The sequence below is a fragment of the Helianthus annuus genome, chromosome 9 (assembly GCF_002127325.2).
Source record: "Helianthus annuus cultivar XRQ/B chromosome 9, HanXRQr2.0-SUNRISE, whole genome shotgun sequence".
NCBI classification, from domain to species: Eukaryota; Viridiplantae; Streptophyta; class Magnoliopsida; order Asterales; family Asteraceae; genus Helianthus; species Helianthus annuus.
Genome location: NC_035441.2, coordinates 131866274 through 131938362, shown reverse-complemented (window position 1 = coordinate 131938362; position 72089 = coordinate 131866274). Strand labels below are relative to the sequence as shown.

The window sequence follows — 72089 nt, the reverse complement described above, 5'->3', positions numbered from 1 at the left end:
TTCTGCAACATCTTTCTCTAACTAATAAACATTTTCCTCTTGCAAACCCTTCATAGACTGCAATTCTTTATCAAAGTTAATACCTATTTCGCTCTAACACTTTGAAATAATCTATGTACTTGAGTGGCATACTATCATGAACTCCACGTCTCTCGGAGTTTTCAGTGGTCTATTTTTGTTGAGTAGCATTTTGCTTCCTGAGTCTTTTATTCTCATCAGTCAGACTCTCAACCTTGAAATTCAGAAGTTTAACCTTTGCTTCTAACTCCGGTATCTTTTCATTATTTGGTTCGTTGAAATAGTCATAACCCATGTCATCTAAAGATTCAATTCTTGGAGTTGGTTCTGGTTGTCTTGAAGATGGTGGACTCGCTTGATCGGGCTTCTTTGATGATTGTAGTGGTGTAGCTTGAGTTCGTAATGATGTTGAAGTCTTGATGCAAATGTTGTGAGTAGTCTCCAAATCTATCGTCTTTTCAACAACAACAGGAGTTCCAGTTTTAACACTCTCCTTCTCAACTCTCACAGATTCATAGGCAGTTTATTTTTCTTGATTCTCCTCAATGATTGGTTCACACATTGGTTCATCGGGTTCATCGATAAGCTTAAATCCTGATTTCTGCTTCTTTTTAGCTGGTGATCCAGTTTTCTTCTTTGTTGTAGTTCTAGCATAACACTTCTTCCTACCTCCAACCTTCTTAAAAACAGGTTCTTCTGGTATGTATGTTTCATCTTTATCTTCTTCTGATTGTTTCTTCTTCGATATAACCTGTTCGGCTCTCGCTCTTGGATCGTAATTGCTTGTGAGAACTGGTCTGTCTTCATCACTTTCAGTCATTTCATCATCATATTGCTATTTCTCTTTGTCAGATGTAGCCGATATTACCACGTCTTCTACCACTGGTTCTTCAGCTTCTAGTTCTTTATTAACAGGTTCATCCACATCTATCACTTTCTTACCCCTAGAGTGTTTTCTTTTCTTCTGCCATCCCTGACTATCTCCTTCTTTCTTTATACATTTGATTTTTGAATAAGTGAACTTCTTCATTTTCTCAGTCTCATTCTCAGAATTGTTGTTGTCGTGTCTCCATTTGCCTTCTTCAGGTGCTCCATAATCAGTCTTCTTCAAATGACCAAATAGACCTCTATATGGTGCAATCTGCTTCTCACCCTTTCCTTTGTATGAAGTTGATCTTTCTAGAGGAATATTGCTCATATGCTTAAGCTCCATTTTGTCACTCTCACGCTTCTCTAAATCTTTATGTTGATGATTAATTAGTAACTGGAAGAATCTCGGATACATCAACCATCCCGTATCACATATATTGCTCTTCACGTTGTTGAAATCATTGTCGAGTAGTTAAACTTTAGATTCAGACAAAGAGCTACTATTACACTCATCAAATAAGTTGGCGCAATGTCACAACCACCTTTCGATGCCCTAAGCACTGTATCACTACATGCATAGGAAACTTGTAAGGTCTTGATACACAGCTCTTAGCATAACTAGTTGCATTCAGTTCACCATTGTATCCCATTCTCTGAAAACACCCTTTAACTAGTCTTCATCAAGCATATCTGGATCATTTGGTGAATCTTGAAAATTAATTACTTCACGAATCAGTGCTTCAAATATAACTACTTTCTTTTTTTGAAGGTAGAATGTATCTCTGGTAGATTGAGTTGGCATTGAACTGTAGCATTTATCCAAAATTCCCTGATTATTGACTCATAAGGCATACAATCTTCTGCAATAGCTTTGAAAATTCTTGATCATTTTAGAATGGGGTCATAGGTGTCAAAAACTTTTATACTTATGCCAGTAGCCAAACTTTTATGCTCACTAATGCTTTATGTGTTGACATGTTACTTTAATATATATTGCAAGATTGTGATCACGAAGCGTTGAAAAGAATCTAGTAGGAAGGACTAGAAACGCACCAAACTTTAATTCATGTTGAGTAGTTTAGTCGTTATGTTACCTTGTTGTACTTTTGTTTCCAAATCATGTACTTGAACCGTTAGCAACGAAATTAAAATTTACTTTTTAAATACTTGTCACAGTTAGTGGTTGTGATGTCTCTTACAATCTCGTTTTCATCTCACTCTGATGTTTCCGCCATCGGTTGGGGTGTGACATGACTAATCTGGACTTTAGTAAATTAAAAGCTAAAGAAAGGAACTAAGGGAGTAACTTACTAAGACCAAAGGGGAACCTTAGAAGCAGAGCAAAGCTCTTCACACTTGTTGTAGAAAGGGTTTTGAGAATGGTATGAAGAAAAGTGAAGGTTTAGGGGGTATTTATAGTTAATCAAGAGTGATGAGAGTGTGCCAAGAGTCTTAGGGAGTTCTAAGATGTGGATTAGTGTCCTATCATGTGTTAACACCAGGTTTAAGGTGGCAAGGAAGGGGCGAGGTGTCAATCCCCAACTGATGGCGGAATCATCGGGATGTGGCATGATGCGAATAGGCTGCTCGAGAGAATCCATAACGACTAATTTAGTGACAATATTTAAAAGGTTCAATATTCCATACTATTAAACAAATATCTCAACAAAAGTCATCACAGATTACGAGTTTCTCAAACAACAAAAACATAACATTAACAAAATTTCAGTTTGATTTAGGCGGGTTTCTAGACTTCCTAAACCATTTCCAGCAGATAAATCCATCAACCTATGACATACGTTAAAATAAAGTCAATACAATAATGTAAAGGTGAGTATACAAGTTTGCATAAGTATAGTAATAAAAGCGTTTATGCATAACCAGCATGTAACACGTAAAGGGCGAATCAAGTAAGCTATCGACAATAATACAAGCTAACCAACATGACTGCGAGTAGAGTAACGCGCGATATGTGTTCACCACTATGAGCACATAAAGTAAGTAAACCTTAACAACCCCTGAATAGGTGCTGAGTCCAAACTATAGTACTATCGTTGCTAAGGGTGGTAGGGCAACTCATCACTGTCTAAACATAGTAAATAAGCATTCAACTAGTCACGTATAACATGCGAGAGTTGTCAGCGTTTATAAAAGAGTTTAAGCATTGTGCACGTTATGTTTTGATAGAGAACGTATGTAACACCCAAAAGTGCGTTAAAGGGTTCGAGTAAACACAGTTTGAAAATGGATTGAAGAGAGCGTTGGATCAGCCTGCGTACGGGAACAGAAGCGTAAGTCCTCCAAAGTGCTGAAACGGTCGAAATCGAAGTGTCGGGTGGGAAACAGACCCTTGGTACGAAGGGGTGCCTTCGTATGAAGCTAGTGTCTTCGTACTGGCAGCTTGTTTCTGCATCCAAAATCGAGTGTTCTTCGCGTCTTGCTTCATGAAATCGAGTGTTCATCCCTCCAACCTTAAGCTACTGATTAAACTTAGATCGGGGAGGTCTTTATTTGAGTCATGGATGAGAACTCGGGCTGGGTTGTGCGAAGTCAGTGCCTTCGTACGAAGCCGGGGCTTCGCACAGAAAAGTCCAGCTCAAAAACGTGGTTGTTTTTGCGTTCGGAGATGTGTTTTCGCCTGAATCGGATGTATTTTCGAGTCCTTTTCATGACGGTTTCGACACCACTTCATCCCACTATCCAGTGAACGAAATATGTATCGGTTTTTGGTCCATTTTATGTAAAAATTGAGTTTAAAAAGGAATAAACACTTGATGAGTGCAAGATCTTCAGATCTACAACTTGGAAAGCCAAGGCTAGTCCCAAATCACTCGTTCAAGTGTAGATCCATAGCGAAATAAGAAGATTTGATGAAAAAGATGAAGGTTTTTGTGAAACGAATGAAGGTTTTCATAGAAATAGAAATGTTAAGACGAAAAAGACGAAGTTTAGGTAAAAATAGAGGAGTTTTGATGAAAATAAAGAAGTTTTGATGAAATCGGAGATAATCTCGTGTAAAATCGTGGAAAACGTTGTGTAACCTATAAAATTAGTAAATCTTACTTGGAAAACGAATGGACAGGAATTCGGGAGCGTTTTAGATGAAATGGCAGCAAGTTAGAATGAGAGGAGAGGGCTTGCTATTTATAGAGGGGGCTGGAACTTCTGTTCGAAGCTGGCTGCACCTTCGTACGAAGCTGCTGGCTTCGTTAGAAGGGAGCTGTTTTGTGAAACTTTCTCTTGTTTCGCGTGTCGGATGCTCGTTTTATGCATTTTGTTACGTTAATTAGTACGAGTATGTTAAGTATTTTAGCTAGGCATCAAGTATTGCATTGTGTTGCGTTTTATCGTGATAAATCGAGTGGTGCGAGTAGCATTTGCGCGTTTTAAGCGATGTATTGATTACTCGCTTATTATAACTATTTAACATTTAAGCACACAAATAATATAAATAAATCCGCGTTTCGAGTTTGCGTTGAGTCAGCGTTAAGATGAGCGTTTAAGTAATAAGCATTTAACTGCGATAAATAAGCGATAATAATGCGTTTAAAAATGAAGTTAACCCATTATAATCATCGAATTCCAGAGTACAAGCGTTTACGAAAAGAAACAACGGTAAAATAGAAATGATGTGTGCAAAATGTAACATATAAATTACATCAAATGAGGCATAAAACTAACCCTTTTCTAGTACTAACGTTGGAAAAAGCTTGTTTTTGTCTTCCTTTTAAATTTACAGGACCAAATGCGCTTAAACGTACAAAAGGAGCAAATAAGAAGCCAAAACCAACATAAATACAAAGAAAAGGAATAAACGTGACATGCCCGACCCCTCGGCAGCATCCCCAAAGTAAAAACAAGAAATCAGAAGACTGGCCACGGGGTCGTGCCCAACCAAACGCGGAGCATGGTCAGAAACCTGCAGAAAAGACAAACCTGTAGAAGCTTCTACGCCCACCATGGGGGCGTGGTCAACGGAAAGATACGCAGAATCTTGCCAAATCTTGATAGTACAAATACGATGCTGACCACGGGGCCGTGCCCACTGGACACGAGGCCGTGTGGGACCCTCTGCTAACACTTCCATTTAATGAAGGAAGAGAAAAGGTTGGCCATGAGGGCGTGCCTCCTGGACATGGGGCCGTGGCCAGAGTACTGTGCAGGCTATAAATAAGGGTGCTTGGCTCACTTCAAAGGCATCCCTTGGCAAACCACTACTCTCCCACTTTGCCACCACTCCACCACCACTACAACACCAACACCCACCACCATCATCCATCATCCATCTTTAGAGTGTGTAGTAGTCTCGGGATCCAAGATTGATTGTAAGGGTTCTTGCCAATCAAAAGTCATGTTTGGTTAAGCCTCTTACATCACTTGGTGAAGACAAGTCTTTATTGTATTACTTTTGATTTTTAATCTTTCGGCACTTTTTATTTGGTTTTGTATTAATGACTTTAATAACTAGTTTCTTATGTTGAAGGTGAATTCTTCGTATCATTTTTCCGTGGTGTCTTGGCGTTACTTTACTGTCTATATAAAGTAAAAGATTGCATCATTCATATTTTTACGGTCTATATAAAAGCATGTTGACTACCTGGTCGGGGTTAGGGGAATGGTTTGGTAAGGTTCTTGGCTTGTTCAGTGTATAGATCCTGCAAGGACCTGGTTCAAGCTTACTATGACCTCCTTCAATACCCACTAGTATTGGATGGCGGGGGTGCAAATAGCTTGAACCCCTCATATGTAAACTACTATTAATATATTAAACCGGCTTCTTGGGATTGTATCCTTGCTGATTCAAACCACTTAGCCGAGGGTAAAGTCACCTTCAAAAGAGGGGCCTACCACTTTTCGCATTAATAACGTAATTAATTATCTTTCAATATTCCGACCCTTTGGGATTGTATCCCTGCTAACTCAAACCACTGGGTTGAGGGTAACGTCGTCTTCAAAAGAGGGGCCTACTACTATAACAAAGATAATCTCTTAAACAGTCCGAAAATGCGAAAATCATCAAAGGATGCATTATTGGTGGTTTCCCTTATGCCATGATATAGTTAACTATTAAAGAGGAAGACTACAAATTAATGATCATGTCATGTTATTTCCTCTCACATTCTTCTCTCTTACCCAAAAATCATAAAGGAGGTTTCCCTTATGCCAGAGGGTAAACTAATTTTTTTTAACTACCTAATTAATAATTAATAAATGAAATTATAATTTTAACATAATAAAAGTACATTAAATTAAAAAAAACATTACATTAAAATAAACTAACTAAAATTACATTAACTAAATTAAAAAAAATATATATTACATACAATTAAACCTACTTAAAAAATAAAAGCATAAAAAATTTTGAAACTACATGGCCGTCCATATTTATTTGCGATCTCGCGTTTTCGGGCTAGTGTGATTTCCAATATCTCCGGTGGAACATTGTCGTGTGGCATGTTAAACGTCTCCAGATCCTTATCAACCCTAATCAATCTCAACGTCTCTCGATGTTCATCCGTCAACTCGGTATATTTTTCCTCTCGTTTCTTTTTAATTTCCACCAACTCTTGTTTCATAAATTTATATTCTTGTAGCTTGTCAGACATACCAACTGACCTTCGTTCGACGTTGCGGGTCCTTTATCTTTTTTCTCTTTCTTTTGTGCCTTGTTGGAGAGGGGTCTACGTTTATGTCGGGTATACCACTACCCGCTTGGTAGTTACCTGAATCCGATGACTTTCTTTTTTGCCCCGAACTACCACTATCCTCACCCACCAATGGTACCAGGGCCCATTTCTCATGCTTTCTAACCACCTCCCATGCCTCAATATGAGGAAAGCCACCCGAATGTTGTTTTGGTAATCTTTTAGCGCTTGTTTCATAACATGAGCATCGTCACTCCCGCTAGGACGTAAACGATCCTATAATAAAAATATAAATTATATTAATGTAAAAAAAATAATTATATATTTTAGAGTAAAAAATAAAAAAGTATGTAAACGTAAAAAGTTATACCGCTTGATGTCAAAAACCGTTGAATAAGTTCAACTTTGCTTGCATAGCTTTCCATTTCGGAAGGACTTGATGAACGGTTCGTGAGCTTCCTCCAACGATTGCATTGTAGTGTGCGAGAACTTTCTTCCAAAAACCTTTCGATTTTTGGGCATTTCCTTTTTTCTTGTAAAGACTACAATGCACATACATCATCGCTAAAGCCTCTTCTTGTTTTTTTGTCCATCTTTGCGGATCCGCCTTACCCCCTTTTCCTTTCCCTTCATGTTCGGCTTCTTCTTCACCTTCAAGATCTTCCTCTTCGTCGACTTCTTCATCTTCATCTAAGTGTTGAGTATCGGGAACAAATTCTTCATCTTCGTTGTCATCGTATATGGGAAGCATGTGTTCAACATTATCTCTTGGAGATTGAGACGGTGGACTCCGATAAGCAAACAGGTTAAAATCGTTTTGGGCTTCCGTAGGATTCCCGTACACACCCGGTGCAACCATCGTGGTGGTCATGAAAAAAATTGTGATAGATAGTTAGGTTGGGGTGGGCTGTTGTAAAAACTCGTTTGTGGAAAAATTGTGGTGGGAAGTTGGGTTGGTACACACTTGATCCGCCTCGTCTTCTTTGTGAGCCGCGCCCCCTCGCATTCGAACTAGAACCCGATACTTTTTTCTTGCCATCGCTCTTGTTTTGTCTATCCATTGTGTGCTTGAGAAGTTGTAAATTGGGTGAAAATGGAATGTTATATCTATAAAGATATTTAATGGTTATTTTTTAAACCATAAACGGTCATATAGCCGTTTAAATCAAGTCCCCAACAGTCATAAAGTACAACGGTCAAGTCCTCAATGGTCAAATCAAGCCAAACAATCAACTCCGCGCATGTGGCAACCTTTCCCCGATTTGAACCATACCCGCGCGGCATACTTAGGTAGCGGTTGTGTTCCCCGAACCACAAAGGGGCTTCCCTCACCCTTTGTCGCTTCCACCCCGTACACCCTAAGAATAAGAATAACATTTCCCATTATTCCATACATAAATTAGCAAGTTTTGTGTGCATCATGACTTGTACCTCATGCTTGGAGACTTTTTCAAAAAAAAAAAAACCTTGATTTTTCACTTTCAACCTTAAAGTTTTTTCTTTTACATTTTAACCCATTTGAAATTTTTACTTTTAGCTCAAACATTTTCATCTTTTGTAATTTAACACAACACTTTATTATTTACAACTTTGGTCCCCCGTACTTTTTATCTTTCGCAAGTTTTTTGTTTTACGTTTCGTTCTAAATTTTGCGAGTTAACATGTCGTAGCGTGCATATAAGGTTCAACGTTTTTGATATATTTTTTCAGATTTGAAAGACCCATCGCAACGCGTCCATTTTTCCCTTTTGAAAACTTCCCCGCAACGGGCGGGTCCTAGATCGACTAAGTTATTATTTTGTACGTTTTACATTTCTAGTTAATTTCTTCGCATTAAGATACTGTAACGGGTGTGTGTGGTTCAACGATTTTAGTCTACTTTTCGTTCAGTGTAATTTTTACCATTTCATCTATTTTATTTTTACGATGTTGAGAGTCGATGTCGTTGTGGCATTGGTACCACTTGGCACGGTTTTACGAACGTTTTTAACCTATTAAATTTTTTACTAATATTTTGTTTCGATTAGCCCTATACTTCCTTTACTTAAGAACTATTTTTTACGTGCATATTTTATGTACGGGTATGTATAAATATGATTTGTTCTACATTCCGACGTAAACTTTTTTATAGACGAGTCCGGTCAAATATAATACGTTTTCGTTTAAAGAAACAATTTTACATGCATATTTTTATGTACGTTTTGGTATAAATTCAAGTTGTTCTACGTTCGACATAAACTTTTTTGGGAAATGATTCAGGTCAAATATAATATGTTTTCATGTTTATTTTATGTATGTTTCGTAAAGTTTTTTTTCGAACCGAGTGGAATCAAATTATGGTTTCTTTTTCTCCCCTTTTTCCGAAAGCTCTAATTAATCCCTTTCGATTACACGTGCATATTTTCCTTCATACCCGTTACGTTTTCTATGTATGAGTTGGGTAACATATAATACGTTATGATTGTTCGATATGATATCCATTTACTTTACGTTTGATCCAATCACAATGCTTATACAGGTTACACTGAGTTCAATCGGATACGTCGAAATGTATCTTTTCATATGGTTAATGCATCATATAACGTTTGAACTAATTCATTCAATGTTTACGATGTACCCGCGCCGCAACGCGGGCGGATCTTAACCCTTCTTTTAAAAAAAAAAGTAAAGAAGAGTTCAAGTGTTCAACGGAAGTGTAATTCTAGAAACTGAACAGTTGTAACTTCTTATTGGTCTGGAAGGATTTACTTTGTAGGTCACTTTTTTAATTAGTTCAAAATATAATTGTTTTTTAATCAATTTACATTTTTAACCTTGAATTTTAATAGAATAATTATACCTGAAACACTTTTTTTATAAGCAATTTACGTTTATACTCTTAAACTTTAATAGATTTATCACACGGAAGTTTAATAATATTTATTTTTTAATAAACGATTTACATTTCGATCCATTACCTTTAATAGAGTTATCAAACAACCCTTAAAATTTAATAAAGTTATTTTTTTCTTTTTTATAAATATTTGATCTTTTATCTTTTCCCAGCTTTAATTTTTTTTATTTTGCTTATTATTTAGTTGACTATAGACATGTTATTTAATTGTGTTGCTTACTTATTTTTACCGTCATTTAGATTAAAACATACATAGTTCAAATTAACTCTTAAATATACCAGGTAACAAAGTTAATTATTTTTTTATTTATCTTATTATAGATTAAGCTAACTTTTAACTTTATACATGTTTAATTAACCCTGTTAATTGCTTATTTCTATCATCGTTTAGATTAACCATGTTAAAGCTTGCATGGTCTATAATAACCTATCGATATATCATATAACAAATACATCCTCGCTAGCACCATTCTACGACCCCGCCGCGAAACGCGGGTTCTAATACTAGTTTATTACAAGATTTAAAAAAAAAAAAAAGTTAAGAAGAGTTCAACGGAAGTGTAATTTCTTAAAAGGCATATGATGATTTAAAATGTTTAAGATCTTATATGTTACTATGTTAGATCTAACGGTCAAAAAATCAAGAGTATTACAGTTTTAAAGTAGTTTTTGAATAAAAAATAAAGTAGATGATTTGTAGCAAAACAGATAATTAACCTTAATTACTCTAAAAAGAATTATTATATAATTCTGATTTTTAGACGTTAGTTAAATTTTTAGAAATGACAAACAATATAAAAAAAAAGAAAAATAATAACGATATATATTACCCTAAAGACTTAAAGTACAAAGTCGGTGGTATACGCCACCGACATGCACATGGTCATTTCCCTTTTTCACTCAAATAAATGCATATGTCATTTTCTTTTTTCACACAATACTTTGAGTAAAATACATTTAGGTCTCTTGCTTTTAGTTTTTTTTAAATTGCGTTTTGAGTCCATTTTGACATTTTCTCTTTTCATCCATACTTTGAGTAAAATACATTTTGACCCCTTGCTTTTAGTTTTATTAAATTGCGTTTTGAGTCTTTTTCCTTTTCAAGTTAAACTTCATGCATATGCCATTTTTCTTTTTCACACAATACTTTGAGTAAAATACATTTAGGCCCCTTGCTTTTTGTTTTTTTAAATTGCGTTTTGAGTCCATTTTGACATTTTCTCTTTTCACCCATACTTTGAGTAAAATACATTTTGACCCCTTGCTTTTAGTTTTGTTAAATTGCGTTTTGAGTCTTTTCCCTTTTCAAGTTAAACTTCAGTTTTTCACCCATACTTTGAGTAAAATACATTTTGGTCATTTGCTTTTAGTTTTGTTAAATTGTGTTTTGAGTCCATTTCATTTCCAAGTTAAACTTCAATTATATTGCAATATTAGACCATTGAGGTTTAATCTCAAAAGTTTATAATGTTTCAACTTTATCGTTGTACCGTATATCTATACATTTTTAGTTTATTGCTTTCTTTAATTATTTTCGTTCGCTAATTTCTTTTTTAAAAAACTAAACGTTTGGATTCAACCATACATTGAGTTGAACTAAATACGTTAAGACATGCGCTTTCATATGGTTTGCACATGACATAGCGCTTGGACTAATCTGTTTGCAACGTGCCTACGACGCATTGCCCGCGGATTGCATTATGAATATTAAAATTTATGTGTCGGTATAAATTCGAGTTGGTATACGTTTCGATGTAAACTTTTTTGGGGAACAAGTCAGGTCAAATATATTTGGTTTTTGATTGTTTTATGTACGTTTTCCAATTCTATGTTTCGACCCTACCGCAACATGCTAAGGGTATAATTTTTTCCGTTGATATGAATATCACTTTTGATTACACGTGTTAGTTTTCCCTTAATACACATTTTATGCTTTTTGTACGTTTCCTATGTATGAGTCGGGTCACATATAAATACGATATACTTTACATTTTTATCCAGCTACAATGCTATTGAATTAAATTGGATACATCAAAATGTGTGTTTTCATATGTTTAACGCATTACATAACGCTTCGACTAATCTATTCGATGTTTGCAATGTACTTGCGCCGCAACGCGTGCAGGTTTCCCAGCCCCCATACGTTCACGATGTTGCACTTGTAGCCCCTTGACTTTGGTATATTCAAAGTTTCATAAAATGACAAATTTAGTCCCTAAACCTTCTACTTTGGATTTCCAAAACCACAACCTCATCCTTCAAACTTTGCTAGCACCAACCCTCTACTTTGGTTTTCCACCATCACCCCTTAGCTCTTACACAGTTATGCCACCAACTCTTTTCTTTTACATTTCCACCAACACCCCCTCATCTTTTACACATTTCCGTCACCACCCCTACCCCTTGCACTATTACTCCGTTTTTACACCCGCCAAACTTTAAAAAATTTGCAACTGTAACCCCTAGACTACAACTCCTACTTTTGCAAATGACAATGCATTGTGTTTTTCGAAATGTCTTTGACATTGTTTTGTACACTTTGTGTCTACCTTTGTGATTTACACTTTTTTTTTGTAATTGTCTTTTACGTACTGGGTTTTATGAATAGTGTTTTGTCTTACTATATGTTTCTATCCGACGCGCGCCGCCGCAACGCGCGGCAGGCAAAATCCTAGTACTATATAATAAAAGAAACCAACTTTGGGACACATGTCATTCATTGGAGTCATCTATTTTTTAGTTTTCTCATCTTTATCTTCTACTTAATTATAGATAATTAATATTAATTAAAAGATAATTATAAAATTAAATTTAAACAATTCGTATAGAAGATAATATAATCTTTTGAAATATTTATTAGATTTCCAAATTATTTATCTTGACATTAACAAAAGACGTACACTAAATATAAATTAATATAATGTAAAGAGTTAAATGTCATTTTAGTCCCTGTGGTTTGGGCTATTTTGTCAGTTTAGTCCAAAAGTTTTATAATACACAGGGTTTATAAAGATAGAATAAGATATAGCTTTTTATTGATTGTTATATAAAATTACATGTGATCAACCCATACAATACATGAGATTCTTAAAAATCTAACTGTTCCATTATTAATATATAAAATAAAATTTACTCAACCCGTACAATACACAGAGTTCTTAAATATATAACTTTTTATTATTTAATATATAAAATTACATTTATTCAACCCATGTAATAAATGAGATTTTTAAAGATATATTTTTTTATTATTTGGTATGTAAAATTACATTTAACCTGTGTAATAAACGAGGTTTCAAAAATATATTTTTTTATTATTTGATGTATAAAATTACATTTATTCAACCCGTGTATTACACGGGGTTCTAACCTAGTAAAATATATATTTTAAACGAAAAGGTTTTACTTAAAAGTTTAAACTTAAAGCCAAAAGGCGCGTCTGAGGAACGAACAAACTCGGTTAAGACAAATGCAAATTGACATCTATACTCCTAATCATTTAGGGCAAATGTGTACCAAACTTTGCCTGTCGGTAAGGGGTATTAATGTCAACGCAAGTTGGATATATAGACATCATTTCTTAGTGTTAAATTATATAAACTGATACCCAAAGAAAAAAATAATAATAGTTGAAGTTATAATTAGGGGCGCTCACGGTATAGTTTCGATGGTTTTTAGGTCATACCTTCAACCAGATTGTAACAGTTTTGACTATTGTAAACCGAAACCAAACAACTGAATTTTATAACTTAATAAGATATTTAAAGAGGAATTTCTTAACAAGAAAACATCATTGGATCCAAAAAAAAGTTATAGAAGATAAAAAAGCAAAGCAGTAGCAGTTGTATATGCCATGAGAGTAATTTTATAGAAACTGGACCCACCAAGAAAGTGTAAAAGATCATCATCTATTTTGCCTCCCATGAAAGTTGCCTTTGTTCCTGGCAATGAATCCATTCCTGGGCTTTGGTATCTCATGGATGTCCATCATTTGTATTTTCCTTTCCTTTTTTGCTTCAAAAATTTAAAAAAAAAAAAAAAAACATACACATTTACAAACTTCAAATATTAAAGAAAAATTATAAAAACAAGTCCACAAGTAAAAAACATCAATTCATTATTCTAACCATTTTGGGCTTCCTGGTAATTCTCCTGAAGACGCTTCCGGGCCGAAGCCAGTCGGTCCATGTCAATACCTTCCTCCCTCTGTGTTCGCTGCCAAAATCATCAACATTTCAACTCGTATAATTGCAAAAACATGTAATTTGAGTAACAGATCAAAACGGGTAATCTTTGGTAAGGATGGCTCAGAACACTTGTTTTAAAAAATTCTTCGCTTTTGTAGAAAGTAACTATATTATGTCAATAATAATAATTTGGGTAAAAGAATTTTGGGAGGCTGTATGTATTAAAAGTAACTTTGGGCCACTTAATACCAGTTCAACTCATTTAACCCGTTTCTATTTAATCTAACTTTGAGTTAGTCACTTGACCATTAGCAACAAAAAAAGACCTAAATCAACTCACTCACTCACAAACAAACGACAATAATTTGAATAGAGAATGTACATTTGGAGGAGGAGCAGAAGCAGAAGCCGCCATCACAGGGCGAGACTGGGGCGGTGGTCTTGAAGGTGTAGCTTTTTTAGTAGCGACTGGTTTCGGCCTATTCTGCTCTGGTTCAGAATTATTCCTTTCAGAACCAGAACTCCCATCTACAGTTTCATTTGGTGTAGAGAATTCATCAATAATCACTCCACAACAATGTATGGAAAGAAAATGGAAGATTCTAATCGAATTCGATACTTAACTGTGTGGGTTAGGAGAATAGCCGAAATCAGGTCCCTGAGAAACACAATTTCAAATCTCAGAAAAGGCAAAAAGTATATTTCAAAGCCATCATAATAGACGTACTTCACTATTTTTCAAACTCGTTACATTCTTTCTCATACCTGTTGATATCCATTTTGGCTACCCCTTGGCACATTCTGCACCAAAGGCGAATCACCATCTGCAAGAACAATCAACAAAAATCAAAACCTTGCAGCTTGATTGATAAAACACTATAAACTCATAAAACAAAAGTAATAAACAGCCATTACCTGTAAGAGTAGAACGTGCAAGCGTACTATTGTTCGACCCGACCCATTCATCCACCAAATCCTTCCATTTCCTATTACATATACAAAAGATAAAACAAGCTCAACAGCAATCTACAATAGAACAATAAGCTTTTTCAGAAATACTAGATTCCAATCCAATTCACTCTCAATCATACTCACCTCACCAATTGCTTCACCAGTCCTCTTACTTCATTTGACGGATGCTTTCGAAGTCGATTAACATTCCTTCCTATATCAGTTTCCTGATTGGATCATCAAAAATCAGCGTATGTAACCGAAACTCATAAACAATAACATTAATACGTAAAGTAACAAACACAAAGATGATGTTTATTCACCTTAAGGACTGTAAAAGTCAGATCCATATCAGCTAGGGTTTGAAGCAAATCAGCAATAGCATCATCAGTCTAAACCACAATATCATTCGTAAGAGGTCAACTAACAATAATAACTCAACTATAAATCTAATAAACAAGATGAACACATATGACTCATTGAAAACTATACCTGATTTGAATCCTCAAGCTGCTCTTTAATTCTCAGAACTTTAGACTGCTCATCATCAAACAAACCTCCATACGGATCTGGTTCATCATCTTCATCCTCTTGCGGAGTTAACGGCGAATCATCACCTCCTCTGACGTCATCATCACCTCCTCTGACGTCATCATCACCTCCTCTGACGTCATCGTTCACCTTCCGGCCAACGCCGTTCGGAATCTGCTCACTCAGATCCACGTCGCAATTACTACACCGTTCGGAGTACAGCCGCTGCACGATTCCGTCTCTACGCCGCTTAAGCTCGCCGGAATATTCCGTCGAAGCTACGGTTATTGCCGCATCAATGATTCCCCAAACATCGGCCGTTGAATTCGATAAAATCGCCTTAAATTCATCCAAATCCATAACCTAACTACAAAACCTAAACTGATTATCGAAATTTATCGATCTCAGCGTATAAAAACGAGATCTAGGGTTACGGAAACCGCGTGACGTCAGAAAACCACGACGGAGTGGTCGCCGGTGACCGGAGATGATGAACGGATAATCATGATAACACCGGCCGATCAATAATAGGAGATGATTGTGTAGAAACTGATAGCAATATGCAGGAAATTGAAATTGATTATGAATATGAATGATTTGGATAAAGAAATTATGCAAAATAATAATAATATTCTTGTTGTTGTTGTTTTGTGTTGTGTTGTGATGGTTTGGTTTAGCCTACGCGCTCATGTGTTTGATGGGAAGCAAGTAGGAAGTAGGAGTGTGGATGGACTAGTTCCGTTCTCTCTTTTTCAAACTTCTATTTTCATGGGCTCATTCTTATGTCATGTCTTAAAAAAACAAAACCATAACTCAAAATCAAACCATTAGCTTAAAAAAATGAAATTAACTAAAAACCAATGAAAGTTCAATCTCCACTGGTGTCATATTTGGTGGATAAAGACGATGAAGGCTAGTTCTTCCAGACCCTAAGTCAAGAGGTCAAACCCGAGTCACCTCGGGTTTTAGTCCACCGTGCGTTACGCCAAAGAGATTCTCTCTTGTGGCGGCGCAAGCCCCTGCCGCTGGCAGTGGGTGATTTGGTTTCCCGGGGAACGTCGTTAGCCAAACTCTGATACCAGCGTGGACCTGGTTAAGACAATATAGTCTGGCCAGAGTAGGGTTACGGTCCTCTGTTTAGGAGTGTGTGAGATCTCTCTCACAATAAGTTAAAGATTCTCACCTTTCAAAAAAAAAACTAAAAACCAGTCAAACCAAACAGTTTGGGTTAGGTGTATTTCCATAACCGAGTCATCGGTTATGGTTATGATTTAGCATTTTTTTTATAACTGAACCGAACTTCTAAAATATATAATATAATTCAAGTTGGTAAACATTATGTTTTTATTTTTTGGTGAGGTTCGGCTACAAAGTCCAAATTTTCAAAAAAGTGTAAAAAGTCACAAGTTATTATAATTCCAGCCATAAAACACACCTAAAACCCACAAATAACAGAGTGTAGATTACTAAAACACCATATTCAACCATAATAGTTCATAAAAACTTCAAACACACAATTGTAGAACTATGGATAAAAACACAACATGATAATTAACATAAAACACAATAATGTTTATCATTCGATAATCAGAGTCTTATTATCCAAAACACAAAACACAAAACACAACCCACATATATGATGTTTTAGTAATCTTCATTTTGTTATTTGTGAGTTTTAGATGTGTTTTATAGTTAACATTTTGGTATTTTATGATTTTTTACACTTTTTTATGAAATTTGGACTTTGTAGCCATCTCCTAGCCTTTATTTTTTTAATAGTTAGAAATGTTTATTGTTACATTGGTAATCATGTTATAAAGTCTTAACTATTGTTTTTTTTTTTTTATAAATTATATTTTGTGTTTCTAGAAACTAATAGAGACCGAATGGATTTTGTAGTTCGTTTCATATTTTGTAAGTTCTTCATTTTTCAATAAATGTTTTCGATTATGTTTTAGATATAAACCATGTGTATTTCCATCTATTACCCATTAAAAAACACCATAATTGAACCATTTTCAGTTTGTACAAAGCAAAAACATATACATTGGATAATTAACCGAATATAGCCGAAACTAATCCATAACCCGCGGTTAACCGACCCATGCTTAACTGACCATCGGTTATGGTTATTGTTAAGCAATTCGTTATAATCGAAATTTGGTTATAGTTATGATTAAGCCTCCATAACTGAACCGGACCAATTTTGCACACCCCTACATGACATCTAGAAATATAATATTAAAAATATAATATTAAGTACTTATATGCGTTTGATACAAATCAATTTTTAAGTTAAAAGTTTTGGGAGTCGTAAAAACGGTATAAGCATATGCGGAGCTAGTGTACAAGCAGGGGTAGCACAGGCTACCCCTCAATTCTGTGATATAGTGTAAAAGAAATTAAATTTTATACAAAGGATGCTTTTGATCTAAAAAAAAAGAAAATTATAATACTTCTGAAATGTTTTAGCTAAATCTGCCACTAACTATAAATATATTAAGATGGTACTAGATAGATATAAGGAAATAGAGGAAAGACGTGGATTTGTAGGGTTATATTATTATTATTATATTCATGTATCAGAATTAATATAATATGTACATGTGTGAAATCAATACAGATTCATGCATGTTATGAGATATTGCTTACTCTACCTAGATACGTGAGCATTTATAAGCCACCATTGGGGTATCTACAAGCGTTAATGTAACACTTATATTTTTATATACTATTTTTACTTTTTTATTTAATATATTTACAAAATTGTCATCAAGTTTTTTCCACTTTTTGCATGTTATGGATAAGATCCGATTATACAAGAAATTGATCCTTTGTTTACGGATAAGATCCGTTTATACAAGAAGTTGCTTATGTTTTTTTGCTTGTAAAGGTACATTCAAAAATTCAAACACATTTATATATACATTTCATCTTTTAAAACCAGATTTAGTCAATTTCAATTCACCATTTTAAAACCAGATAACCCACTATTTCCAACACACACAAAGATAAAAAGAAAACCATCATTTTTAAGACAATTCTTTTACCATTTTATGCAAAACAGCTTCTTGGATCAAATTAGGTCACATTTCACCAAAAGCACATATAGCCTATTTTTAATATAATTTATATATCCATCATTAATGAATCCCACTAGTTCCTAACATTATTTGAGATGTTTCTACACCCTTTTAAACACAATAAGTTTCAACAAATTCTAGAATTTAGGTTTTAGTTTAATCAGTTTTAACTTCTTGATTTCAACACATAGTTGAAACCCATGGATTCCAATACTTTTTTATTGTCATGTCTAATAACTTTAAGGGGTTCGTTTGTTTACCTCTTAATAGAGCTCTTAATGGTTTAGACTTCTTACTGGTTCAGCACTTAATGGTTCAGACTATTTGTTTCACGAGCTTCAGACATTTGCCTCTGATTGGTTAAGAATTATATAGTGTCTGAATGGTTAAGACCTCTAATCTGAATTAGTCAGACATTTGCCTCTGAACGGTTAAGCATTATACTGGCTTTTAATGGTTCAGGCCTCTTACTGGTTCAGAACTTAGTGATTCAGACCTCTTACTGGTTCAGCACTTAGGGGCTGTTTGGCAATTTCTGAATGGTTAAGTGCTGAACCAGTAAGAGGTCTGAACCAGTAAGAGGTCTGAACCATTAAGTGTTGAACCAGTAAGAGGTCTGAACCATTAAGAGGCAGTATAATGTTTAACCCTTCAGATGCAAATGTCTAACCAATTCAGATTAGAGGTCTTAACCAATCAAACTCTAGTATAAAACTTAACCATTCAGAGGCAAATGTCTGAACCATTCAGACATCTGCTCACGAAACAAACAGTCTGAACCATTAAGTGTTGAACCAGTAAGAGGTCTGAACCATTAAGAGCATCATTAAGAGGTAAACAAATAGCCCCTTAACCATTCAGAAGTTGTCAAACAGGCCCTAAGCCATTAGACATCTTAGGGGCTGTTTGTTTACCTCTTAATGAGGCTCTTAATGATTAAGGCCTCTTACTGGTTCAGCACTCAATGGTTCAGACTGTTTGTTTCTCGAGCAAATTTCTAAATGGTTCAGACATTTGCCTCTGAATGATTAAGCATTATACTAAGGGGCTGCTTGTTTACATCTTAATGATGCTCTTAATGGTTCAGACATCTTACTAGTTCAGCACTTAATGGTTCAGACTGTTTGTTTCGTGAGCAGATGTCTGAATGGTTCAGACATTTGCCTCCGAATGGTTAAGTATTATACAGGGTCTGAATGGTTAAGACCTCTAATCTGAATTGGTCAGACATTTGAGTTATAAACTAACTCTCTTGGACCTTAAGGGGACATCTTGATGGTTAAGGTGTGTGTTTTACAACCAAAAGGTTGGGTGCAACACCCTAAACTGATTAAACAAAACAAGCAGCGGAAAGGCTTTGTAAAACATTCTTAAACGTTTGGAAACAATTTTTCAATATATTATAGGTGTTACGTATTTCATTCTTTTCTATTACATACGATAAAATGCAGTGTCCGAATGACTATGTGATCATGCCCCCGTAATATCCACAACCCGGCTCGATCTTCAACCATTCCTTACTTTGTATGGAAGACCCGAATAACCTGCAATTTTCACATAACCATATCATTAGTTAAGTAAATGACTTCACCAATACTTGAACAATGTGGAATAACATCTAACGAAAGCTCATTGATCACTGATATTATCTCTGCAAGTTCGGATCCTTTCTTATAACAATCTTGGATCCGGTCTCCGGATTCTAAATTTAACTCCCACACATTCATCCTTAACATACCTACACTCTCAATGCCATTCTCATAGGAATACAGTTAACAACATTATAAACGTACGTACATACAATCCCATATTCGTATTGCTAATACCGACATCCTATCTTCCTACCTGTAGTTACTAGGACCAATACTGAGTTTAGGATCCCGAAATCATTCAATCTACAACACCCAACCTTTTATGTGTGTGTGTCAACCTTCACTCTTACAATCAAAGATCTTGGTCCCTACTTAAATCTTGCAAAAATAAACAACCACAACACTCTCTCCACACAAATGATTCGTCACGTACCTAATCATATGTATTTATATATCGTTCTATCCCGCACACAATCAACATGTAGGTCTAAATCGGCGGAAAAACCTTATCAAGGGCGCATGGGAGCGCAAATCAGAAGGAAAGCTGGAGGGAGTGCAGCTTGGGGCGCAGCTTGCTACCCCATCAGCGCAGCTTGCATCCCCTATAGATCAGCTTCATAAATTTTGTGTTTTCAACTCCGGTTTCAATTCCAAACCATTCTTTTGCTCCCCACAACTCCCAATTGGTAAATTAAGTTTTTTTAAAAGGGATTACAAAGAATTGTAATTATTCCCACCATTTCCGTACCATATGTATCCAACCCAATGGCGGAACCACCATTATATTAGCCGTAGCACGGGCTACGGCTCAACTTTATATGTGTTGTGTATTTTTTATTTTATTTAATTTTTTTGGTTTTCTACAAAGGATACCCCTAACCAAAAAAATATGATACTTTATATTAATAAAATGTAATTCTTTTTATAAGATTTAAAAGTTATTTTTGAATTCATCTGTTTCTGTTTAGAAAGTAGAACTAGTTTATGCTTATGTTTGGTAATTGATAAACCTAGCCCATTAGCCCAAACCTAAAACAATAATAAAATTCAATCAGGCCCGGAATTTTTAAACAATGCCATGGTTTGTGCGGTCGAAAAGGATTTTTTCTAATAAAGTAAAAGACGACGATGTGATGGAATGATTTCAAGCTATGAAAAATAAGAAGATGACAAATCTATTAGGTATTTGTTTTACTTTATTTATTTATGGTTGTTTTTTTAATATTGTATAATTGCACGGTAAAAAAATTGGGACACCCCTGATTTAATGGGCTAGTTCCGCCACTGATCCAACCTGACTTCCACATTAATCATCTTCAAAGCTATTTCCATATTTGTTGACCAGATTATCCCAACTACTTTCATTGTTGCATTGTAAAGTAGTAACTATACTTGTTCACTAAACAACATCCCATACCCATGGTTGTAAACATCCCGACTAGTCTCTGATTAATCGCCGATTAATCACTAATCGGAGGTTTACCGATTAATGGTCGATTAATCGCTAGGCAGTCAATGGCGGTCCTATTCTGGGCAAATTTTGGCCAGACGTCGGCCAAATTTCGACCAAACCATATAAATTTCTTCCAATTACTTAAAAAAAATGGGTCAATGAGGGGTTAAAACATGTCTACTTTAAAATAATACATATAAAAATGTGTGTGTATATATACACTAAAAATTACATATAAAATACTCAATCCGAGTAATCCCTATTAATCTCGATTAATCGCTAGTCGGTACCCCGCTGCCCGACTAGCGCCTAGCGATTCTTACAACACTGCGGCCATACCCTTGAACACAACCTGACTTATTACAAAATACTCATCCATTTTTGTTTCCCGTTCTACACTAACACATGAACACAAATCTACCTAATCAAGAGTTTAGTTCATGAGTCACCTACCTCAAGTCCTCCAAGCTCATGCTTGTTCCCCTACCTCGTCTTAACCCCATTAGCCTTATGTGTTTGAGTTCATCTTGACATGATTCCTATCCTTTCAAGTCATAACGTTCACATCATTATTAACATACATGATCATTCATATCCAACCCCTATGTCACATTGACTTTTATTGGTCAATCTCTAACATATATAAGACAAAGATTCACTACCCCATTATTCATAATTCAAGCAATTCAACTTACCATCATGCATGCCACAAAAAAAATCTAACATACATCACACGATCTCCTAAATCTCAAAATCATGTTAGGAAGTCTAACCATGTTATTCGTACATTCATTGACTTTCCAAAAAGTCAACTATCAAGTATACAAACTTTCAATTTAGAAATATATGTCCATATTAATATGCTAGACCATATTAGTTACATCATATGCATTGCATTTGCATGTTGTAGGACACATACAATTATATAATCACTTAGGTACATGCATATATACACAATCAATTCCACACATACTAGTGCTTCCATGAATCTACAATTGACAACACAATCCAAGGTTAGCCAGTATAACATAGTTCTAACAGTATTGCTTGCGAGTAAGTATACATGCCCCACAATTAGGACAAATTCACTTCTTGGTCTAAACAAAGCAATTAATCAAACACATGGTGTGCATCACACCATTCAAGCATAGGGACAAACTCCTAACCCAAATTTCCAACAAAATCATACAATCAACTCAATTCCCACATGAACTCCACCTAAAACACGTTCCTCATGTTTGTTTACCATCAATTACATTCGTTATCACATTCCATTCGTATTTCTCAAGTGCTTGCATACAAATTCATACAATCATCATCTAGACATTTCATCAAACACTTTGTGTGCGTACTATATTTAAGGCACAATGTACAAGTAATTCATGCATAACCTTCCTAGTTCATAGCATTCATCACCATGTTTGTTACCTACATCAAGTACCATTAATTCAATAGACATTAAACGTAGCAAATATCAATTTCTTTTAATATATTCATCAACTTGACCAAGAATGCTCCTGGGTTACACCCAAAAGTCAATACCCACTTCCCACTCTATGAATTCTCCTTAAATTTACTCAGATTTCCACAAAATTAACACACCTTCAAGTTTTAGTCATCAATTGCACTAATTTCTACATGGATTCCTATATCAATTATGGATGAACCATCTAGCAAAGAATTCAACATCAAATGAATCCATTCAACATACCTTAGGTTTAGATATCACTAAATGATAGAAATCTTCAAATGAAATGAAAATCACCAAATTTCCATCTTGATTTCGCTGGAATTGCATAATTTAACCTTAGGGGCTTGGTTCTCCTTCCATGTCTTCATTCACAAAATACTAGGGATAAAATGTTGGCCCCCATTTTTATCCCACCAATTTTAACTTTCAATTTCAAGTCTAGCCCACCGAGTTTGGTGTATATTCCCTCTGAACTAAACCTTCTTTTCTATCTATTTAACATACATTTTAACTAAGTTAATTAAACCTAGTTAAATAAATTCATGCAATAAAACAAGTAAACATATGTGTTTACTTATGTGTGTAGAATTCAAGTTTTGAGGAGTTACATTGGGTGTTCAAATCTAGCATAATACAGGTTATGATTTATTTGTCCAAAGAAATTCTACAAGTTTCTATTAAAAAAAAACTTCCCTGATTATATCATTAAATAAAATTTCCTACAATTATAACCTAAAAAGAAAACCATGCAAAGAAAACGTTACACATAGCCATTATCAGTCTTATCACATGGCCTATTTGATTGTTTGGGTTTGGATTTCTTTTACATGTTAAGCAATCCCTATACCTCATATTTATTATTGTGTAAAATGCCCGGATAGTCCCTGTGGTGGATGGGGGTTAGTTTCTTCCGTTAAGTCCATCTGAAATTATTTATTTACCCCTCCCTATAAAAAAATTAAAAAAATCAATATAGATTATTAAAAGTGTGGGGCCCACCATAAATATATAGACCTCCTCTCTCTACCTCATGACTCTACCATAGCACCACCACCGTCGCCTAACATCACCACCGCCATAGCATTACCGGGTTGCCCTACCAAGATGCGGATAATCTCATCTTTGCTCAATTTCACTCAGACGCATTGAAATTGATCATCACAACCTCTTAAAACTCATAAAATCATCATCATCTTCAAATGACAAGAATTGAAATTATGAACGGAGATTCCAGCAATTCAATATCATCCATTAATTCTTTAGGACTGTCACACCCCGATTTCCACGTGTCTCACCGGTGGGCCCGGTGGGGGATTACCGTGACGTAGTTGGCAACAATATAGTCAAACCACACAATATATGAATGCACAGCGGAAGCATAAAGATAATTATATTTCAACCATTGTTTGTAATATCAAATGTATTACTCATAGTCGAAAAGTATCCACAGGGGATCAAATAAAAATATAAGTATTGTTCAACAGACGAAGACATCTTAAGCTTGCGAGACTCTTTAAGATGCTAAGGAGCTATAGCCAGCCAATTACGTTTAGTACCTGCATTTAATCTTTTTGGGAAAATACGTCAGTTTACACTAGTAAATACATTCAACCGACACTTTTGAAAAATGTTTATTAAAATTGATTTGAATGCACAAGGCACAAACTCTTTTATAACTTGGGAGAATTATTTAAAAATATAATCTTGTGAACGAATTACATGTTCCTTATGCGTTCAGTAGCCCGGATCAAGTCCGGGTTAAAGATCAATAGACACACCACAGCGATCTATTTGTGCACTGACGAGTGTACGCCTACACTCCGTGCTTAGGTCGTGGCCATTTCGTAAAATGATGCCAGGGATATCCGGGACATGGTCATTAACCCCCCAAAGGCTTTTAAGTAACAAGACTGTTTAAACGAGCCGATCAAATTTATTCAATTACCCACTTAACTGTGGAGAATTTGATGCCCGATCAAGCGGTATGCTATATACCGTAACCCAAGCCCGTATAACGGAAAATAAGTTAAAAGTATTTACCTTTGCAAGTATAAATCCTTAATCGAAGTAAATTGCAGATAGCTTTTTTTGGTCTCCTATTCTGGAATGAAGGTTTTAAAATAACCTATTAGCATCCTAACGGGTCTTTAATTTAGCCGTAGCTTAGGCCGGTCAGTTTCAAAGGATAATTACGGTTTAATCGCGTGAAAGGCGAAAACCGGGAATGGAATGTGATTTTGACCCAACAAGTTTGAAGACTTGTTTTATATGAGTATAATAATCACACTCTGGATTTTGGGGTCAAAACAATATGGTTTGACCCGTTTCGGCTAGTTTATGTAAACTAGTTACATAAGCCGAACCGTGCGCGCAAAAGGCGCAACGGGTAACCGTAAGAGTCCTACACTGGTTTCCTAAGTCAACATGCTTTAAAGAGGTTGGGGTATCAGTAGGATACCTTCTGTAATGCCCGTAACGAGTTTAAGTTCATATTATGCCCCGTGGTATTTCTGTCTTTTTAAAGATTATAAAAGAGGTTTCTGAGTTCTACAGGAAATTTGAGTTTCCTGAACAGTTTATAAAGTCTAAAATACTTTATTTATTATTTAAAATCAATAGCAACTGGAATCGGGTCAAAAGACCTTGTAGAACTCAAGTTATGGCCGAAAAGGGTATATTGGGTATTTACCGAACTGTTGCCATAACCGCAGGTTATGAGCAGGTTAAAAATAATTAAAAATCTTTAAAAATCCCAAAATATTATTTTACATCAGTGTGTAAAAGGTTTGGTGTCGAAATCTGGGTTTAGATAGGCGTTATGCTAATTGCGCTATTAAATTACTAAAGTTTCCGAAATTTGCGCTATTTAGCATAACTCCTATTCTGGACCTCGGATTGACGTGAAATTTTAGGGACATGCTTAGAAATCAGTAACTAAGGTTATGATTCCTTCACATGTCCGAAATTCTCGTTTTAAATCAAAAAGGGCGTTACGGTCAACTTTTAAGCATTTAACGGAAATGTGTAAAAGACTCGGACAAACAACGAACCGGTCACAGAGGGTTATACCATCATATAACCTGGTCCTAAGAGAGTCCTAAGGCATATCTAAATCATACTTTAACGGGTCAGAACTGAAGTCAATGCAAAAGTCAAAGCTTTGCGACTTTCGGCTCCGAACCGGGTCAATACAGTAAATGGTCGGATCAAACAAGCTTAGACTAGTTAATATACTTATTATCATGTTTTATGAGTGTTTAAACAGGTTACATATCATCTACATTACTGATTATGTATGGAATCGCAAAATAGCATTTCTGTTGACTTTTTCTAAGCATGTTTGACTCGTCATTTGAACTAGTTAGAGTGGGAATCAGAGGGTGCCCTTTTAAGGGTTTAATGCCCACATGGATACCAACATATAAGTACCTTTGATTCGGTTAATCACTGGACCATTTGTGATTAACCGTTAAGTCAACCGTTAGTTACGACGGATTGACTTTTAAGCTAAAATTAAGCAAAAACTAAACCACAAAGGGTTGAACAACTTACTGAAGTCCTATGCAAGATAAGAGAAGAGTTGAGAGTGTTCTTGAGCTCCAGATGTGATCAAGAAGGTGTGAGGAACTTGTTGCAACAATGTGGCCTTTTATAGGCAATGTAGATCCTTAAGATCATTACAACAAGGCCTACCAATGCTCCTTGATGATCAACAACTATCCCTTGGTGCTAGAAGATGATTAGGGGTCGCCCATATCTCTGGAAAATCTTTGCATTAATGTTTTACCGCTTAAAACAGCCAAGAGCCAACTTTCTGTCGCTGGGCGTCGCTTACGAACCGTATGGCATGGCCCTTGCGGTCCGTAAGCCTATGGCGGAAACATTTTTACCCCTTCACCCCCTTACGGTCCGTAAGGCAGGACCCTTACGGTCCGTAAGCGCTTAACAGAGGCAAAAAAAATAACCTTTCAAGCATTGAATGGTCAACTTGCAATAAATAATTTTTGTGCTTGGAACAAGTCAGTATGAGGCTCTTCTTAACCCATGCTTGGTCAATATCATAATGCATCATGGGTTTGCACAAGGATGGGCTTATAAATAATTATTTGCATTGCATTATTTTCTTAGGATTTAGATTAGTAACTTGGATCCTTTTGATTATTAGTAATTACCGGATTAAGACATATTAGATGCTTATTAATTATGCTTAGGGTCTTGGGATTTATAATGAAGAAGTCGCTTAGAGGTAAAAATTAAGATGTCGACATGTTCAAAAATCCTACCGTACATTTTAATTACATCCGGGTTTACAATACTTTTGTCGTATGTGACACGTGTCATTTATTTATTGGACACAAAATTCTGAGGTGTTACAAGGACCATCCATGCAGTTAACTATAATCATAATCATACTCAGTAAATTCCACTAATAGCAAAGCTAAGGTAGGTTCTAAGGAGGGTAAGATGCAATTAACCATAATAAATAATAATAATAACTATTATGTTTGAAAGATGAAGGGTTGTTCATTTATGAAGAAATTCATGGGCTTCAAAGAACGGATACTTGACTATAAAAAAAAAAGTCAAAATCGGACTTTGAAAGAGAAGGGCAACCACCCTTAAGAACATTCTCCTCTGAAATCGCCTCATTTCGTCTAAGTGAAAACAATATTCGAGAACAAAGTGTGTTTTTTTGTTTAGGCTCAGATCTGCAAATATGAAAGCGGACAAAGTGGGTGGGGCTCGCCGAGGTATAGATATACATATACATATATATATATATATAGAGGCCAGTTAACGTACATTACGGCTTAACGTACGACCAGTACGCGACCAAATTACGCACGTTATTTTGAAAATCGCGCACGTTATAAACTCAAAAACCCAAATCACGCATGTTAAAAACATTTATCACGCATGTTGAAAACCATCAATCACGCACGTTATACACATAATCACGCACGTTGTTGTACGTGATATACGTTAAGCCGAAATGTATTTTAAACTTTTTCTATATATATATATATATATATATATAGAGAGAGAGAGAGAGAGAGAGAGAGAGAAAGAGAAGAAAGGGATAATTTGGTCAATTTCTCACAAGATGTTTGTTGTTGTTGTTCTGGATGTTGTTGTTGATGAAGGTCTGTTGATAAACGGTGAATAATGGGGAACGAATAAGTCATGGGCTCGACATCATAATGATGATGATGCAGTGGTGGTGGGAGTTGCAGGTGATAAGATGATGTGAAGAAGAAGGATAAGATGAGGGTATTTCTTTTTATATTTAAATTTACTTTTTTTCATGGAGGGTATTTTAGTTAACTTTTCTTCACTTAACATCAAAAACTAACTTCCATCCACTACAGGGATCATCCAAGTAACAAAAAGTAAATCACAGAGAGCACCGGTGTAATATCTAAAAGTTGGGGACTATAAGTGTTACTTTACAAAACCACAGGGACTATCCAGACATTTTAATCTTTATTATAACTATTTCAAGAGTAGTTTGCCATGTCTACGGTACAAATTACATGGAATGCCTTTGCGTTTCGTGATGAAAATTCGCTTGATATTGATGGAGTTCACAGATAAAAATAAAAACGTTAATAAATCAAATGCAAACAAAATTAATATTTATGAATTTTAAAAGTCAACAACATTTAAAACAAAAAGAGTATAATATAAACCAAGAAATAGTTTGGAACCATATAGAAAATCAAAGATAAATAAAAGGCATGTATATAAAAATTTAAAAAAAATAAAAGGCATGTTTGGTTTTCAGAAGCAAAAATCTGGTTGAGGAGGAGGCGCGAACCTGAGGAAGGAAGGTCACTATTGCTTCCCATCAAACTAGGTGGTGATTAAGGGGCTGTTTGGTAGCCTCTTAATGACCATTCAGATGCTACATTTTAATGGTTTAAAACCTTTGAATGAATATGAGGTAACCTCAAGTTTGAATGGTTAAGAGGTAACATCTGAATGGTAAATCATCAAATGTCACATTCTTCTACCTTCTCATTGGTAAAATTCTTAATGATTCCATTAAGAGATAGCCTCTTAATTACCATTCTGAGGCTACCAAACAGCCCCTAAGTTTAAAGCTTAGAGCCAGATATGTAAATATTTATAATAATAATAATAAGAATAATACCCTAATTAAGTATTATCTTAGATACTTGAGTATATAACTACTAAAAAATAATAATAAAATATAAACAATGTTTACGGGATAGCAGGTTAGATTACATTTTTCAAAAGAGTCTCGGTGCATCACACAATACCATCTTATTTAATTACGTAAGTATATAATTATTAAATACTTGCATAGTAGTAGTAGTAGTAATAATAATAATAATAATAATAATAATAATAATAATAATAATAATAATAATAATAATAATAATAATAATAATAATAATAATAATAATAATAATATGGATATGGCCACATCTCGTGTTCTCCATCTCATCCTAGGCCTGCAAATAATAAGAAGAGAAAATGTGGGCAATGTAGAGACGGCCGGTAGGGGAAGAATCCCCTGTTTCCAGCTACAAAAGTGTTGCCCCATATTGGATACCCTAATAAGGAGGTGGAGACCTCCTTAGAGCATTCACATCCATTCCACCATTTTTTTCACCCTAAATTACACTAAAATACACTACATTTTCTCTCTCTTTTTCAATTAGATAATATATTTTTATACCTTTATCATTATCTTTTCTCTCTCCTTCACTCACAACCACTTTCAAAATATATTAAAAAATTATAGGGGGTGAACAGTGTCTTTTCAAATATATAGATGAACAGTAACATTTTCTCTCTCCTCTACTCACAACCACTTTTTATACTCTTCATATTATAAAAACCCCACTCACACAATTTAGTGAAATGTAGGGGCGGAACCACAAGGTTAGAAGCCGTAGCACGGGCTACGGCTCAACCCCGTGGTCGTAGTGTTATTTTTCCGATTTTATATAAAGGATACCCCTAAAAAATACGAGGATATTCCTAACAAAAAAATAGGATAGTTGATATTACTAAAATCTCATTTTTTTTATAAGTCAAACATTTTATAACCCGAAAACTTGTAAAAGAATTAAGCCCGAATGATAAAAATAAGCCCGAATTAACAATAATAGAATTGAAAGAAGACCCTAAATATAATTGATAAAGTTAGCCCAAAACCCAAAACAATATTTTAATTGAATAAGTGATCTTGCTCGTTTTATGGTGGAAACCAGAACACATAGTTCTTGTCCTTTCGTTTATCGGGTAGTGAAGCTAGCTTTGGATTTACCGGTTGCAACTGCAACCGTTGAAAGATGTTTTTTTCTAAATTGAAGCTTGTTAAGACGAATTTATGTAATCGAATGGGCCCAGAATATTTGAACAATGTTATAGTTTGTGCGGTTGAAAAAGAAACTTTTGATAAAACAAAAGACGACAATTTAATGGAACGATTTCAAGCTATGAAAAAAAGTAGAGAACAAATCTAGTAGGTATTTGTTCTACTTTATTTATTATCGTTTTTTTATTGTATGATTGCATGGTAAAAAAAATTAGGATACCTCTAAATTAGTGGGCTAGCTCCGCCACTGGTGAAATGGATGTGAATGCTCTTATATAGGAGATATGGGAAACCCTAACCTCAATGGGCCAGGCCTAGTTAAGGGTTGTCTCTACAAGCCCACAGCCTAGTGTAGTATGTAAACTACAATGCGCTGGTCTTCGCAGGTTAGTACGTAATAATAATAATAATAATATTTAACATAAAAGTGATAAATAGCAGGAAAGTCCGACCGCCCGGGTCGGGTCTAGTACCATACCTCGTCAGGCTACAATCACATCTCGTTTTCCTCTACTCAATCACCACATCTGCGTTCATCATACAGGTTTTTACAAAGTTTAATCCTTCAAATCTTCTCTTTTAGAGCTAAAAAACAAAAAAATATATATAATATCATTAATAAACACCTTCCTGGATATGTTCCATGGGGGTTCACATTTCCAGATCTCCTTTATTGGCTAAGCATAGGTGTATGGATCTTACATCTCTGTTTCTTGAGAGATTTGTTTCACATCTAAAATTCCTACTTCTCAGTATTATACACTTATTAAGTTTTGAAAAAAGTGCATACATTTTTTCTAGATGCAGTCATATTAATTCTTCAAAAAACTGATTACCAGTTTTATTATTATAACACAAGAAAAGCATGTGATAGCCCCCACCCGTCTTCTCTTTTTTAGTTACCTATTGTATGCGCCTCCTTTTTTCAAACACACAGACAGGCGAGTGAACGAAGACACCGTTTTCTTACAAGGAAGCTTTTTAAACGAACCGGTGAACGGCTCACACGTGCATGCCCACGTGAACCATCTTATTCCGCCACCTACGGTGGACCTCCAACTCGTTCCGCCATCTAAGGCCTTGACCGCCTTCGTCCACACCCGCGTACGCCACTCGCCTTCGCGTCACCGGTGTGGTTTATGCACCCGCCATCAACAACCCTGTTACATTCTTCACCGGCGTATGTTCCTTTTCGCCGCCAAACACAACACATCGCAGCCACCTCCGAGGGTCATTTATATGCCCCGCCACCTCAGGTGGGCAACCATCGCGCTACGCGCATCTCCAGGGTGATAGTCTTAGTCATACCATCTTCGGCGGATAACCAGGTAATCCCGCCCACCTCTGGCGGACGACCATCTTGCTCCTGCCACCTCATGCGGATTATCATCACAACCCGCTATTGTTACAACAACTAAAAACCATGCATGTGCAAAGTACCAACGGTTCTTTCAAACAAGTTCGGACCGCCCTCCAATACGCTACTCATGCGGATCACCGTATCAGCGGGCGACTGTCCTCCTGACATTGGCGTGATGCACGAAGTGTTCTAGACAGGGGCGGACCCAAGTTATGGGGTAGGTGGGCGGCCGCACCCCTTGAAAAAAAAATTAGTGGTATTTTTCCCGAAAAATCCAGACCGCACCCCTTGGAAATTTTCGTCCGCACCCCTTGAAAAATTCCGACCGCACCCCTTGCAAAATTCTGACCGCACCCCTTGGAAATTTTTGTCTGCACCCCTTAGAAAAAAATGTTAGGAATTTATGTAAATAAATTGTGGACACGAATTGAAACCCGGTCAAATTATGTAAACAAGTTAGCCTACTAACCCCTTTAATAAAACTTAAATTCAATCCATCAAGCCCAATAACTTAATACCCATTCAAGCCCAACCAAACTACTAGTTTTGTTAAACAAACCAGTCCACATAATTAAAAAAAACCCAAATCGTTGCCACTTGTCAGCGACTTCCGCCCTCCCTCTGCTTCACTTGGTTGGCAAATAATAATTACTAGGGCTTGAAATTAAAAATATTTAAATTGAAAATTACGGAACATGGGCTATGGTTGAACACTTGAAGATCCTTTTTTATTTTGTATGTGATAGGATTAGGAATGAACAATGAGTAGGGAAGTTATGCCGCGATTTCTCAATAGGAAAGGGGTTGAACCAATTTTTTTCGCTGGATTATTCTAATTAAAGACCAAGATATGTTATAGATATTTTTTTTTTTTTGTTCTTTTATTGAATGATTAAGAGAAATAAAAGTAGAGTGGTTTGAACTTTGATGTTTTTTTTGTTTGTTAATGTGATACGAAGTTAGGAACTAGGGTTTGTTTGAGAATTGAAATGGACCCGACCCGATCTGATTCGACCCGCCATGAAACTTTGTTTGTTTGTTTTTACTTGTTTTATATGACCCGACCCGATCCGACCCGCTATGAACCGATTTTTTATATAGCTAGGGGTCTAAAATCTTTAAAAAAAATCCGCACCCTCAGGAAAAAAATCCTGGGTCCGCCACTGGTTCTAGATGCTCTCAATTTTACACCTTTGCATCCATGTTTCGCCGTCATATGGATGATACCCCCTAAAAAGGAGTTCTCCGCCCTTTTAGTCTTCACGCCCACAGGCCTTCACGCCACTCGCCTTCCTGTCACCCATTTTTTCGCCATCCGTCAGCGGGTGTCACTGGCACACATAGATACCCGTCATCAACGATGGACAATCCTTTTGCTCACTTCCTCTCCTACGGAAAGTCTTTCACGGGGTCACCCAAATCAGGAGTCCACTACCTCTGGTGGATATCCTCACACTTGCGCCATATCCAACGGCCACCTTCATGCTCCCGCCACCAGGGGTGGGCAACCCCTTCACATCGTCGGCACGCGTAATAGAAGCTCGCCACCTTTAGTGGTGTCCTCTCCGCCACACGCATGTGGACATAAACTGCACCCACTATACTCAACGGGTACATTAGCCTGCCACCGCGCACCCCTAGATGCGCCTCCGGCTATCTCATCCCGTCATCCTCGGCGGACTACCACCTCAATCTTTACCGACCCTCCTTGAGCCGGTTTTATTAACCAAGGGCTTGGCAATGGCGGCACTGATGTCCGTCCCATGAGTCAAAACAGATACCAACCTCAAACAAAACTTTGCAGATTCGCGCGCCCCTGCATCCTTCTACTGCATGCCTTGTCATGTGTGATATAGCAGTACACACATCATACATTATAAGCTTACAAAGATGTGAACCAGTTTAACAACTTCCATCGCCTGCTTTGAAGCATTATTACCGAGACCCGCGTAGATCATTGTCAACCGATGACACTACCCCGCACCATCTGCCTTCACACAACGAAAGAACTGGGTTTCTTCAGTTGAACCAAAGTTTCATTACAAGAACCAACCTAATCCGGTTTACCAGGTTCTAAAACTTCATGCTTCTCTTTGCCATAACCTATTGAGAATTTTAATACACCTCTTGGGTTTCCGATGCAAACAACACAACAACGTATGAAGAAGTTTGCTTTATTCTTAAAAATTTGTATGTTCCACAACATCTTCCTGCTTTATCACGAGAGAAGTTTTTAAAAGAAATGATTTAACAATCATGTTAAATAAAAACCCATTGCAAACAGTTTTATATCTCTTCTCGATAAACACGAGCAATAAATTGAGGGACTATCATGGTGCAACACCATCTGGAGGGTCAAAATTGTTCATATATCGTGGACTATGGATACACAAAACCAACACTTCCGGCGAACAACTTTATTTGTCTCGCCACCCCTGGCAGACAACTTCCTTCGTCGCGCTACCCCTGGCGGACAACCTCCTTGGTCGCGCTACCTCTAGCAGATGATTTTCCTCAACGTGACAAACTCAGGCAGAATCTTTTATCCACACCACCACAATCAGCATCGGACAATTTTCATGATTACGCCAACTCCTACGATAACTTTCTTTGCCGCACCATTCCTGGCGCGCACTTCTTTTGCCATTTTTGGCCTGATAATCCCCTCTCAAGCATTAGGGGAAACTCGATACGCCTTACTATATGGCACTCACAAGCGAGATTCGCTGTTTAATCAGCACACTCTTAGACACCTTACCGATTGGGCTACGAGGTCGTCCCAACACGCCACTATCGGCGGAAGCTTTTATTCTACCTGCCACTATCGGCGGAAGATTTTATTCAACCCGCCACCACCGGCGGAAGCTTTTATTCACCACGGAATATTTCCAACGGACATCTTTGTCCACCCACGCCTCTGGCGGAGGCTTTCATTCTACCCACCACTCCGGGGGATTTTTTCATTCTCCCCTACCGTCTCCGGCGGATACTTTCCTTGCTCGCGCCATCTCCTGTGAGCACCGTCCTAAGTCATACCCATAGTCACGCTTATAAACTTATCTTACAACAGAATACGAGAGTACCTGATGGAAATTCTCAGTTGTCATACATAAAGAAATACCTTCCAACCTTCTTGCTTATTATTATAAATGGGGTTGTGGTGCATTTAGTCACGCCACAGCTGTAGCGCCCACGTCGCGACTCACCTACCTGTGTATCTCGCACATACACCAGCGTATCACTTTAATTTGTGTTACTAAAGCTTTTAATTCAACCAGGTCACTTATAATGGTCCAAGGTTTTCCTATCTATGTTACACCACATTTTACATGTGCCGATGCCTCATTGAACGAGATCGTCCAACCGTTGTTGCACTACTTTTAAACATAGCATATATTCATTTAACCAGGACTTGGGGTGTTGTGTAACCGCCCCAGCATCCATATAATCTTCCACATCGTGGGCATATATTCAATTTGATTAAACATATGGACAATACACATTTATTTGGCCAGAGCACGTGAATCATTTAGAAAGACGGTGTTACATACTTCTTTCAATAAAAACAAGTTGGCTAAAGTCTAGCACATGAAACTAATTCAACTACACGGTTAGCAGTTCATCGTTTTAACGGCTACTAACCTAGCGATATTTACGACGAATACTAGTGTCATTGCTTAGCATTATTATTCAAGCTTAATGTTACTGCCATTTATTTAGCGGCAATAAAAAGAAACTGGCATGGTGTAAGGTAACCATTGAAGGTCAAAATTGCTTTACGGAGTATGGACCTTCACGCACACCTGATAACCCTTCTTCAACAACGAGATTTCGGTTGGACGACTTCTTGTCAAACCTTCTTACTTGTAAGATGTTTCTTATCGCCGTTTACGCCTTCACCAAGCTATACTTTGGTAAGGATAGACCTAAGTTGCAGTTCACTAAGCTGAGCTATATATATATATATTTCGGAACACAATTCCAGGTACAATCCTATTTTATTGCTTTATTTAGTTGTGCGATACATTTTTTGTTTGTTCACACGTGCTTCGCATCTCATTGCACGCCCTTGGTTCACTTGACTATATACATATATCTATATGATGATCTGTATATCACCTGACATGACAATGCTACCGCAAAATATGAAATCCCAAACGTGATCATCGGAAGATTTCATTGCCCACACATGCATTGGGCAACGCTCGATCGGCTATCTGGCATGTCGTATGCGCCTATATCATCACTTAAGTCCTAACATGCTTAACATCGTTGAACCGGGTAATCCGCTTGGGACAACACAGCTATGACCGGACATGGTCAAAGTATTTACACATGCTAAACTATACATCGAATAATCCTTATTCAAACGCGCGGGCCTAGCTAGGCATCTACGCACAAGGCTCACGGGTGACAGGTCCTTAATCTCATCCTTAAATACGGTGCTCTCACATAACTTGATAGCTTGATGGAATACGCCATAAAGTTATATATTTACTTGTTGTTTCTTTTTATTACCTATCAAGTTCAAAGCTACTAACATACTTTAGCAGCACTGAACTGTCACACCCCGATATTTCCACGTATTACTGGTGGGGCCGGTGGGGAGTATCGTGACGTAGTTGATATCATCATAGTCAAACAACACAAATAATAAATGCACAGCGGAAGCAAAAGATAGATTTATTTCAACTGAATAAATTGTAATATTAAGTATCACAAAACAGTTGAAACAGATCCACATGCGGATCAATTAAAAAGGAAAATTGTTCAACAGACTTTGACATCTAGAGCTTGCGAGACTTGATTATTGATGCCTAGAGTAGCCAGCCTATTACGTATAGTACCTGCACTTAGCCTTTTTGGAAAATACGTCAGTTTACACTGGTAAATACAACTTAACTGACTCATTTTGAAAAGAGTTTAAAAATTAGTTTGAATGCCCTTAGGCAAAAATATCTTTTATAACTTGGGACAATTATTTAAAAATAATCTTGTATACAGTTTTACTTATTTGTCGTCCATCAGGGCCGGTTTGTAGGGCCGGTCTAGATTAACTGACACGCCACAGGTATAATACCCACAAGGCTGATTCCTTTAAGTGGGCTACCAGTTTTTACATAATGCATCTTTCGGGTGTACGCCTACACCCCGTGCTTAGGTCGTGGCCATTTCTCTGAATGATGCCAAGGATATCCGGGACATGGTCATTTAACCCCCAAAGGCCATACACCAAATAATACATATTAAACGGGTCATGCAAATACATTAATGACAATCCGATTTAAATGACTACACACACCCGACCAAGCGGTATTTTTATAGTACCGTACCCCAAGCCCGTATAGGGAAAATAAGTTAAGAGTATTTACCTGAGCAAAGTATAAATCAAATACAGCAAGTGCACGTAGCTTTTACTGGACTCCTAATCTGGAACGAAGGTTTTTAATAACCTATTAGAATCTTAACGGGTCTTTAATTAAGCTTAGACTTAGACCGGTTAGTTTTCAAAAGGAAGACACGGTTCAAACGCATGATAAAGCGAAGACCGGTTTAGAATGTGGTTTTGACCCGACAAGCTTGTATGTTTGTTTAATATGGGTAACATAAACACATTCTGGATTTTGAGACAAAAACGATATGGTTGGACCCGTTTCGGCTAATATATGCAAACTAGTTACATAAGCCGATCCGAACGCGAAAAGTGCGTAACGAGTAACCATAAGAGTCATATACAAGTTTCCTAAGTTAATATGCCTTAAATATGTTGTGACATCAGTAAGATATCTTCTATTATGCCCCGTATGAATTTAAACTCAAATTATGCCCCGTAAGGGCATTTTGGTCATTTAAAAGGTTATAAAATAGTTTAAATATAATTCTGAGTTTCGGGTCTGATGTAATCAGTAAAAATACTTAATTTACTAAGTTATATCAGTAGGGTATAACCTATATGTGAAATTTATCATTTCTAACCATACTATGCACCGAAAGGGCATTTTGGTAATTTCACCTAAGGTTTAAAAGTCAAATCTGGAAATCTGAGTTTAAAACTTTTGCTTACTACTAAAGTATAGAATTTTACTTAAAACATCAGTAGGTATCATGTCTTATATATCTAAAATAGTTTTAATACGTACTATGCGCTAAAAACGCGTAAAAAGGCGATTTTGATCTATTTCTGGGTTTTATAAGAAAGGCTGATATTTTTATTATTCCAGAAGGCTTAAAATGTTCTATTTATCATATTGGATCAGTAGAAAAAGGTTTGGTATCAAAAGGATTGGTAAAACTCATTTTATAGCCTAAAAGGGCAAAACCGTCAACTACCGAATTAAGCTTAGAACTCCAGGTTATGTTTAGCCTAAAAATAAATAAAAATCTCCAAAAATCCCAAAATATTATTTTACATCAGTGGGTAAAAAGTTTGGTATCAAAAATTGGGTTTAGATAGGCTATATGCTAATTACGCCATTTAATTACTAAAAACTTTCTAATTACGCTATTGAGCGTAACTCTTAATCTAGACCTCAAACTGATGTCAAATTTTAGGTACAAGTTTATAAATCAGTAACTAAGGTTTCTACTCTTTTACATTTTTAAAATTCATGTTTTAAGGTCATATGGGCATAATAGTCAACATTTAGGCATTTAACGGAAATATGCATATGAATCGGATAACTAATGAACCAAGTTGTATAATCACAGAGGGTTATACTTATATGAAACCTGGTCCTAAATAAGCTCTAAGGCATTTCTAAACTATGCTCTAATGGGTCAGAACTGAAAGTGAAAGCAAAAGTCTACTTTTGCGACTTTCGGTTCCGAACCGAGCTTAAACTGAAAATTGTCGAGTTGAACATGTTTAGACATGTTCTTACATTAATTACCAAGTTATATTAATGATAAAACAGGTTGCATAGCTTCTACATTGCTAATTATGCATTAATTTGAAACTAAGCTTTCTGTTGACTTTTTAAGATCAAGTTTGACTCGATAATTGACCTAGTTAGAGTGGGAATCAGAGGGTGCCCTTTTAAGGGTGTATTGCCCACATAATTACCAACTGATAGGTACTTTCAATTTGAAATTTGACTGGACAAATTAAGATTAATGACGAAGTCAAATCTTAATTATGACAGTTTGACTTTACGCTAAATAACTAAGCTAAACTGAATTAAGAAAGGTTAATGATGCTTACCAAGGTCCTATGCACGACTAAAGATCACTAGGAATGAGTCTTGAGCTCCAGGAACCTCCAGAAACCAAGTTGTGAAGGTTTTGAATGCAAGTGTCCAAGTCTTGCAACAAATGGGTTCTTATATAAGAGTTCTTGATGCCTTTGGATCATTACAAACAAGTCTACAAGTGTTATGGGATCATTCCAAATGTCCCTAAGCTCTTTAAAACCATCAAACAAGCCCCATGTATCAAAAACAAGCTTCATAAGTCGGTTAAATGGCTGGAACAGGCACCTGGCATGATTTTCTGCATCTGAGAGACTCAGGCGGCCCGCGTAAGGATTGGTCCTGACCTTACGCGGCCCGTGTCAATGTCCAGTCCGGTCAACAAGTTTGCAATATTGCAATTTTGGTCCCTGGTCCTTCCAAACTGGATTTTTACATGGTTTCTTGCAATTTTAACCCCCAAACTTGACTTTTAAGGACCCCAAGTCATAAACCAACTTTGTTAAGTCCCCGGTTATTCATCTGATCACCGAAAAGCCTTAAATTTCAACGTTGACGCTTTTAACCCGTCGTATACGAATTTTATCATAACTTTCTCATACGACAACGAAACTTTGTGAAATTTTTATCACACATTCTTGTGAGTATAATTAATCATTACAAAGCTTCGGGTTCGCTAAAAGGTCACTCAGATGTATACTTTAAACATGTTGACACATTTAACCCCTGTAGTTTGTAATTCCTCACTCACTTTCTTTCACAGTTAGCTTCGTATGATCTATGATTTATTCGTTTACGGGTATAAACATCATGTAGGGTTATTGAAAGATATATTTATTCATTTTTGACACTTTGAATCCTTTTATACGCATAGATTCCTTGTTTGTCAACTTTAGTCCTTCTAAATCAATTCTTTACACGTTTTAAGTCCATGACACGTGTCGATATATTATTGGACATGAATTTCCGAGGTGTTACATGAACTGGGGGACTAGCAGGGTATAGCGCCATTACGGCTTAAAAGTGATTAGTTTTCTCAGGCTGCCCATTAAGGTGATATCCACGGCACATTAACCCGCATCGTTTCTTATATAATGTGGATGTTTCAATATGCTAGACAATATTTATACTTCTCACATCATTTGGCCTACGACTATACCACTTGACACGCATATGCAATTTGGTAGTCAAGAAAAACGCACGACAAACTAGTATACTTGATTATTCGAATAAGTATTCCACACGCTATGCGACAGGAAAAATACTAATTCGGATATGTAATCTCCACACCAGTTTGCGACATGGATAAAAGAAAACCCTCACGCCACAGTCGGCGAGGTAAATAGACATGCCACCTACTATAAGCATTCCACACGCCAGTGCGCGTCCAGGAAAAGCACGTAGTAGCTTATATAAAGTGCTCATTCACGCCTAATGCGTATAAAGCATTTTATTATCTCAATGAGTGTTCACTCACGCCAAGCGCGTAGAAAGCACTTTGTTGTTCAAGTGTTCATTAACGCCGCGCGGGTTATAAAGCACTTTCTGATATCTACAAGTGTTCATATAAACATTTGTAAACACAACATACCACCGCATTTAAACTGCATATTACGGTACAAAATATTACCACCGCATTTGAACTGCATATCACGGTAAGAAACAACTCTGACACGAAATATTTTTCATAATAACAAAGTCAGATGATCAAATTATACAGCGCTAAGAGTGGGCACCTTGGTAATAGATGTATTCAACCACTACTATTCCAGTGGGTATCTTGGTAATAGATGCACAACCACTGATGAAAAACCAAGTTGTCCCACAATTATAAAAACATTGTGGGGAACATAAATAACGCTCTAAGCACCCTTCTGAGGTCACTGAGCATAACAAGCACTTCTGCAGGGGTGCATTGCATGTCATTCTTTCCGATTGCAACGATAATTGTTATAACCGGATCATTAATAACAACGACTGGTATAACCACCAGCCGTTTCACATTCGCCTAAGGTGGCATAACATCCGCATATGCATCTATGACCACCAATGGCTGCACATTACGACAACGGAGATCCCGATGACACGGACGCGTGGTAGGGATCGTCGTCACATCAATTGGGTTGAACGCCGTTAGCGCACCATATGCTAACCAACAAAAGTCACATCAAAGGGTGAATATTTTATAGTAGCCCACACGACCGTGCGCACCGCTAAAGCAGGGCCACACCTGAAAAAATCATCCAAAGGCGAGGCACTTAACCGCCAAAACTCAGCCTGTTCCAAGACTCATGCATGAGACCTAACCACTTATGTACAACGTGGACAAGCTCATGGTAATGCGCCAGTACAAATGGCAACTCCCTATAATCGATCAGCGTGTGCCATGTTTGCCCAACCAATTTCCACGATGAACAATCGTAGGATATTCATTGCTCCATTATCTCCACTCACAGCTAACCACAACCAACGTGGCCGGCGACTTTCTCGCACCCGGACGACATGTAAGCCTAAAATTAGTGATCTTCACTCCTGAGCTCTTAATAAGTCTAAGTGCTCCTCCCACGCTTGCACGCGGGAGCAACACTAGACTAGGGGACATGACGAGGTATTGTACTGGACCCGACCCGGGTGGTCGGACTTTCCTGCTATTTATCACTTTTATGTTAAATATTATTATTATTATTATTTTTACGTACTAACCTGCGAGCCCATCGCATTGTAGTTTACATACTACACTAGGCTATGGGCTTGTAGAGACAACCCCTAACTGGGCCTGGCCCATTGAGGTTAGGATTTCCCATATCTCCTATATAAGGAGGTCTCCACCTCCTTATTAGGGTATCCAATATGGGGCAACACTTTTGTAGCTGGAAACAGGGGATTCTTCCCCTACCGGCCGTCTCTACATTGCCCACGTTTTCTCTTCTTCTTATTTGCAGGCCTAGGATGAGATGGAGAACACGAGATGTGGCCATATCCATATTCATCATTGTAGAAGTACCGACCCGCACAGATCCATTCTTTTACATAGCCGGTCCCACGGATGGCGCCAATGTAAAAGAATGGACCTGTGCGGGTCGGTACTTCTACGGTGATGAATATGGATATGGATATGGCCACATCTCGTGTTCTCCATCTCATCCTAGGCATGCAAATAAGAAGAAGAGAAAACGTGGGCAATGTAGAGACGGACGGTAGGGGAAGAATCCCCTGTTTCCAGCTACAAAAGTGTTGCCCCATATTGGATACCCTAATAAGGAGGTGGAGACCTCCTTATATAGGAGATATGGGAAACCCTAACCTCAATGGGCCAGGCCCAGTTAGGGGTTGTCTCTACGAGCCCACAGCCTAGTGTAGTATGTAAACTACAATGCGCTGGGCTTCGCAGGTTAGTACGTAATAATAATAATAATAATAATAATAATAATAATAATAATAATAATAATAATAATAATAATATTTAACATAAAAGTGATAAATAGCAGGAAAGTCTGACCGACCGGGTCGGGTCCAGTACCATACCTCGTCAAATAATAATAATAATAATAATAATAATAATAATAATAATAATAATAATAATAATAATAATTAGTGTTTAAGGCATGTCAGCTTAGATTGTACTCTTCAAAAGAGCTTCGGTGACGTGCGTCGCATCACGCGGGCTAGTCCAATAGTATTATATAACTAGTAATATGACATCGCGCGTTGCGGCAATAATTTGGTTGTATTAGTTCGTTTTATTACTGTACTAATGCTATATCAGTACTCTATGTAGCAACAAAAAGAGATAGCGTAACATACGTACCATTTCATAAGAAAAATGAAACCTAGACGTCGTTCATAACCTTTGTAGCTTAAAGTGTAGAGGGTGTTGGTAACTTTATTAAAATTCAGGGGTTGTAGTGTAAATTTGTTAAAAATGATAACATACTTTTATTAAATTGAGGGGTCGTATAATAAATTTATTAAAATTAAGAGGATGTAAATAAACTATGAAGTAAAAGACAAAAATCATTTACTACTCTTAATACATAAGAAAAGCAAGGTTGTATTCTATATTTATAAAATTATAAATCACTATTAACAAAAGTTGATAAATATATGTTGGTTAATTAATTAATTAATTAATTAATTAATATCGAGATTAATATAATCGTATTTCAACATACTCAAGAACAATAAAATATCATGTCCTAAATTAATTAAAAATTACTTTAAGTTAGGTAATGAATTGATTACCTGATAATAATAATAATAATAATAATAATAATAATAATAATAATAATAATAATAATAATAATAATAATAATAATAGAATAATTAGATCTTGCAAGTTGCAACAATCACTTAACTGGAAGTAAAAATATTATTTATTGAAGATGAGAAAAATGAGAGAATTAGCAACATTGCTTGGTCCACACACTCACAACGATATTTGGCTTCATTTTCAATTGTTAAACCTCCATATTCAAGCTACATAAATATCATGCTACTGATTAGTAAGTAATTTTAATATGTTAACTTATTAATCTATATCATAATAAATATAAATATTTAATCAATCCAATCCAAAACATATTGTTTGACTACCAAAACTCATAACAATTCATCTATTTCTAACTTCTAAGTAATAGAATTTTTTATAGAAATAATTGGGTCTTTTGTCTCACATGATTTGATGTTAATGCCTCATCGCATATTTTAATAGATAAGGGTGAGAGGGGCGTCTTCGGGGAGGGCAATCGGGGAGTGGTTTCGCCGGATCGGGGGGTGCCGCCATTGATGCGGTGGGTGAAATCGGGGAAGAGAGAGGAGGGAGGGTAGGTGGCGGCTCACCGATGAGAGGGGAAGAGAGAGAGAGGAGAGAGGAGAGAGGGGACCAATCAGGTATTTTCTTTTTTTTTTTTTTTTTTTTTTTTTTTAAAAAAAAACAATTCACCTAATAGGGGAGTGGCGCCATCAAATGGGGGTGTTAGGGGAGTTTAAGAGGGGAGTTGACGTGGCACACGGGGATTGGTTTGGCGTAAGAGAGGGCACTCACCTATTAGGTGTGCACCCCCTTCACCCTAAGGTAGCTATCCATGTACCCTGTTTATTCATATTTTAACTTTAAGCTGATGCTGATACGTTTATTGTTATGATTTGTTGGGTACAAAATCCAAGATTTGTTGACATGAAAATCTTCTTGTCGAGCTAGATTTTTTAAGTCATGTAAACATACCCAGACTCGTAACTCATCAAAGAACTTGATCTTTCATAAAGGTAAAGTCATATGTTGCAGTTTTTTTATTTTTTATTTATTTATTTATTTTTTATTTTTATTTATTTATTTTTTTTTTTTTGAACAACCAACAAACTTAATTCAAAAAGCTAGCAAGGAGCTAGCAAACAAAATCCGGGATACAAAACCGAAAAAAAAAACCCAACATAATATAAAACACCAAAATCCGAGAATTATCCCATCCTAGCCGAATCAAATCTGCCCCAAGCTTCCCAAGACATATCCGTCATCCTGCCCCGATTCGTTATCCACAGATAGCTCATAACTTTAATCTCATCGATGACTTTTCGAACCGAAATCTGTTTTTGGTTGAAAATGTGATCATTCCTCGCTTTCCAAATACTCCAAAGGGTCGTCAAGATAACCTCATAAAAAGCCTTCCTTACACGAGCACCATTCCTTGCGGTCAAGTGAAAATTTAGCAAGTCTCGAACATGGAAGGAGAAGAAGGATGGAACTTGACACCATGCAAAAACAACCTGTCAAACCTCCATAAAAACTGGGCACCTGGTGAATAAATGGTCTACCGACTCCACATTCGACTCACAAATACTACACAATTGCGACCCAACCTGGATATTCCGCCTCAACTACGCGTCAGCGGTTGGAAGACAGTCCAGAAAAGCCCTCCACGCAACAACACCAACCTTTTTAGGAACCCAATTACACCACTCAAAAGAGGACACCGGTAAAACATTAGCCGCTTCAAAAATATAATTCTTAACATTACGAACCGAGAAACCGGTTGACCCACTGTCCAAGTCCAGGTATCGTTACCTGGAGACGTCGATACATCAGCTAACATAGAGGACAGATCATCGAACTCAATCTGCTCATCATTCGAGAAAGAACTTCTTCTCCAATCCCATGAGAACTGCGTGGCCTGCGAAGAAGTCGACATCCGGTCCGAAACTACACAACACTTATTCTTCTCCAAAGCAAGGAAACTTATCCTGCAAAATGTCATCCGAAACCCACCAGTCTCGCCAAAACAGAATAGTGCTGCCACTCTTGAGATTCCCTTTTATACAATGATTAGAACCGATATGGAGCCTATCCAACAAAACTGGAACAGTCGCAATCTGCTTCCAGGGGCTACCGATCGATACCTTTACCGGAATGCAATTCCAACCCCTACCACTCCCATGAATAGACCACACAACATTGCGCCAAAGAGAACCTTGATTCGTTTTAAAGCGCCACCACCACTTTGATAACAAATTCAAATTTGCGTCTCTTAAGGATCCCAACCCAATACCCCCATACTTAGTCGGGGCCACAACTTTATCCCACGCATACCAACTCATTTTGTCAATCTCATTCGTACCACCACAAAAGAAATTACGGCCTTGTCAATCTCATTTTGTCATATGTTGCAGTTAAATAGAATTACTTAGTGCAGTTTGTTTTATAAGAAGTAAAATGTTTGCAGTTTGTGAACCATGTCTGTAGACATCTGTAGAAGAAGTGATAGAACAAAACTATGCAGTTTGCAAAAAGAATGGTTGTTTGTTTTTTTAATATATGTAGACTTATAAAATAAACTGATGGTGGTGTACGAACGATGATGGTGGGTGGTGGTGGTAGACGGTTGTGGTGGGTGGTGGTGTTTACCCATTTGCAGGCCTTAGAAGATCTTAAAAGTGATTGGGCCAAGTCTGCACTAAGAAGAGCTCGCGTAAATGTTTTTTTTAATGAAACGTCTTCGGAAAAACAAACACTCTGCAGATGCAACGTCTGCGCATAGTTTGCGCGGCGCAGACAAAAAAGCCTGCATAGCTCTTTTTTAGAAAAAGAAACACCACAAGATTTAAAGTCATTCGAAAAGCCTGCATAGCTCTTTTTTTTTAGGATACAAAAGAGAGTTCAAAAGAATTGTCTTCTGACATGGTGAAAACAGTCTCTAAACTGTGTCTTCAAGTATTTAAAGTCATTCGAAAGATCAAAGCACTTCAAGTATTATCTCAAAAAAACTAATTTTTAAATAAGAAAGTGAATATTTAAGATATTCTAACTATGTCTCTATCTCAAAATACCTTTAATGTGACCTCGACAGCAAATTTGCAAAGCGCAACCCAACAAATGGAATCAAAGTTTGTTGTATCTAACACAAAATATCTAATACTCATTAACGTGATTTGATTTTTTTTCGTAAATTAAATGTTTATGTTCCCTGTTCAAATATCCTAAACTTTTATTGTTTTCTAACAACTGATATTGTTTCATCAATCGATTTTATTAAAAAAAATATATCTCATAAACTCAGAGGAAGTAAAATTCAAGATTTTATAATTTATTATAGGGAATTAATTGTTATTTTAAAGCTATCAACTAAACCAAAAAATAATACCCTTTATCAATGGTGTTATATAGGCATGAACAAGAAACAGTGAACTAAACTGGTTTGGAGATTCCGACCCGAAGCAACACCGGTTTGGAACCGATTCCATACAAACCAGTTCTGTTTGGTATACAGACCGTAGGATTGGGACTGGTCCTCAATCTCCACGCCAAAAGTCGAACCGCACCGGTTTTTGGTCAAACCGGTTTGGAACCAATAAAAAAACCGCTCCATTTATTTGATAAAATGTTAATTTATTGAAATTAAAAATTAAAAAATATATATAACCAGTTATTTTTAACCTAAAACAGTTCAAAAGCTACAGAAAATAATAAAAGGTCGTATTCTATTTATTTTATTTTATTTTTGTCGTCCAAAACGGTTAAAAAGTGTGCGCAATAATTGGTTTGAAACCAAAACCGAAGCCAAAACAAAACCAGTGTTTCAAACCGGCCTTAAAAACCGATCAAACCGGGGAGGAACCGAACCGGTCAAGAAAAGAACCAGTTTGAAAATGTTCATCTCTAGTCTAGTGTTATATAAAACTACAAAACTAAAACTTTTCCTTCTTTGGTTACACTGTTTTCATGTAAATAACTATATATTTTAAAATAAAATTACTATGTGCTCATAATCAACCCAACCTGTACTATTAAAATTTGTCATTTTAAATTTCAACCAACGAGAATGTCAAATTGAGGCTGCAACTATATAAAATCTGATCCAAAATCATTAATAAGCTACAATAAAGTTAGATAGGTTACATTTTTAACTAATCATCAAACCCATTCTCATCGCCAAAATGATTCATATCATTTTCCTCTTCTTGTTCATTTCCAAATTTACTTTTAGGTTTTAAAGATTTACCTGAAGCTTTTGATTTCTGCACCTTCTGTGCTTGCTGCTGTTCCAACACCTTTTCGGACGGTTTTCTCCTCCTTTTCAAATGTGTCACACCACCTGTATCTTCACCACCCGAATTCTCCGGTCCTGAATTCAAGATTTCAAAATCAAATATATTCTTCAATGATTATAAGTGTAACATTTCTTTTTTTGACATACATTTAAATAGAATATTATTACTAGAGGTGTAAACGAGCCGAGGTGCTCGTGAGCTACTTGAGATCGGCTCGCTAAAAGTTCGAATTTGCTGAGCTTAGAGCTCGACCCGAGCTCGAGCCAAAATTGGTTTTCGTTTAATTAATGATACATCGAGCTTGACTAGGCTCGCAAGCCTAAACGAGCCTATAATTTATATAACTTTTATTTAGTAGCAAACATATACTTAGATAATTATTATATATTGAATTGATTACAAACATAACTGAACATTATATATTATGTTATGTTTAAGAATCACAAATATAAATATATATACATGTAATTATAAATGTATATAAACAAATAAATGGTAAACGAGCCGAGCTTGAGCTTTAAAAGTAGGGCTCAGAAAAGGCGAGCCGGGCTCGGCTCGTTTACAAACCTAATTATTACCTTCTACTTGATTGGAATACCCATTGTTATCTTCTGAAAGCGGGGAGGAATTATCACGTCGTCCAGTGTGTTTATCCCCGGAAACATCAGGGTCAGGGCAAGGATCAGCAGGCAAGAAGCATAGCTCCTCCTCTGAATCGCTAAATGCTGAATCCTTTTCCACTGTTGTAATGTCAACTTCATCTTCTTCATTTGTTTCTGATTCTTTCACCTGCAATCATAATAATTCATTACTCATGTATAATACTCATACACACACAAAGAGCGAGGGGGGGGGGGGGGGGGGGAGAGAATTTACATCAAAACATAGACCAACTAAAACGCACGTGAAAATAAGCATGAAAACGGATTATATTTTACCCGAAAATGTATTATATTTTACCTAACTCTTTACCGAGAAAATTTCTGTTGAAGCGTAAACCAACTTGGATTTATAAGGAAATGATTAAGCACGTAAGAAAATAGTGTTTTTTACATTAAAGAATGGTACCACGCGTTGCAGCGGAGTCGAGACGTAAAATTTGTACCGCCTAGTGAGAACGTATTATATTTAACAAACGTACATAAAAAGAAGAACGTAAAACTCAAAGGGGTCAAAATGACATTTTACAAAGTTTTTATAAAGCTGACGGGTGTAAGAGGCAATTGCTAGAAGGTGAAGGGTTGAAAACACAAAAAGAAAAACATGGGTTGATGGCATTGTTGTAAATTTGGCAAAGAAAATAAATAAAAGGAGGTACTATTCCTAAGACACCCTCTTTTGTTAATAATTAATAATTAATTAATAATTAATTAATAATCAATAATAATAATAATGCAGGTTCCCTTTTATGGTAAGTTTTTATTCCCATTTAACCATTAAGAGAAAATGGTATTACTTCAGGTCAAATCAGTCGAAAATTGTCACCTCAAATCTTACCTTTTCAGTTTCTGGCATCAAATCAAATTCATCTTCACGTTCAACATACTCCTCGTTTTCCTCTAGTTCCTTAAAATCTGGGGCGAAGGCACTCCAATTCTCGGTGTAGTCTTTGGCCCAGATGTAAACCAAACCCGTTAAAGAGACAGAAACGACTATAGGATGAACAGGGTGCCACACCAAATCCATCAAAGCTTCCTTTGGACCTTCAAGAATTTTCACAAGATGCCCAGCCCGTCTATCCCAAATATAAATTTTATGTTCACCTTTACTAGCGGACCCACCAACCACCCACTCACCATCACCACTAAAACACGGCGCCTTCCAATGCACTTTCGTGATCGAATCTTGAAACTCCCGAAAAAGCGATAAACAGTTTGTTCCCGCACCCTTTAACATTTCAACCTCGTTTTCTGAATTTGGTAGAATCTCATCAAGAATAAGTTTATGTGAATCTTGTTGTTTTAAAAGGTTTTCGTATATCCTGATCGTACGGTCACTCGAGTTTGTAAGAAGGAACTGTCCATCTCTACTGAATACAATATTCTTAATCACCGCACCACCCGATATCGGGACAATCCCGCAAACCTGATTCTTTTTGTGGTCGATTATAAGAATTTCACCAACTGAATTCCCGACATAAACTAGATCCCCATATTTGTTAAAACATGCCGCTGTTGGTGTATATGCTGATCCATCGGAAAATTTGTTTTTTGATGTAGGGGCGGGTTTTTCAGACAGTGATATGGGAAGTGTTGTTGTGGTTTCAGTACGTAAATCGACAATTATGGGAGCAGATGAAAACGGACATATTAAGCAAAGTGTTGATTCTAAGGGATGTAAACGAGCTTGTAACGGGGTCTGTTGTAATGTGATTCGGTAAATTTTTTCTCCTTTTACAACATCCCAGAGCGTTAAAGATTTATCGGCAGCGGAAATAAGAATATTATGACCGTTTCTTGACCAGCAAACGCTAGTTATGGCAGCAGCACAGTCTTTATCTCTGAGCTCTTTTGCGATTCCTCGGGTTTCAAAGTCCCAAACAACACAACTTCCATCAGAACATCCAGCTGGCAAAAAGTAAAAGTACATATCACATAGATGTGAATGGAGTACGAAATAAAATAAAAGTAAATGATAAATTACCAGCAAGAAGAGTGCCACGGCGATTAAAAGATATGCATTTCATAATACCATGTTCCAAAAACTCTTCTATCACTTCTGGAAAATCCCCTTGTAACGGATCTTCACCCCAACAAACAAGAACAACAGTATAAGATTATGATCAACACATTAAACGCAAATTTCTTATGCACGGAGAAAGGAAAGAATTATACCTATAATTGGATTCATGGCGTGTATTTGAAATGAGTTTTAATCCTGCTTGAAAACCCTAACACAGTATGTGAATAGAATTGTGAAAATTTCCTGCAATTAACACGTATAAAAGAATGTGACCCAGTCGTATTTCCACATACATATGAAAAAAAGGAAAAATTACAAGTTTTGTCCTTTATCTTTATACCACTTTTCAGGCGGTGTCCTTTTTAACGAATGTTGACAGGCGGTGTCCTTTACTAGGTATTTTGTTGCAAGTTTAGTCCTTTACACCCAACCCAGTTAAAAAACCCTATTAATTGTTGACAAGCGGTGTCCTTTACTAGGTATTTTGTTGCAAGTTTAGTCCTTTACCTAGGTATTTTGTTGCAAGTTTAGTCCTTTACATCCAACAATTAACAGGGTTTTTTAACTGGGTTAGGTGTAAAGGACCAAACTTGCAACAAAATACCTAGTAAAGGACACTGCCTGTCAACATTCGTTAAAAAGGACACCGCTTGAAAAGTGGTATAAAGATAAAGGACAAAACTTGTAATTTTTCCGAAAAAAAATACACCAACAGAGTTAAAGAAATAATAAGAAAATTCTTTTGATTAATAAACCAAAAATAAGCCTAGCTCATCAGCTTGTACTAGAATTAGATGCAAAGTACTGCAACAGTGCAAATTTATATAGAGAAGATATGCAAACTTATCTGATGTCTAGTTGTCTACCACAGACTCAATTAAAAGAAAGAGATAAAGCTGTTTATCTCATATACCTTTAAAACTTAGCAAGTTTTAATACACCCTTTTCCGGAAATTTCTTTATGAAATGCATTCTTTTTCCTAAGCTTAGTTGCAGTAAACGTTTTCATTACTATTGGTATACTATATTTCTACATTAAAATAGCTACTCAATGCAGCTAACTTCAAAATTCAAGTCGGTTTTATGTTCAAAAATCAGAATCCTGTCTTCTAGCCATACTAACAAAGAGTACACCTAATTTCTTTGAAGACTGCCCATTGTTTATGGCGCATAGTTGTCAATAGTGAATAGCGGACCATAGCGACAGGCCACCTATATGCTACGTAGCAAATTAGCAATAGCAACGAAATAGCACCGGCTATTTCATGCTTAGCGATAAAGAGGTAGAAAAATAAAACCTATATTTAACACACCATATATGTAAAAAAGTGTTAAAAATAAGCTAAAATAGCTATAAAATACGCTATCTCTAATCATCTAAACAAATAAATAAAATTAAATAAAATAAAAAATCCGCTATCTATTGCTACAGGGTTTGTAACGACCCTTCACCTATGCGCTACGCTATTGGCTATAGCGGGCACTAAGCGCTATTGATAACTATGTTACTGCGTCACTCCCAGTCACTACAAATCTGATAACATGCATGCTATCTTGATTTAAGAAAGCGCAAGACGCTTCAAAGCGTTTTGGTCTCAAAAGCCCAAACGTGAAACGCACACATCACCTACGTGAAGCACGCGTCTACGTACAACCAAATAAGCTTTACTCATCTATTTACATATAAAAACCTATTTATCAAGTGAACCTTCCGTAATTTTTTCATACCTTAGATTGGTTATACATATAAACCTCCTGCAGACTCTAATTTTGACCATTTTTTTACCCAAAACAAGATGAGGCGCGCCTTTTAAAACCAAGCATGCTATAAATTCCTTATGATACATATAAGATCTACAGTAGAGCAGCTAAAGTTTATAGAAACTAGTTCTACTTGGTAAAACAAAGGAAATAAGTAAGAAGCTGCTTAATACTTACAACGGCCTGAATCGACATAAAACACTTTTCAATCCCTAAAACAACCAGAAGACAAATCTATCTTATGCTACCAGCAATAAGGTCTTTACCAAAGATGCCTAATAAGGTCCTTCAAATCTAATTCCTAACCCTAACTAGTCAAACAATACCTACATGATTACACATGAGTACATAACATAATCAATATGCTTCAACTCACACTTGCAACCAGATTATGTACGTTTTAATCTGTAAACTTAGGCAACTTTAATGCCTTGAATTCAGAAGCTATGTGAACCTAATTACAACTGAATTAAAAATTAGGGTTTTGTTATTCTTTCAAATAATCGAATTGAGAGGTAATTTGGGGGAGATAATTGGATACGAAACTTGCGTAGGTAAAATAGACTGTGAATAAAAACATAACCGAAAGGGAAGAACATCATGTAACACATAGCATTCTAGTGTAGACACAAAAAAGATATAAACTGGAATCAGATTGAGATGAGGAGCGAGTGAAAGTAAGAAACGGAATTACCTGTGTGAAAATTGTGGGTGAGAGTGAACCGGCGGAGCGACGGCGAGGCGGTGGTGTTCTCAGGCGAGAGGGGACGAGCAGGAGTGTGGAATTGGGAGGGAAAAGGAAGAGTGGGGGTAATTGGAGATTGGGAGAGAAGAAAAGGGGTTCGGGTTCCAGTTAGGGTTCGGGTTTGGGGCGGAAGTGGAAAGAGAGGAGGAGGCGTATAGCTTTTAACCCATGAATAGTATTTTTTTAAGGATAAAAGTTACATTTTAACCCATGAATACTGTTTTTTTTAGGGCATGTGTAGTCATAAAGCTCTCAAAGAGGCGTTATGCGACATGTGGCACGCCACGTCAGCAAGGGGCTTTATGGGGCGTTATGCAATTTGAGGCCGTAGTCATAAAGCCCCTGTGTAATCATTACTCAATTAATTTAATTTTCATTTTTTTAAATAATTTATAAGTTTTATAAAATAAAAAAACATTAAATTAAATAAAAAACACTACATTAAAATTAAAAACACTACATTAAAATTAAAAAAAAAGTTACACTAAAAAAAAATTACACCTAAAAAATAAATTTATTCTTCGGTGTCATCTTCGTTCTCTCCTTCTTCCTCTTCGTTTTCTCCAGCATCCAAACCTACGTCTTCAAAGTTCCCGTTTTCGAATTCCTCAACCACTTCTTCCTCGGAATCTTCGTCGTGATCATTGTTGAATCGAATTGGGCGAATCGCCCAAGCATGCTCAACCAAATCCGCCTTCAACGTGTTATGTATTTCTCTAGATCGCAGTAGTTGAGCATTCGCGAGTCTCTCTTCCGTTGTCGCTTGGGGTAGTTCGACCAAATCTTCGGGAATATAGTTTTGGCATATCGCTTTTCCATCATCCTCAATGATCATATTATGCAAAATGATGCAAGCATACATGGCCATTCGTATTTTATCCTTATGCCACATGCGACAAGGATTTCTGATAAAATGCCATCGTTGCTGTAGAACCCCAAAACACCTCTCGATGTCCTTTCTCGAAGACTCTTGTAATTTTTTAAAATACTTTCTTTTTTCATCGAAAGTTTCGGAAAATGTTTTAACAATAATCGAATACTCAGGGTAGATACCATCGGCCAAGTAGTAGCCATGCTCGTAATCGTTCCCGTTTGCATGGAAACCGGCCTTTGGTATAGTTCCAGAAATGTAGCCCTCGATTAATGGTGAAGCCTCTAACGTATTAATATCGTTAAAACACCCGGCTACACCAAAGAAGGCCGACCAAACCCAAAGGTCGTATGACACAACACCTTGTAATACCAAAGTTGGCCCTTTTTGATCACCCCGTGTATGTTGACCTCGCCATGCGGTTGGACAATTATACCAACGCCATTGACGACAATCCAAGCTACCAATCATGCCGTAGCACAAAAGGGCTACCAACGTTCGCGGCTTCACGATCTCGCAAGATATAGGTGCGTCGCAAGATGGGTCGTGGAGGGGGAGTAGGCCGAATGTGCTCAAATGCTTGTAGCACAAAAGTACATGCACTCGTAACCGCTTCTTCCTCGGCCGCGTCTTCGTCGGGCGAAAAATATCTTCGGTAAATTTCGGTGAAAGACTCTTCCGACGGGGAACCCATTTTTTTATAAGGTGACACTAGGTTTTTTAAAAATATATAGAGAATGAGAATGAGAATGTATTGAGTTGTAAAAAAAATGGAAGAATATGAGGGTATTTATAGTGTGAAAAGTATAAAAAATTGATTTTTTTTTAATATATGACCGTTATCAAACGGTCAAAAATCAAAATTTCAGAATTCTCGCGCCGCGAAATTTTTCACGCTTTTGTTTTTTTTTTTGGTCATGGCGCCGGGGGGGGGGGGGGGCGGTGTGGGCGGCGCCATAGCGGCGCTATGGCCCTTGGTCGCGCCCCACTACGTATTGCCTTAAAGGTGTAAGGAGTGGTTTAACACTTTGGAGTGGCAAACCAAAAAAACGACCAATCAGAGCGTGCCATGTCAATCAGTCAAAAGTGTTTAAACTTTGGTGAAAAGTGTTGGCAATGGTTTAGACAATTGATGAAGTGGTAAACTATTTTTTTTTAAAAAGGAAAAATGTGTGATTGGTTGAGATAGGAATGGACCCCACCCACAATACCCTCTCTCTCTCAATCATCTTCTTCCCGAATCGGCATGCTGTCCCCGATCGTGTTGCCTTGCCGCGTCGGCATCGGGTCGGCGGCGGTGTTTACCGATCGGCAAACCCGTTTGCCACCCTTTGCCAACTACCACACCGTATACCCTAAAGATAAAAAATTACATGGTTGGGGACTAAATAACTTATGATTTTTTCTAAGAGTTAATAACTCATAATAGAGTAACTTATCGACTTTTTCTCTCACATAATAATCTCATGTCAAACACCTTTTAACTTTTTAAAAAGTAAGGGTGGAGGGTATCATTCAAACACTTTAGGGTGTTTGAGTTACCGTCTAACAAATCATCTCATGTCATGTCAACTCCCCCCCCCCCTCCATCCCATTTCTACTCAGACACTAGGAATGGTTCAAACACCCGGAGAGTGGTAAAAAAAAAATTGAAAAAATTATGATTGGTTGATAGGGGTTGGGACCCACCATTCACCCTCTCTCTCCCACCTCTCCTCTTCTTTACCGGTTCGGTGACTATACACCGAAATTGCAAGTCCCCACTCACCGAAAAGAGGTCGGCGATCATTCCCCCAGCGGCAAACTCGGTCCCCAATCCCACTCCCCGTAATCACTCTGACCCCATAAATAAGCTAATAAGTCACTAAAATAAGCAATCCCAAACACCCCCTTAGTGTTTGAGAAATTGGCTTGTAGTAATCGTTTTCGTGTTTGGAAAATAAGCAATCCCAAACACCCCCTTAGTAGCGGCTCGCGACCCATTTGGGCCTGGGCTTACGTGGCCCGCGAGAGTGGCCCAGTCCGCCACACTTCGATCAGACGCGGATTTTGGCGTTGTTTTGTGTTTGGTTTGATTTTTAAAATGTTCTAGCATTTAATAACTCACCAAACCCAACCCTAATCCTCCCCTATAAAACCCAAGTGCTTTCCAAGCATTTTACACTTTGCAAATCATCCACAACACTCTCAAATCAGCTTCCAATCTGTTGTTAATCAGAAGTTCGAGCAGAATCATCACACTTCACTAAAGTGAGCATAACTCACTCAATACTTAGTTTTTTTCATCCATTCTTTTTCCCACTTGCTTGGAACAACCTTAGGAACATTTCCACGGGTTTTCCATGGAAAACCAAGCTTTGGAATGTCACCGAAAAGGCTCCAAAGTGGTCTGTTACTTTCTGTTTTCACTCAAACTTTGTTAAACTTAGCTAAACTTGAGTTTATCTCATTTCAAACCTATGTCCTGATGCTCATAATCAATTGAATGGTTAGTTGGGCTTAAAAACAAGGCTGAGACATGTTAAATCAGAGGTTAAAACCTCACAAACATTCTTTTTAGTTAGGGTTTTACCCACAAGTAGTGTTCAAGCTTGAAGCTTGATGAATGTGTGATACTTGGACTAGCTTAGGGCTATCCTTCATATAAATCCACTCACTACTTGATGTTTTTCCATAGATTAGTTGTTATTGTTTCATTAATACTTGTAAGTTCATGACCCTCCTTGTTGTTTATGACAACAAGGCTAGTGGTGAACAATGGAGGTACCTAAATGGGAGCTTTGTTCTTCCTACCTCATACATGATTTATATGAATTCTAAAGAGGTTCCTAAATGGGGGTACCTCATGCTTGACATATATGATATAATATACACTATGTAATACTTATGTAACATTCAAATAATCGAAATCTTGGTGATGAACTAATGGACATTCGTCAAGCTAGTAGATTATATCATCGTAGGCCTTGACAACTTGTCACGACTCTAATGGAACCTTGTTCCATGAAAACATTTAACTCTTTTGGAGTTTCATAGTGTCAAGAACAAGTGTCATAGGTGTTAGATGCTTATTTTCTTATGTTTATTTTCATGTTATTTAAATTCCGAATTTATAATCTTCTGATTCCCCAAACTCACACACCTATGTTTTCTTCGTGTAGAAGGACAAGGTGCTCCAAACTAATCCATCAACCAACATCACTCGTGGGATTTCAAGTAGGAAAGCTTGCAAAGCCGTGAGTATACTCGATCCCGTTTTCCTTTTATCACTTTTGGGTGCAACATGTATGATTACTAAATTACACATCACATGAAACTATTTTAAACTCTATCCATGCTTAACATGAAACTATATGATGCTTGTTTTAGACTTGTATGCTAATGTAAACTATCTGTGTCGATTATATGCTTCATTAACTTTGCTAGCTTACTTTAACACTTATAGCGCTATAGGATTAACGCACCGCCCACGAAACTTGGGGTATTGTTAAGTTAAACATGTTGGGGTGTGACATGGAATGGGGTGGTTGAGTTAGTTTACCTCGCGGTAACACCGCCACCAACACTTGGGTAAGTGTGTTGATTGAGTGTAAGCGGTGAGTAGTCACCAGAGAGGGAAGAGGAAATAGAGGGGGTTAATGGTGGGCACCACTTGTAACAACCCTTAAAAGGCCCCATAACAAGTCATAATCGAAACCCCGAACTCGTGCGACAAGAACCACCACGAAAATGAGAAAACCCTACGTGACATGTGGCAGCCACGTGACAGACCTATGGTGATGATAAAGACGGCCGCGTGACGCGACGCTTCTTTTTTTGCCTGAAGACATGTGGCAGCCACGTGACAGACCTATAGGGGTGACTCATGCCACCCAAGTCATAGTTTACCTCGTAGCGCGACGCAACGATGACAGGCGAAGCCGGTCGCGTGACACGGCGGCCTCAAATTTCTACTATAAATGGAGCAATTCATGGACATTTCAATCTGCTTAGTCTCAATCACTTTCTGTCGCTATCTCTTTTTATTATATTATTCTCGAAACCCTAAACCTCGAAACTCTGCTCCGTAGAAAGTGTGTTAACCCCGATCACTAGTACAATACCTTGTCCGATTGATCTAATACAAATCAACGAATGTCAAAGTGCAATTTAAATACAGCTAAAGTTGAATTGAGTTAATACAGTAATACGTGTTGCATTATCTCTTTATTAGCAACCCATGACTTAAACAAGAAGGCACTAACTAAATCTAAAACCACAATTTCTAAGTGTATTAGTCTTCTATTCTGAATGTAAAATCACAAAAATCTAAAACCACAATTTCTTTCAACTAAAAATATTTCATGAATAAAAATCGTCACGTACACCAAAAAAAAAAAAAAAAAAAAAACCACGAATCTCCCGCCAAAATGACGAATAAGAGGGAAACGAAAATAAAAAAAAAAACAAAACAATGATGCCACGCTGGCGATCCACGTTAACTTTTTCTCAACCAATAGAAACAAACGGTTCCCACTATAAATTCATAACTACCCTCTTACACCGTCAATCCCAAATCACATTCTCTTCCAACTAGGGTTTATCATTCATCATCAAGATCCATCACATTCAACAAAATGAGTTCCAAAGGCGATACCGATTCTAAGAAAGGCGGCAGAGGCAAGTCCAAGGCCACGAAATCAGTCTCCCGATCTTCCAAAGCCGGACTCCAGTTCCCCGTCGGCAGGATTGCTAGATTCCTCAAAGCCGGAAAGTATGCGGAGCGTGTCGGTGCCGGAGCCCCTGTTTATCTGTCGGCGGTCCTCGAATACCTTGCCGCTGAGGTACTATTTGGTTTTCAATTTTCTTTGTTTTGTTCAATTTATTGGGTTTATTTTAATTTATTTGATTACTATTTTGCAAACAATTTGTTGAAAATTGGTTCAAGTTTAGGGATCTTGAAATCCGTTTAATCTTTGAAATTTGTTTTTTAACCATTGAATAAAAAAAAATTTGATGGCGTTATCCCAAATCATTTGTAAAAAGTCAGTTCAATTTTTTTTGATTTAGGAATTTTGTATAAAGTTTGAAATCTTTTAGTGATTTTGAATTCCGTTTCACTTTATATGTTTTTTACATAACTTTCATTCGATTTGGGGATATTTTTTTTGGTATTGGGTCATTATTATCTTCCTTTAAATCATACTTTCAAAGCCTCTCCAGTTTTTTATGGTTTATAAATTGCAATTTCTTTTTTTATCCTACAAAAGTGTTTTGTTTTCATTTGGATTCTTGTATTTGATGACATTTGCTCAAAACTTACAACATGTATTGGCAATAGGTTTTGGAGTTAGCGGGAAATGCTGCAAGGGATAACAAGAAAAGCAGAATAGTTCCAAGGCACATACAATTAGCGGTAAGGAATGATGAAGAACTGAGCAAGTTGTTGGGTTCGGTGACGATTGCAAACGGTGGTGTTTTACCCAACATTCATCAGACTTTGCTACCACATAAGGTTGGCAAGGATAAAGGAGATATTGGTTCTGCTTCTCAGGAGTTTTAGAGACAGATTTTTCTGTTTCGTAATCAACTTTATTTTGTCTGCATTTTGCTTACAGTATTTTGTAAAAATGATGTTCACTTTGGCATTTGAAGTTGTTATGATGGTTATGCCTAATCGGGTTTCAGCAATATAAACAATTTTGGCTAGAAGTTTTTATGCTATCGTGTTTATGCTTATATTTTGATTCTGAAATTGAAGTGTTATATGGATAACTCATTTCTAGAAAAAAAAACATTGTTTTTGGTTGCCAACGTGGGATAACTTATTTCTTGAAAAAACAATCTTGTTTTCAGTCATCACTATCACCAGTGAAACTGAGTAGAGATGAGCATATTGAATATATTGGTATTGTACCGGAAATTGGAAAAAATTGTTACCGATACTAAACATGATAGGTACGGTATCGGTTTAAGGACATGGGGTATGGGGCTTGGGTTGGGAGAAAACACCCAAGCCACCATCCTGGGTGGGTTTGGGTTTAGGTGTGGCCTTTTGGGGCTTGGCTTTCAAGCCGGACGTGGGGCGGTATGGCCATGCCAGCTGGCTACCTCCCATTCGCTCACCCGCCACAACCTCAATGCGTGCCAACATAAATGGCGCGAGCTACGGCCCAAGCTCGAACGTTTCAAGTCTTACTACGAAGCCGTTCCGAGCGGTGAGTTAAGCCATGAGGACCGGGTGGCGGTGGCGAACATAGAGTTTCGAGGCAAGGAGCGAAAGGCGTTTGACAAGATCGACCTTTTTGAAATTTATTTAACGCTCTAGGTTTGTAATTTGTAATTTTTAGAAATTATGTAATTTTTAGGATTATGTAATTTTTAAAATTTTAATGAAGTTGTAGGTTTTTTTTTTTTTTTTTTTTTTTTTTTTTTTTATAAATGTTGTGATTTTTTATAAATTTTTTGTATTTTTTTTAATATTCTGCTGCCACGCGGTGCGCCCAACCCACACCCCGCCATACCCCGCGGACACGTAACCAGGCGGGAGGGGGGGGGGGCCTCCCATTCCACGTAGGGTTGTAAACGAACCGAACGAACACGAACAAGGCCTTGTTCGTGTTCGTTCGTTAAGGAAATAAATGTGTTCACGAACGGTTCATGAACACTTATCGAACGAGATTTTATGTTCGTGTTCGTTCATTCAGGAAATGAGCGTGTTCGCGAACGGTTCACGAACACAAACAAACACAAATAAATTTGGCGAACGCGACGAAGGATAAAAATAGATGGCCCAGAGAGTAGCACTCGAACTTGAATCCCTTATGTGGAACTGAGGTCGATTGTATTCGCCGATGTAAATAATGAGAAATGAAAGAGAAATGATGCATAAACAATGAGAAAATGGGTTTCCTAGTTTAATTGTTAGGGTAATAAAATAAATAAAAGTTTAATAATATAAAACGTACAAATAAAATATAAAAAAGTACAAAGATTTTCAATTAAAACACAAACATACGAACATAAACGAACACAAATCAATGAATGTTCATGAACATGTTCACGAACACGTTCACGAACACCTTACTGAACATTCACGAACACAATCGAACGAACGAGACCTCTATTCATGTTCGTTCATTTAACTAATCGAACAGAATTTCTTATTCATGTTCGTTCATTTATTAAACAAACGAACGAACATAAACGAACTTCCCGTCGAACGGTTCATGAACTGTTCGCTGAACGTTCGGTTCGTTTACAACCCTAATTCCACGTGTCAACAAATGTCCCAACCCAAGCCCCACCATACCCCACAGTCTAATGCCCATCTCTTAAACTGCTTCAGCTGAATTCCCGTAAACACTCAGTCCAAGAGCAATCACGCTTAATATAATTGGTTATTATGTTATGAGAGTCGATGAAACGATTAAAAAATCGTAGGAGCCCCACAGAAGTGCAATTACGTAAAGGGTCGTAGGCACATCTGAATCCTTAAATTAGCACCTTTAATATGTGTCGTATAGGCCTATACGGGTCGTATTGATTTTTCTATTTCTAATAAAGACTGATGTATTAGATTTTGTCTATTTGACTAGACCTATACGGGTCGTATAGGTCTATACGGGTTGTATTGGTTGAGTTTTTTTTTTTTTTTTTTTTTTTTACAAATTTTTTATACATTTGTTTATGGTTTTAACAAAGTTTTCTAAAAAATATTTATTTTTTTTAAAGAAATACTATGTAAAATGTCGTATAGTATATGTGAGGTATAGGTCTGGTATGAGCATATATAGGTGTAGTAAAGATCCCGTATATGTATCGTATAGGTTAATTTGTAATTTTAAAGGTATTTGTTTGTATAATGTATTTAAAGTGTTTTTTGTTTGTTTAATGGATACAACACGTAAAGTAACGAGCAATATACGATACCGTATAGACATAATGCACCATAATACGGAACAATATGACAAGTAGAGACATACTACGTCATAATACACGATAACACTGCACATATAGAAAATCTACACCCTAATATAACACTTACAGACTATAAACGTAACAATACCAAACGTCATCGACACGACTTTAGAGTACATATCTACATCTCTGTCTTTTCACCACTTGCTTCAATCTTTCGTAGCTAATAGTTTGAGAAAAGAAGAGAACCCTTCATTGTAAAATAAGAAGTTGGAATACTTCATTTGTAAATTTTAGTGTATGATTGTGGACTTAAAATAATAGGTCATGCCAATCTAGTCCCATGTGAAAAATAATAGGCTGGGGAAAGTTCCCGTATGTTGACTTGAGAGCCCAAAAGCTACCTAATTGTCCTTTAACTTAAAAAAAAAAACGAAAATATCTCAGACTTATCTGAGAAAAATAAGTGAACTTAACGAATTGAATGAAAATGACAAGATTTTAATCCCTTTAGATTCAGATACGAAAAAAACAAACATTTTTAGATGAAAATCGTAAAAGTGACCAAACTTTAGGGACGACAATAACATTTTACTCTATTTTCAGGCCAAAATTAAGAAAAAAAGCCACAAAATTGTTTTTTTTAATAACCCGACACTAAAAGTCCAAACTTCGAATCAAGTGGAGATTATTTCCCTTCAACGTGGCAAAATGGACGGGTTAGATCAGATTTTGAAAAGAACTGAAATGGTTATGATTAGATTTTATGGCTCTGATTAGATTATGTTTCAAATATTTATACTTTTGTGTTTTGACTTTTGACTTTAAATCATGTTACACATAAGAGACTAATTATATAATGGATTAATTTTGTATATACCCTTGTAGTGGAGAATTCAAATGAAAATAAATTACAAATTAAGAATAAAAAGAATAAAGGGTACAAAGGTAATTTGAACAAATCATTTAATGAGTCTATCATTTATTTATGTTATTCAAATTAATGAACCTTAATTATTTAAGGAGTTATCCTATAAAATAGTTTTGCACCTTACACGATAAAAACAATCATGCACATGATCCTACATATTCAACGTCTCATACACCATAAAAACAATGTTTCCTACGCTATAAAGACAATGTTTTGGTGTAATGTACAAAATGTGTAGGATCCCAACATTTTTAAATAATTTTGCGACTCATAATAAAATATGTATAGTACACAACACTTTTAAATAGTTTTGTCATTTCTAATAAAATTAGTGTATTAATGGTGATGAAGGAGGAAATTATGGTGGCATTAATAAGATTTAGTAACTCTTTATAATATTTATTAATATTCTACATCAAAATGTCTATCCTACCCTTATTAATTAAAGTATTAATTAAAAGTAGATAAAAATTATAACTTCATTCACAACCATTGATTAAAAAAATATAGGGCCTAAATTAATTTATTTTTCTTCTTATAGAAAGAGTCTTCTCAAATGAACCTCCCCTACCCTTATAAACTTGATAAATTTCATATATACCCAACAAAACTACATATATCATATAAAGCCATCTGCATTAAACTTTAACTTAATCCCAATTTTACCCTTTTCCATTATATATTTTAGAGTCAAATGTGATTTTAGTTCCTGTGGTTTGGGTCATTTTGCGAGTTTAGTACAAAGGTTTGAAACGTTGCCATTTTAGGTTAAATAGTGTCAAACGTTGCCATTTTAGTCCACTGGATTAACTCTATTCATTTTTTCTGTTAACTAGAAGAACAATTTGGGCATTTTATATGTCTGAATTGCTCTTCTAGTTAACATAATTACATATAAAATGACCGAATTGACATTCTAGTTAATAGAAAAAATGGATAGAGTTAACCCAGTGGACTAAAATGGCAACGTTTGAAACTATTTGAACTAAACTGACAATGTTTTAAACCTTTAGACTAAATTGACAAAATGACACAAACCACGTGAACTAAAATTACATTTAACTCTATATTTTATACCCTAATCCACTTAGTTGACCATTTGAATATCTGGGAAACGGATGAAATCAAAACAAATAAGGAAGAAATTAATTAGGAAAACAAATTTCATTAAATAAGAAAACAATTTTATATATAATTTGTTTTTTAAAAAAATATACCATAAAATCAAACGTCTTTTTATGTTTAATATGAGTACCCTATTGTTATAGTTAAAAAAAAATTGAAAACCCAGTTGCGTATTACACAATGGTAAGGTAAAACACAATGAGTATTAAACTAAACATAAAATCGCATGTAGTGGTAAACAATTTCGCATGTTGTATTATATCAGAAATCGCACGTTGAAGCAAAAACTCGCACGTTGAAAAACAATCTCGTACGCAACGTACAGTAACTCCTATTGTACAATAACCAGCCTCTTTTGCTAAATTCCATTCGGTATTTTTCCGTAAGTTTAATGGATATTTTTCATCAAAACACCAAACAACAAAAACAAATAATAAAACCTTCATTATGATATAAAAATCCAACCGTGTTTTTCGTGATCCGCACAAACTGTTCCTTCATAATTTCATTCCAAACTTCGATCCCATCGAGATCAGAAAATGATGAAACAAGGAGTAACAACAATAACAACAGACCAAACCAAACTCCTTCCAAAAAGAATAATCCTGGTCCGCCATGGGGAAAGTGAAGGTAACATCGATGGTTCTGCTTATTCCACCACCCCCGACTACAAGATCCCACTTACCCCTCAAGGAATCGCCCAAGCCAACCAAGCTGGAACCCAGATCAGAACTGTTATCTCCAGCTCAGGTGCCACCCCGAATTGGAAAGTCTTCTTTTATGTATCGCCTTACGAACGATCGCGGTCCAGTCTTATGGGAATCGTAAGATCGTTCCCGAAGAACACCGTGATCGGGGTTAGAGAGGAATGTAGGATCAGGGAACAGGATTTTGGGAATTTTCAGGTTGCTGAAAGGATGAAGATTGTTAAGGAGACTAGAGAGAGGTTTGGTAGGTTTTTCTACCGGTTTCCTGAGGGTGAATCGGCTGCAGATGTCTACGATCGTGTTTCGAGTAAGCGACACGTTTCGTTTGCTTGCTTGATCGTAGTTAATTTCAAGTTTTTAACAAAATCAACCTTGCAGTGACGGATTTAGAATTTACTAATCTTTAAGGTCGTTTGTTTATCGCTATATAATATTTTTTTTGGTCTGATTCGGGTCAGATCGGGTTGCCTGAAAAGGTGTGAGGGATTAGAGACTGATCTTATGAATTTCTAGAAAAAGCAAAAGAAAAATTATATTACCATGGAAAAATCTCTCGGTGATTAACGAAGAATTACCACTGAATCTTACAGATTCACAAAAACAAAAACAAAAACAAAAACAAAAATCTCTCGTAAGAAGACATGTCTGGGATTTTTTTTATTTTCTTTATAACACGTCAATGTTCTGTCGGTGATACATCGCTAAATATCAGTCCATGAACTATTGCCCACACTAAGTTTTCGACAGGCCTTCAACGGCGAATTATCCACCGAACATGGAAAAATGTTTCCGTTCGTAATTTATTTAGTTAAGTGCCATTTTCGTCCTTGTGGTCTGTCCAATGATGGCAGTTCAGATCAAATTTCAAATTTGTACCATTTCCGTCCCTGACATTATTGAAACATGACAGTTTAATCCAAAAAGTTAACGGTCGTTAACCTTGACTGATAAATTAGGAGTAAAAAGGTATTTTCATTTTTTTCTACTTTGTTTTATTTGTATATTTATCGTTTTTAAGAGGTGTAAAAATAGAAAAAGATAATAAAAATGGAAAATTACTTTTTTACCCTCATTTAACAGTCAAAGTTAACGATCGTTAACTTTTTGGATTAAACTGTCATGTTTCAAGAATGTTAGGGACAAAAATAATACAAATCTCAAATTTGGCTTGAACAAACCATAAGGATGAAAATGACAGTTAACTCTAATTTATTCCTCTGGTTTACAATGATCTTCCATTATTAAACATAAACTATTATTTGCAGGTTTTCTTGAATCATTATGGCGCGATATAGACATGAACAGGCTTAACCATGATCCAGCTGATGATCTAAATCTTATAATAGTGTCACATGGGTTAGCTTCACGTGTATTTCTAATGAAATGGTTCAAATGGACTGTTGAACAGTTTGAGCGTTTGAACAATTTCGACAACTGCGAGTTTCGAGTTCTACAACTAGGAGATGGCGGCGAATATAGTTTGGCTGTTTATCATTCCGAAGAAGAGATGCAAGAATGGGGATTGTCTCCGGAGATGATCGCTGATCAAAAGTGGCGAGCCCGAGCCACTAGAGGGGATTGGAATGAGAAATGTCCGTGGTACCTTAACGTCTTCTTTGATGATCTAGGAATAGATTCGGATGATGGTGAGAATCAACACAACTCCTCATAAATTTTCTTAAATTGTATTAAGTTAAATGCATTAAAAGAAAATTATAAAACAATGTCACTTCTTTTTAATAGTATTGTTATGTTTTAGTTTAACATATTACATGGAAAATTATAAATTTGACTACCTTCTTATTTGGATAGTCATTTTTCATCAACCTTGAAAATATTAATCGTTACATATAATGGCTGTTTCCCTTAAAATTCAATGACGTCAACCAATAAGGTTATTATACCTTGACCCAAAACCGAACTTTTCTTAATCCAAAACAAAAGAATATCAAACAAAGAAAAAACGTGACTACTGTCTTTTTTTATTATTTTTTTAACGGCAAATTTGAATCACTGACGGATCACTGAAGTATTATCGTGCCATCAGCGGAGCCATCCGGTCATATCCATCTTTACTAGACAATAATGCCTATACATCAATTCAGAAGGAAACCCAATAAATATGGGAAAACCCCCCTGTGACTACTATTTTTCTAATCACATGGACTTACTATTCGTGTAGTTACACGTTAACTGCTTCACCACACGTGTACTAGTGCACATCAGCTATACTCCCTGTCTGTTGTTGCATCCGTCTCTCGAGAGACTTGGCACTCTCGGCTGGGACATCCTTCTGATGATGTGTTGTCTCGTTGTTCATTTTACATTTGAAAAATAAAACCACAAATAACCATTGTACTTCTTGTAGTATTTCTAAATCAACCAGATTACCTTTTATATCTATTGTATCACATTCGACTATGCCTTTACATATTATACATTGTGATATTTAGGGTGCTTCCTTAACTATGTCTAGATATGGTTATAGATATTTCATCAGTTTTATTGATGATTTTAGTCGATTTAAATGGTTGTATCATTTGACTTATCGTTCTCAAGCGGTTGATTACTTTCAGCATTTCTAACCACGAGTTGAGAACCTTTTCTCTTGTACCATGAAACATCTTCAATACTATGGTGCTTCTGAGCTCATTTATGGTTCTGTGTCTCAATTTCTTTTAGATTTTGGTATTGCTTACAGAATCTCATGTCCCTATACTCCTCAACAGACTGGGGTTGTTGAGCAGAAAAGTCACCATCTTTCTGAGGTAGCTCGAGCCTTATTGTTTCATGCTCGATTACCAAAGAAATTATCGTATGATGCATATGCTGCTTTTCTTATCAACCGATTACCATCACCGGTTCTTCATCGCTCTTCTCCCTACGAGATTTTATTTGGTGTTCGTCCAGATTATTCTATTCTTCACACATTTGGGTGTTTGTGTTATCCGTTTTTTTTGATAATCGGATGGATAAACTTTCACCCAAATATGCTCCTTGTATCTTTGTTGGTTATGCTTTTGATCATCTTGGTTATCTCTAATATGACCCTGATACTTCTCGTACATATACGTCTAGACATGTTCGTTTTCATGAGACGGTGTAAGGGCATAAACTAGTGTAGGTTTACGTTTGTCTTGCTTTACTTGTTTAGTTTGGGCTAATATAGAATAGTGGGCTTGGTTGGTGGTTTAAGGGCCGATTGGGTTAGGGCTTGGCCTATTGTATTAGGGCATCCTATGTACTTATAAATAGGATGTTCCTCATCTAGTTTTGGTTGTTGATTCTTGATCAAACTTAGTGTTATTAGCGTGCGAGTACCAGACGATCCTTGTGATCGTGTGCTCTTGTTTCGAACAATTTGGGACTTTTTTTCAGGCATTCGAAGAGATACGAAGGTGATGTGGCTTGGAGTTGACAGTTTACAAAGAAATAGGGTGAGTAAAAATTTCCTATTTTCTTCGTAAATCTAAAGCTTGTGCGTAAACAGGCTCGTGTGTGATGGAGTTTTGTCACGTGTGTTTGTGTTTTTAATCGAGTATTGATGTGATGAAGTTGATTTCTCGGGTGACGGCTAGTTAAAGATTGAGCCTTATTAAGTTGCTGTTTAGAGTAGAGAAGATTGGTTTCTTGGTCCCTCTTCCAAGACGGTTGCTAGTCTGTTCTCGAAATAATGTGGTGCTTCTTGATTTGAGGTGAAGACCGGAGATGAAAGCCATCACGGATTCAATGGATTCGAGAAGATAGGATATTGTATAACAATCCTCAAGAAAACCGACACCCTCGTAATTTTTTCCGACACCCTAAAAATATTTAAAATATCCCAATATGTCCTAAAATTCACCCTGTATGTGAAAACCGAGCCCAAAATCCATTATGCCATTAAAAATAAAATAAAAATCAAAATTTTAAGTTGAGGCGGGCCGCGTAAGCCACACCTCAACCTTACGCGGGCCGCGACAGGGTAAAAAGTGGCGCAACCCTGGGCCGCCACGTGGCCCAACACATGTCGAGCCTACTAGCTGATCCGGATGGGCTACGCTTTGACCGGGGTTTGACGCGGGCCGCGTAGGCCCTGTGCTTGTGTTACGCGGGCCGCGAGAAGACCAGACTCAACAACTATATAAGCAGGCCATCGGATTTCATTCGAATTCGTTCAAAATTTCTTTCTCAATCTCAATTTCTGAATAGTAGGTTTTATACACGGGTATTATACCCCCCCTAATTAGCGAGGTTCTGCTACGATGTAAGTATCATAACCCCTGGAGACATATTAGATACTCTGCCCGATTGATCTAGTGTTCCGTAACGGCTGTCGTGGTTCTACCCGACGTAGTCGTTGGAATGCCGTCTCGGGGAGGGTATTACTAATGTTAAAATGGGTTATTATACTAACACGCGTGCATTTGTGTAATTTATAGATTATCATCAGGAAACCCTTACGGATAATCTAAGACAACAATGTGAGTTTATCCTCTTTTTGTAAACCTATTTTGTGAACTGTTTTTACAAAACCTTAAATATTTTTCCATGCGAATAGCAGTTATTGAGTATTTGTAAGAATACAATTATAGTAGGTAAATTTGGGGTTTTGTATACAAAATTTGTTACCACCTGGTAAAGGAGTAACATGACCATAAGTCGGAACGACAGTACCGTGTGGTGGTAATTGATATAACTTGGAAACAAATGTAATTGCGGATGCGCCCTCAATACTGTACAATGGTTTTTATTTAAACTTGATTAAACTGGGATTCACTCACCAGTATTTCCCACTGACAAATGTTTTTAAAACGCGTTTCAGGTAACAAAATGTGAAAGCCAAATAGAAGCCTGCTGGACAGCACTGAAGGCTTGGAAAAGTGGCAATAAAGTTACCTAAGAATAAAATAGGGTGTATCCCTATGAAGATATGTGTACTGAAAAACTTGGGTTTTACCCATGTGTTTAATGTTATGGAAATGTGGTATTTTACTCTGATAAAATATTTCCTAACTACGGTCCTGATGAAAATTTCTGCTGCCAAATTAGACAATAACAGGATACCACCGAAACTGGCTCGCGGCCGCCCGTTTCCGGGAATTAGGGATCGGGGGTTGCGACAGATTGATTCATGAAGATTCGTGACGAGATGAGATCATACATGAAGGGTTGAAGACTTTTGATCAAGATGGTGGATGTACTTTTACAAAGTTCAGTTTGTTATTAACTTATCGAACTTACTTCATTTCTTTACGGAATTTGAAGTGTTCATTGCTGGGTTAGATTAGAAAAACAAACTTTGTGCAACTCTCACAAACCCTAGGAATTCCAATAGTGTGTGCATATTCTAGAGAGAAAGAGAAAGTGACTATGTGTTAGTGAGAGAAAGCTAGGTTTAGATCTTTGTGATCTAAACCAACTTGTAGATGATGTATACTCTTTCGGTTTATGTAATCTGTGATGAATGATTCAATAATAAAGGGTTTCATCTTCTACATCTTTCTATCTTTTATGTTTTTGATGTTTCACGTCTTGAATCAAGTGCATTAATCGGGATTAACAGGGATTAATCAGATTGAGATTTTTATATGTAATTTTTAGTTACATATACACACATATACACTTTTATATGTAGTTTTTTTTAAAGTAGACATGTTTTAACCCCTCATTGACCATTTTTTAAAGTATTTGGAAGAAATTTATAAGGTTTGGTCGAAATTTGGCTAGTGTTTAGCCAAAATTTTGCCAGAATAGGACCGCCATTGACCGCCTAGAGATAAATCGGCCATTAATCGGTGAACCTCCGATTAGTGATTAATCGGCGACTAGTCTGGATTTTTACAACCATGGGTATAGTAACATCGACTTTGGTAGACACACAACATCTATTCAAATATAAGGCTATAAGGAGTGGTGCCCGGCATAGGGGCGGCATCAAAGTTGGAGCTCCAAGTGGGACGACAACACCACTCCGGGGTGGTCCGGCATGGCCACAACGTGGCACCGACGACATGTTCTCGCCGTTCATGACGCAACAAAAATGGAGCTCCTCTCTCTCTTCAACCCCATCTCTCTCTTCAACCGGGTCATCCTCCATTCCCCCGCTACATCCTCGCCGGTTCATCCTCCAACTTGGGTGACGTGGCCGCCTACGTGGAGCTCCATCCTCAAGGATGGAGTAGCACCACTCCTTATAGCCTAAGGGAGGACAGAGTGGAGTGCGTGGTGTGTTCGATGAAGTACAATCCCAGGTGGAGTTCAATCCGGGGTGGGAACACGACCCTGGGAAATCCGATGACCCCGAAAATCGATGATACATTAAAGGGAAACTGGGAAATGGCGAATGTGTGCGCCTTTGAGTGTTTCATCTATGCGATATGAGTGTGCCCTTCAGTGTTTTATCTCCACCGAGAAACCACCTTTGTTTCATCTCCACCAAAGTGAAACTCACCACTTTCTAGGTTTAGGGTCAACAGTGGAAGTTGGGATGGGTAAAATGAAATTATTTCGTATTCGCAAAAGGACCCCTCAAGTTTACTTTAGTTTTTAATTAATACTAGTGTGTGTCCAGCGCTAAGCATGTGAAGTTGCCGGGCTTAGGGCGGCGACGGGCATGGGGGGTGGGGAGTTTGTATGTATAGGTATATGTGAGAGAAGGAGAGAGGAAGTGGGGGCGTCGAGTTCGGCTGGTGGGAGCCGAAGTTGCCGGGCTTAGGGCGGCGACGAGTATGGGGGGTGGGGAGTTTGGGGCGGCGGCGGGAGTTTGGGGCGGCGGCGGGAGTTTGGGGCGGTTAGTCTTAAAAAAACCATTTTAGAACGTTATAAGCTTATAATATGTATATTATTAATTATCCCTATAACATTTTCAAAGACGCATGAACAGGAATTTTAATACTATTTTAAATATTTTTTTTTGCCTATTGGTCCCTTATGTTTTTTTCTCTTTGGCTCCTTTAGGTTTCAACTTTTGTTGCTACATTCCTTCTTCTTTGTTAATATACTTAGAGTAAACTGCAATTTTACCCCTTGAGGTTAGGGGTCATTGGTATGTCAACCCCCCCTAAGGAAATAATTGCAATTTTACCCCCCACTGTTTGCTCTTATGTCGCATGTTTACCCCCCGGCGTCAAAGTGGCTAACAGATCTGTTAACTCTAAGTTGAAATGACTATATCACCCTTACATTTTACCCCCCAACATTCCTGTTAAGTCGCACAATTACCCCCCACTGGTAAATTACTAATTTGTCCTTTGTTATTACCCCCTGTACTTTGTGTTAAGACACAACATTACCCCCTGCAACTTCCAAAACCCTTCCCGCCAAAATCAAATACCTGTTCTATGATTCTATAATAAAAAATCTGAACCTTTTCTTTGATCTGAAACCAAATTCTAATATTTGAACACGTAATCTGAAACCTAACAATCATACCTGTTCAAAAATCTGAAACTTAACAAGCAAAGACTCCAAAACTGGTAAATTACTAATTCTGAACCTGTTCTATGCATCTGTTATAAGAACTGCAGGTCCAATGTGAACAAATCACACTCCGATACTTGCTGCAGATATATTGATACAGTTAGTTCACATTTATATCAAATATCATCCAATATCATAGTTCACATTTATATCAAATCAGTTATTTCTATAAGGTGTTCAAAAATCAACAAAAAATGTGAAACCTAACAAGCATACCTGTTCAAAAATCAAGCATACCTGCTGCAATGTGTTCTATACTCAAAAAATAAAGCATACCTGCTGCACTAACAACCACATTCAGACATTGTAACTCACATTCAGACATTGTAACACATTCAGACAACGTGTTCTAGAATCTGATTAGAACTTATGCACATGCAAACTGTCATTTTAGAACTTATGCACATGCAAACTGTCATTTTAGAACTTAGGCACATACAACAACTGTGATCAACCAGTGTCATTTTAGAACTTATGCACATGCAAACTGTCATTTTAGAATCTGATTAAGCACACTTATGCCCAAACTGTGATCAACCAGTGTGTGTTATTTACAACCTGCAAATGCACATGAAACTGTCATCTACATGAGTCTGCTGCCCACTTATGCCCAAACTGATTAAGCACACTTATGCCCACACTGTCAGAATCTGATTAAGCACACTTATGCCCAAACTGTCATCTTCAGGACTTATGCCCCAACTGTAATGCAAACTGTCATCTTCAGGACTTATGCAAACTGTCATTTTAGCATCAGGTTACTAGCCTACAACC

General features: G+C 36.8%; 4 protein-coding genes across 5 annotated transcripts; 2 read left to right on the top strand and 2 right to left on the bottom strand.

The window, feature by feature from the left end:
- Positions 1 to 13140: 13140 nt before the first annotated feature.
- LOC110878720 (probable mediator of RNA polymerase II transcription subunit 26c) lies at positions 13141 to 15860 on the bottom strand. Of its 2 annotated transcripts, XM_022127075.2 has the most exons (9): positions 15057 to 15860; positions 14888 to 14956; positions 14709 to 14791; positions 14529 to 14599; positions 14379 to 14437; positions 14238 to 14271; positions 13996 to 14141; positions 13554 to 13641; positions 13141 to 13440 (listed from the first exon to the last, which is right to left on the bottom strand). In XM_022127075.2, exons 1-9 carry the CDS (start codon positions 15453 to 15455, stop codon positions 13331 to 13333), a joined length of 1059 nt encoding a protein of 352 aa, XP_021982767.1. In that variant the 5' UTR covers positions 15456 to 15860; the 3' UTR covers positions 13141 to 13330. The 2 variants fall into 2 exon arrangements, with proteins under 2 accessions (XP_021982767.1, XP_021982768.1); XM_022127076.2 differs by lacking the exons at positions 13996 to 14141; positions 14238 to 14271.
- A 31004-nt stretch (positions 15861 to 46864) lies between these two features.
- LOC110878721 (protein RBL) lies at positions 46865 to 52468 on the bottom strand. Its single transcript, XM_022127077.2, has 6 exons — positions 52271 to 52468; positions 49968 to 50058; positions 49777 to 49875; positions 48631 to 49700; positions 47712 to 47922; positions 46865 to 47207 (listed from the first exon to the last, which is right to left on the bottom strand). The coding sequence occupies exons 2-6, from the start codon at positions 49981 to 49983 to the stop codon at positions 46990 to 46992; spliced, it is 1614 nt and encodes a 537-aa protein (XP_021982769.1). The 5' UTR covers positions 49984 to 50058; positions 52271 to 52468; the 3' UTR covers positions 46865 to 46989.
- Positions 52469 to 57730: 5262 nt separating this feature from the next.
- Positions 57731 to 58895, top strand: LOC110878723 (probable histone H2AXb). The gene is made up of 2 exons (XM_022127078.2): positions 57731 to 58015; positions 58513 to 58895. Exons 1-2 carry the CDS (start codon positions 57809 to 57811, stop codon positions 58732 to 58734), a joined length of 429 nt encoding a protein of 142 aa, XP_021982770.1. The 5' UTR covers positions 57731 to 57808; the 3' UTR covers positions 58735 to 58895.
- A 4676-nt stretch (positions 58896 to 63571) lies between these two features.
- On the top strand, positions 63572 to 65620 carry LOC110878724 (phosphoglycerate mutase-like protein AT74). Its single transcript, XM_022127079.2, has 2 exons — positions 63572 to 64161; positions 65120 to 65620. The coding sequence occupies exons 1-2, from the start codon at positions 63687 to 63689 to the stop codon at positions 65524 to 65526; spliced, it is 882 nt and encodes a 293-aa protein (XP_021982771.1). The 5' UTR covers positions 63572 to 63686; the 3' UTR covers positions 65527 to 65620.
- Positions 65621 to 72089: the final 6469 nt, after the last annotated feature.

Coding starts and splice junctions, on each gene's coding strand:
- LOC110878720 (XM_022127075.2), bottom strand. CDS start 15,455: ATGGATTTGGATGAATTTAAGGCGATTTTATCGAATTCAACGGCCGAT. Junction 14,438..14,528: donor TGCACGTTCTACTCTTACAG/GTAATGGCTGTT, acceptor TTGTTCTTGCAG/ATGGTGATTCGCCTTTGGTG. Junction 13,642..13,995: donor CTTCTGCTCCTCCTCCAAAT/GTACATTCTCTA, acceptor TGATTTTGGCAG/CGAACACAGAGGGAGGAAGG.
- LOC110878721 (XM_022127077.2), bottom strand. Junction 49,701..49,776: donor CCGTGGCACTCTTCTTGCTG/GTAATTTATCAT, acceptor ACTTTTTGCCAG/CTGGATGTTCTGATGGAAGT. Junction 47,923..48,630: donor TGATGCCAGAAACTGAAAAG/GTAAGATTTGAG, acceptor TTATGATTGCAG/GTGAAAGAATCAGAAACAAA.
- LOC110878723 (XM_022127078.2), top strand. CDS start 57,809: ATGAGTTCCAAAGGCGATACCGATTCTAAGAAAGGCGGCAGAGGCAAG. Junction 58,016..58,512: donor TCGAATACCTTGCCGCTGAG/GTACTATTTGGT, acceptor TATTGGCAATAG/GTTTTGGAGTTAGCGGGAAA.
- LOC110878724 (XM_022127079.2), top strand. CDS start 63,687: ATGATGAAACAAGGAGTAACAACAATAACAACAGACCAAACCAAACTC. Junction 64,162..65,119: donor TGTCTACGATCGTGTTTCGA/GTAAGCGACACG, acceptor TATTATTTGCAG/GTTTTCTTGAATCATTATGG.